This window comes from Gasterosteus aculeatus, chromosome 6 (genome assembly GCF_964276395.1).
Source record: "Gasterosteus aculeatus chromosome 6, fGasAcu3.hap1.1, whole genome shotgun sequence".
Taxonomy (NCBI): Eukaryota; Metazoa; Chordata; class Actinopteri; order Perciformes; family Gasterosteidae; genus Gasterosteus; species Gasterosteus aculeatus.
In genome coordinates this window covers 15890673-15951620 of record NC_135693.1, presented here as the reverse complement: position 1 = coordinate 15951620, position 60948 = coordinate 15890673, and the positions used below count along the sequence as shown (strand labels likewise).

Here is a 60948-nt window from a genome sequence, read left to right as displayed (position 1 = left end):
ATCGGTTGCAGGTGGATGGAAGATGTGCTTTAAAAATAATCATCTTCTTTCCTTTTAGAGCAGGTTTAAAACCGATTCCTCTGGACCGTATTACAAGTTGCGCATGTGAAAGTGCTGCGGCCAAAGCGATAAAGTCGTCCCTTTATAAACTCTGGTTTCTAATGACTTTGGCGGGAAGAGCCTACATACAGCTGGAACTCATTCGCTCGCCGAGCCGGGTCAAATCAGCTGAATTCTGTCCAAATACTGAGCGTTGGCCTGAGCTTGTCTGGTGGACTCGTACTGCCTTTGAACTATTCGGCTGCTTCAGCGCCGGCAGACAAGCTCAATCGATCACAGAGGGATTTTCCGTAGTGCGTCTTTGACTCGCGGCTGCTTCATGCGGCGGCGTCCTTCTCTACTTTCTCCATAAAGCGCCTCTGCCAGCCAATAGCAATTTAATGGATGTGCAAGTTTAAAGCATATGGATTCGACAGCAGCGGAAAAAACACGTAATTTGTCGTATAAGAATTATGTGTAAAGAACAAAAATATTTATTTTTAGAACAAAAATATCTGGAGACACAAACTGCAGTGAAACACGACTACATCCTCTTACTGATAAACGCCCAAATAAATTAAATAGAGAAATTCAAGTTATCCATCAATGATGATCGTAAAAACACTCATTGTAAAACAAGTTCCTACGTCTAATCAGAGCATGTCTCTAACTTTAAATCTGACTTGATCTGACAATATTAAAAAAGTGTCTTCCTCCACATGATAATAGGTGTGTTTTTTAGGATGCGGTTAAACTTTCACATTTTTGAAATCTAGTTCATCACATCTGGTACTCTGAAGGGCTGATGTGTTCCGATTTAAACCATAAGGCCAACTGGTGTTTTGAAGACAAGGGAAATTGTGGTGTTTTTAAAATCTTGTTCAGATGGAAGACAAACAAACAAAGTCCAGACCGGAGAAGTGACGGTGCTTCTCGAAGACGGCGGCGTGTCTGACCTGACAGACTCCTGTCCCGTAACCACACGTCCAACACACTATTATTCACGATTCAGTCCCCAAACTCCTCCAATATCACCACTTTACATTCAGACTTCTGTGCTGCACTTTCTGCTCAACCTGCACTCACCAGCAGTCGGGTTCTATGTGGGGAACGTTTGTGTCAGAGAGCTGAGCCCTCGGTGACGCCTGCGGGATGCTGAAGAAAAGGGGATTACATAAATATATTTGTGTACCTTGTTAAGCTCACAGTACGCTAACATCTGTCTTCAAAGCAGCCCGTCACGTTTTGGTCACAAAACACAAAAACATCATTCAAATAAAAATGGAGCAGGAACACGATCTGCATTCCCTCCTACAATCTTCAGCCTTTTAGTTTTTTGAGGGGCCTTTTTTTCTCTCAGCCCTAAGAAATAGGTTTTTTTTCCTATAATAATGTAATAACAATAGAAAAAGTTAAATATAAAACTGATGAGTAGAACAATAAATAGAATATATATATTTTACATATATATATATTATAGCCATTGCTGTGAATTTTGTAAACCCATAACTGATGCGTACCTCCTGGTTTTTTAAACGAAAATTCCTCATAAGAATCTCACAGGAAACAGGAAATAAGCCGTTAGCTCGGTCTTCAATACGTCATAAATGATATTATAAAATTGTCATAACTCCTGTACTCGCTCTCTATTCTCATCAACGATGCCCAACCTGCCATCTTGGACTTCTGTTTCCACTCTGTGGTGAATCTGTTCCACTTTCCTGTACAAAGACGAGAGGTACAGCCGTGTGGTTTCCCGAACTCGTGACAACAACATGTCACAGTCGAGCTTCATCAACACCAAGTGCCATTTCACTGGTGTGTTCCCTTTTGGAGGAGGGGGGTGGGGGGGGAGGAGGGGGGGTTCAAACAAACTGCTTTCCTCTCATTTTCACCTTGTGATGGTTTCATCAACCAACTTGCACTGCATTGTGGGTAACGTAGCAAAGCTCGTGGTTTGGGAGCTTCATCCTTCTGAACTGCTGTGCTTTGAGGTGCGTTATTCAACACAAACCCATAAGAGGACCCTCGCGCACACGCACACACACACACACACACACGCGCGCACACGTCGTCCTTTCAGTTGTCTTCGTAGCCGTACATTAAGAACAAAAGCCACTACTGTCCTGCAGCTGTACAAGCATACAGGTGTCGCTGGCGCCTGTATAATAATCTGCAGCATTAAGCTAGTAGTGTAGCACCGGGTTTTGATAGTAGAAATATAGTAGTAATTCCTGTAGTAGTTGAAATAGCAGCAACAACATTGCACTGAGCAAAACCTGAGTCCTACTTGATAACATGAGCTACGTAGGATTCTGCTCACAACTGCTCCCTCACTGCCAGGCAGCCTCACATCTATCGCAGGATTATTTAGAGAGGATTTGAAATCAGACCCGAGTGCCTCTCTAAATCTGAGAGTATCGGCCTGTTTGCAAAAGCCTGAGAGACAACCGGTAACGGCAGTTTAGGTTAGAATGACTCAAACGCTCCACCGCCACAGAGCGTCTCCTTGTTGCATCAGCTGTCGTCTAACTTCACTTGACTTGTTTCTAAGAGTTTGGCAGGACCGACACATGTCAAAGCACAGCAGGCCACCGGTGATGCTCCTGTCATTAAAGGGACATTACACAGTAACTGATCACATCACAGTTTCGGATCACCACAGGTTTGCAGCGCAGGATTAGAAAGTAAGTTTTCTCTAAAAAGGGTTTCACTTAAATAAACGGAGAAGCAGACTGCAGAGGTGAAAAAGAAAGGAGGAGGAGGAGGAGAAGAAGGAGAAGGGCAACAGCCTTTTAAGTCTTTCTGGGGGACGTCCGGAGCCGTGCGTCTTTTTGTCCCACACTGATGACCTCAGAGACCAGCTGTGATGATGTCACCGTGGTGGAGAGGTCATTCCCGGCCGCTGGCGGAGTAGGAGAACTGTGGGAAGTGCGGCCGCCTCTCGTTGTCCAGGCAGTCCATCCCGTCCTCGTCGACTGAGGAAACATGTCGATTGGGAAGTACTTAATTACATTGTTAAGGAGAAGTAGTCAGTTAATACAAATGCAATACATGCAATTCAAATACGGAACACATTCTCCGGTTGATTTGATTGCCGAATATAATCACACCGCACAAAGCTTTGTGTGTGGAGCGTTGTTGTACTGTAGTTTTAAACGGAACTAGATTCAATTAACAAGTGTGTCCTTGATCTCCGGCTTACTAACTGATGTGCGACCCAGCGAGCGAGTGGAACCTCACATTAGCACCGAGTAACACATGGGCTCCACTCATGCATAATTCAGTGCTCGACATTTAGAAGCTGGTATCTTCACTTAAAAAAGCCTGTGAAGCGCTGCGAGTGGCCTGAGGACTATTACAGAGACACTTGAATAAACAGACAACAGCACTTTGAGTGTTTATTTCAAGTTCAACATCTCACCTAAAGAAAAGGCGCCACTGACTAAACTAGTATTAAAGCAAAGTAAAAAACAGAAGAAAGTGGAATAATTATCATTATCACAATATCTACCAACTGCAGCTTATTTACTCCCAAGTTGCAGAACAGTTTTATTAACATTCATGAAATGACTCCATGGTTATTATGGTATGCACCGTTTGGTTGGACGTGGGTCACATTTAACACAAACAATCCACACCAGAGCATTTACTTCTTCTGAATATCTTTTGCATTAGAAAAATGAGCGACACAACGTGTTTTGACGTGTGAGAGAGAGGGCGCGAGTAAGGACTCACATTTCTCTGGTGGAGTGATTGTGATGGTCTGGGCAGTAAACTCCTCATCAAAGTATCTGGTGTCTGTCTCCGACGTCACCTGAGGCCTGAATGGGGGGACCATCTGGAGACGTGAGGACGACACAAAGAGGAACGAATGCATTTCACAATAAAGCTTCCAAACAACAGAGCAGAGACCCTCCTGGAGTAGAGGACCAATGGTTATGTAGCATACAGCATCAGTCACTAACACAGTCTCACTCATTTCATACTATGTCTTTAAAAGTCACACAAAAGACATTTTCATTTTAAAAAGTCTTAAAAAAGACACAAAAACAACGCATATCATAGTTTTTCATGAAAAGGTCCTATTATAGTGTGTCTTTAGGACCTTTTTTAAAGTAAAATTTATCCTTAAAATGACAAAAAAGGGTCATTAAAACATGACAAAAATGATGTCATCGTATGCTACAAAGTATTCGCAGCGCTTCACTTTTTCCTGTGTCCCGTGAAACAACGGCACATCCCACAGATGCTGCTTCATACCTTTTTATCGTACACATACTGCCAGTCGACGCCAGAGAAGAAACTGTGTCTCATTATTTCTTTGGCGTCATCCGGTCCTCCGCCGAGCCTGGTGAAGAGATGAGTAGAAACAAGCTCACTTACAGGAGTCGATCTTTAGTCGGGTAAAAGTCCTGTATTTACTGCGTTCACCTGTTCACGATTGTACATTTCTGCCTCAGTCCCACTCACTAACCACTAACCGCTTGTTGGGGTCTTTGATGAGCAGCCCCGACAGCAGCGACTTGGCGTCAGACGACAGAGTGCGCGGGAACTTGATGTCCTCCATGAGGATGAGCTCAAACAGCTTCTCGTGGTCCTGGTTGTAGAACGGCAGTCGGCCGCACATCATCTCGTACGTCACCACGCCCAAACCCCACCAGTCCACCGCCCGGCCGTAGTCGTTGTCCTCCAGGACCTGAGATACAGATACACAATGTTGGCTTTCTTTAAACAGGACCATTTTGTTTTATAGACATCTGCTTTTATTCTGCATTTCTGCATTTCTTTTATTGGACGAGAGAGACTGCCTGAGGTATTCAATGAGGAGACAGATGAGACGAGGACGGACAGCAAAGCAGAGTCAATATGCCATTTTGCTCAAGGGAAAGATATAAAAAAAAACGAAAAAAGAAACGGCAGCAAAAGTCTGAGTCAAACAGAAGCGGCAGCACAGATAACACGAGCTGAGGTGTAGACAGTAAAGACCCCGCGACCCCTCCCTCTGCCAAGGCGTAGACACACACGGACAGAGGACAACATCATGGGATGGCAGGTCTTCAGAGGCCCCCTGTTACAGCGAGGGAGTCAGTGTGCTGGCGCGGCCCACCAGATGCCCCCTCTGGTCCCTGCCAGCTCCCCCTGGCACACCGAGAGAGGAACGTCCCTGGATGGAAAAGGCAGGAACCGCACGCAACGTGGGTCAGGGCCAGCTGACCTTCAGGCTGGCTAGCACAGGTACTGTCCGCCGCTGTGTGTGTGTGTGTGTGTGTGTGTGTGGACAGAGCGCCTGTGAAAGAAGTCACTCCCGTATCAAAGTCTCTCGTTCCGGGCTTCCTTCCTGCTCTCATTCCCTGGCTGCTCTGCCTGCGCTGTCCTCCGCATCCCGTCTCATCTCCTCAGTCCTCTAATCATGTCTTGCCTCGCTTGGTCCCTCACTGTCATCCACTCATGGACCCGCTCGCTCACCTCTGGAAGAGCGAGGAAGAGGAAAAAGGAGGCATACGCAGGAAGAGACGCATTTCAGGTGTTTTTGAGGCCTTTTAACATGGTGAGTGTGTATGCATGCTTTTGTTGCATGACACCAATTTTTTGTGTGTGTGTGTGTGTGTGTGTGTGTGTTAGTTAGACGGACACACACATAGCTGGAGAGCTGCCAGAGCAGCATATGTTTTACATCTTGCCAATAATAACAACATCTCACTCACTGTTAATAATGGACCAGGCAGGGTGGACGCTAACAGCCACAAATATATAAAAAGGCAAACATGCAAAGACATGTTTGGACTTTTATTAATGACATATTGAAACTATACAGCCTTAAGAATATCAAAGGATTGTTTCTTTTGATAAATGCCGTGCACTGGCTGCACAATATCCACAGATTGATGACACTAACTAAGAAGAACCTGAAATTAAAATTGACCCTATTTGTGCTACTTCGAACCTCAGATTTTAGACACGTGAACATTTCAATCCTATCAGATTGATACGGTGTTATGAGTTTATAAAATATTTAGCGGCGTAAAACAGACAGTTTTAAGCTGCTGACTAACCATGAGTGTGATCATTCTGAATGAATCTATGACACCACATGTAATGAATACGTTTCCCGTCACCATTAAAGCAATACCATCAGCAACGGGACAATAATTGCTTTTTGGCCGCTTGTCAGGAGTAATAATTTGATGTTATTCCAGATCAGGAACCCTTCTCATTAAAGTTTACAGTCAGTCACAGACTGGTTGTAATTCATCTGCCTCAATAAAATGAAAATAGTTTCATTCTTCTGTCATTTAACTTCCACCAAATAAGGGACAGGTGAAGGTGGACGTCAGGTTGCGCAGCACAACACCAGCTGTAAATGGCGTCAAAATGTCACAAAACGCCCAAACAGCTGCCTGCGTGTTTCCACAGCAGCTCGACGCCACAGAAAGCTGCTCATCCACTGACTGAGCTCACACACGCAACACTAGACTGCTAACCATGCAGGCGGCTGCTTCCGCGTGTGCAAGTCAACATGTGCCGGGAAGTGGATAAAAGAGGTACGAGTGCTATACGTTGTGCGTGTCTGTCTGCGTGTGTGTGCATTACGCAGGTCACCCTGTTGGCAGGTGCAGAGTAAACCTCGGGGAGAGGAGCGCCGCCAGCTCCTGATATACTATTGATTGGTACGGCTGAAGGGATAACACTGGCTTACACTGCTGGGAGACTCACACACACTCGCACAACAGATGGAATATTTATCCGTTCTCATCAAATTCATGAAGTTTTGAGGGAGAGGCATGCTTGGTGTTACGAGCTTGAGGATAGACACACACAAACAAGAACACACACAAACATACACAGTGTGAAGTTTATGAAAGCTTTCAAGGTTTTCAATGCAGATCCACTGGAGCTGTATGTAAGGAATCGGTACACAAATGTACACAAAAGCAAGCAGTCCGGTTGGGAATGTATCTGTATATATATATATTATGTATCTGTATATATATATATGAGTGTAAAGACTGTGTGGGTGTGTGCGTGTATATATGTGTGTGTGTGTGTGTGTGTGTGTGTGTGTGTGTGTGTGTGTGTGTGTGTGTCCTGGGACCAAAGAAGGTGGTGGCAGCTCGGTTGCAGGCAGGGAGCAGATTAAACCACACAGAGCCAGAATGCTGCCCCACAGCCTGAGGCATTGAGGCATGGGAGTGTGTGTGTGTGTGTGTGTGTGTGTGTGTGTGTGTGTGTGTGTGTGTGTGTGTGTGTGAGAAAGTACACTATGCATGATTATGTGTATACTTTAGAAACAGACAGGACAAATAAATAGGACATGGCAGTAGAAGTAACGCATTAGCTGAATCAGCAAGAGAGAAGCGAATTAGAAAGAAGAGAAAAGCCGGCGTCAGAAGGAAGCGCTGGTCCCGTGCGGGTCCCTTTGGGGCCCATGCGGCGACTACGTGCTGCTCGCGGAGCAGGAGCCTTGGCAGCCCGGACAGGACTGGATGGGACGGGACGGGCACACACAGCCTGTGGCTGTACCAGCCCAGATACCCAGCAGGCTGCTGGGAACACAAACACTCCCCTCGTACACTGGGCACAGTACACACACACTCGCATATGTTAGTGTCACGGAGAGGCCTTCTATCTGCTGCGTGGCATCCTTTGGAACCAGGTTCATGTTGACACTGTTGTGACACGTTTTTTACTCAATGCCGACTGTGCCGCCATGTTTTTTGACAAATTGAGTTACATTATTACAATAGTCTTATTGGAACTCAATTTGTCAAAGATGTTGTTCCTTCAGACAACAATCCACATGTTTCCTCAGATTCGTTTATCTTTTTTCTTTTTACTTCCCACTGCTTATTGTCCATTCTTTTTTATTGATGACAATCCTTGAAACAATCAATCACTTTTCGGCGTTGTCTTTCTTCACACACAAACCCTTCGTTCACCTCTCATCTGCCCTTCGCAGCGTCTGAGTCTCACTGCTGTAACCCTGAAATATTTCCTCTCGGTTTTCATCTTCCTCTGTCTTCAACCCCCACCTACCCCGCTCTCTTTTATATCCCGGCTACTTTGCATCTCTGTAACTTGGCTCCGAGCAAACTGTGTTATTTTTACACGCGGGCGGGCGAGCAGAGCGTGCGGGCGGGTGAGTGGCGGCGGCGGTAGTGTAGATTTCCAGGTTTTTTCCGAGCACCTTCCTCCAACCTCGCCCATCTGCCGCCATCTGCCTCGCTTTAGCCCGCACTTTCTACTGCAATCACACACACAGCACACACGCACGCACACACACACACATAGAAATGCACACAGACGCACATCCTGTGAAAAATAACCAACAGCCTCCAATCAGCTTTTGGCACGCAAAAGGAAGGGACTCTTTAAAAAAAAAAAAAAGGGAAAAAAAGCACAAAATGCTGCGCCAAATTGTCCTCCATACTTTTTCAAGTGGGATATACGCTACGCCGCTCTCCTCCCGCCTTCATCTCCACATCTACATCTCCACCACCCACTGTCCTGTAACGCTCTTGCCAGTTGATCCGCTGGCCTTCAAGTGAAGCAGCGCTGATGGGCCGGACAGCGGATGGATGAAAAAAAATAATAATCACGATTACACACTAAGCCGCATAGTCTGATATTATGAAAAGGGTTCGCCTGTGAAGTCTGCTAATTAAAATGTCCACTGTAAGCAGGTTTCATTAGAGTCGGTACAAACCTCAGGGTTTTATGGGGGGGGTCATGACTTGTGGTACGGCGCCTGCGTAGAAGCCAATGAGGCTTTTATGTAGAAAAGTCTCAGTCAATCTGCTCAGTTTACAGAGATTAGGTCCCTGAAATGTATGTCATTTAAGTGTGGATTATATACTTATATTATTACTATTATATTGTTGCATCTTCAATGTGTTGTGGATGTGGTAATCAAATTCATCATTTCATATTTATTCATAATTTAGCCGAAGCACCTGTACTGTATGTAGTCAGATTCCCATGTGTGGAAGAGGAGAGCAGAATATCGTCCAACATATCTTTTGTATCGTATCGTTGCGTGATCGAATAACGTTCTATTTGTTAAAGGGATTATGAAATAATACCCTGACCTGACTGATAGCCCCTTGTTGTCTCCCTTCATATTGCATGGAGCTACCATGATGTACAACATACATACCGTAGTAATAAGTCAGAGTAATGGGAATTGATTCTGAAAGCGGCGCCATTTGATAGGATGTTCACATTCAACCCTAAATTACTTTTCCTAAAAGACTGGAGGAAAGCGGGGAAAGAGGTAAAATTATAAGAAGTATTACAGTAGAGCACCTAAGACAATAAAGACAAAGCCGAGGAAACAAACACACAATAGAGAGAAATCCAAACGGCAAACATGAGAAAAGTGAAACGTTACCTCAGGCGCGAGGTATTCGGGCGTTCCACAGAATGTCTTCATGGTAGCAGCGTCTGTGATGCCCTCCTTGCAGAGGCCGAAATCAGTGATCTTGATGTGACCGTCTTTGTCCAGCATCAGGTTCTCCAACTGGAAGGTAGACAGAAAAACACATAATGTCCAACAATACAACTGAACCTTCAGAAAACAACGAAACTCACATTTCATTCTCCTCAGTCGTGACTGAGAATCAACACTTCCTGTATGGTAAAGTTTCACAGGTGAGGAAAGCATTATGCCACATTGCGGCAACACACACCCTCAGAGAGCCACACAAAAATGCAGAGGAGGGAGATAAACTTCCGGCGTGTACTGGAGCCACTCAACCTTTTCATTTTAATGGCTGAAGTGTTTTTCTCACTCTGCTTTAGTTCCTTTCTGTATTCTTGGCTGCTGGAAGCAGCGCTGGGGCCAAGGCTGCCAGGCAGACGCTCAGACGGAGCCATCTACCTCTCGCCGTCCCCTCCTCTCTCCTTCCCTGGCTGTCTCCCCTCCTTTACTGCTTCATGTCTTTGTGAGACTGTCCCTGTCCCTCTCTTTAATTACCACACATGCTGAGCCACTCCTCTCCTCCTGGATGCAAAAAACAACAAACCGTGGAACACAGGGCAGTGGGGGGGGGGGGGGGGGGGGCTTCAATATCAAATATCTGATCACTCTAATTCGTGCCCCCCAACCAGCCTCCCCCCTCCCTGTTTCTGTTTACCTTGAGGTCCCGGTACACAATCTTGGCTGAGTGCAGGTAGTCGAGAGCCGAGACGATCTCGGCGCCGTAGAAGCGCGTGCGCTCCTCGGAGAACACCCGCTCTCTTGACAAATGGAAAAACAGCTGCGGGAGAAGGAGGGAGGAAAAGGGATGGTGAGAGAGGGAGAAACAGGGAGGAGGTGTGGGGGGGGGGGGGCAGCAGGGACGGCACAGCAATAATTACTGATTTATTGGAGGAAATTAGCACAACACAAACTGGCTGCCCGCACCATATTGAGATGATAGATAGCGGAGGGGAGGGTGCATGAGGGTGTGGGGGGTAGTGTGTAATGGGGTACGCGTGGTGAGGGGCCGGGTGGGGTGGGTATGGGGCGCCACGGGGGGGGGCCTCAGAGGAGGGCGGGCGGAGGCACTCGGCAGCTGGCGCCTCATCTAGCGGCCCCTCAGCGTGCGCACACACTCGCATACCTCCTCCGCGCTGCCCTCTGGGCGCGGTTGGCACGGAGCTGCCGCGGAGTTCGGCAACGGGGGCCAAATCGAGGGTTTAATCAATACACCAGTCTAGTTAAAGACGGGCCGACCGCCGCCGCCAACACTCTCCCCCGACCCCCTCCCGCTCCCCCATTTCAACTGCCTCCAGTGCAGCACTCATTAGTGGCCTAACTGGCCTTGCCCCCCCCCCCCCCCCCCCCCCCCCGAGGTCTTCATTCGCCCAATCCTCATATCTTATCGGCCTGCTTTGGGCGAGAAAGCTCACTTTGCTACTTAAAAGAGGGCGCCACTCGTTTTATTTCACTAGGTGGCGTGACCCCCCTCCCCCCCCGTCTCGCCTTTTCAAAATGGCTAACCTCACATTCCCTTCATCTTTCTCACTCTCTCACTAGCCAGTCAGATGTCAAGTTGTCACTGTCGCACAGCTACACATGTGGCACCGAAATGACACCAGCCTGCTGCGGCGCACCAGTCAAGTCGTACAAATTACCCACGAGGCCAAGGGGCACACATCTACCCATTAATTGTTCGGGGAGGTTTGCATATGGCCGCTGGAGTGATGCTCACAGACCACCTCGCTCAAATGGTGTCCGTGTGCAATGGTTGTGTGTGTGGGTGTGGTGAGAGGGGGTAACACGACAGGTGGGCCTTCATCAGCGTACTGGCAGCTGTGACTGTGGCAGGTTTGTAATGGGTTGTGTGTGCGTGTGTGTGTTTGTGAGACATGTGTGTGGTTACAGTTTGTCCATTGAGGTAAAAAATGTCTGCGTGTGTTTGTCTAAGTATGTGACTGTTTGCTGGTGTTTTCTGTGTGTGAGTGTGTGTGTGTGTGTGTGTGTTTGCTCAGGCCTGGCACTGGCTGAACCGACTAACTATCTGGGAGGGGAGCAGGTGACGGTTACACTGAGGGAATGAACGAAGATTGCAAAAAGCGGCCCGATTAAAAATCTGAGAAATGGAAAAGTGGGGGAATCCAAACTCATTTTGTCTCTGACTGTCATTCCGGTTTTATCTGCCCCAAAGGTGTGTTCACAAATAGACACAAACAAACGGATAAGACAGACGAGAAAGAAAGCGAGGGGCCAGTTGGTTGGCAAATGAACTGTTAGAAAGCAATTGAACAGCCAAACTTCAAACATCCCAGCTTATATTATATATAATATTGTTTATTATCTGTGAGACTTTTTTTAAACAGACGATTGTTTAAGAAGGAGTGCAGTATAAGGGTGATGTATGATTTTTGGTAGATATTTACGCATAAAAATGTAAACACAGAAGCTAAGAAATGTATTTTGTTAAACACTGTAATGTGTTTGTTGTGTTTTGTCTCAGCTCAGAGCTCACAGGAGAATAGGTGCTTAATCAACATCAGTTGGAGTCGTGGAAATGTGGTTTAACTGTCTGTTTAAAGCAGAAACACAAAGAAAGGTAACCACATATGGCACAACAATCATGACTGAACATGTGTGTGTGTGTGTGAGACCTTGCATGTCAGTGTCTTTGTGTCTTACCTCTCCTCCATTCACATACTCCATGACAAAACAGAGGCGGTCTTTAGTCTGGAATGAATACTTCAATGACTGAAAGGAGAACCACACACACACACACACACACACACACACACACACACACACACACACACACACACACACACACACACACACACACACACACACACACACACACACACACACACACACAGAATGTAACTTAAATTGATTTATGTGCGTCATAAACGTAAAAATCTATTGCGTCTTTTAAATGAATTTTCCCTTATGTAGCCAGATTATTAAATCTTACACTAGATAGTGGACTAAAATGATCCAAAAGGAAAGGTAGTGCACGACTGAGAAAATGCATTAACTAACTCAATATCTCTCTGTACAAAGGAATAACTTAAATAGCATCAAATAACGTTTTATGGTTTTCCAAATAAACACTTGAAAAACACATTATGGAGCCGCACTCCTCATAAAGAGCACAGGGAGGTGAATGAAAGGACTATTTTGCACGCAGCAAGAAGTCTATTGTCAGTGAAGCTGAAACAGCAGGAGCGGCAGGACGTTCAAATGTTCATGCCGGTATTTGCCTATTCAAGGAAAATAGGTGTGCGTTTTCCTCAGAGGGGGGAAGCTGCTAAACAAAAAGAACAGTTGGTCCGAGTGTCTTTGCGGCTGCAGATGTGACAGGAGTAAACTTAGATGTGAGTGCCGCTCACAACAGTGCCTTCATTCATGTGTGTGTGTGTGTGTGCGTGTGATAGAATGAGCAGCGTATGCGTGTTTGTGTACATCAAAGAGATTGTGTAAAGCTGACAGATGTGGCCGTTAATGTAGAACAATGTGGTGTCTAACTGGTAATTAGCCTCCAGAGACTCAGGTAAGTATTGGATCAATATGCGCTCTTACAGATGTCGGAAAATTTGCATAAACACAGATGTCTGAATGCAAACCGTTTGTGTTGTGTGTGTGTGTGTGTGTGTGCTACTTACAGTGAGAAAGGGGTGTCTGGTGTTCTTCAATACTCTGCTTTCTGTCAGTGTGTGGGCCACTTCGTCCTGCACAGATACAGTTACACACATGCCCAAACAACAAAATGAATAAGTTGAAAAGCGCTAAAAGCCTCAGATTCAGACAAGATTGATCAATACACAAAACAATCAGCCGGACTAACCTTGGCGATGATGACTTCTTTTTTGAGGATTTTCATGGCGTAGTATTTGCCGCTGGCCTTTTCTCGGACAAGAATGACCTTCCCAAAGGTTCCCTTCCCCAGCAGCTTCAGGTAGTCGAAGTCGCTCATCGTCTAAGGGAGCAAACGCAGACTGTTGGTAAGTCCTCTGCACCTCGAGTCGAATAGTTGATGTTTTAGGAGTTTCCATGTTTGGATGGTTGTACAGAGCAGTTAAAACTTACTTAACACAAGCAGCCAAGAAATAAATACAAATTAACAAGATTACAAGAGTGACAGCTGTCGCCAACCTTCCGTACTTGATAGACATCAATCCTTATAATTACAATGAAGGTCAGTTTTCAAAGACAAATTGATTTTTACTGATATTAATGAACTTTATCGAGTTAAACCCCACATAAAAACCTTTGCTGTGTGCGGCTTAATGAGCGGTGTGTGAGGGTGAGTGTGCGCGCGCTACCTTGCGTTTGTGGTGTGTGGTGGAGATGTCCATCTCCTCCTCGACCATGTTGTCGATGTTGGAGGTGGGGCTGCACTGGAATCTCTCCTCCTCTTGTCTCTGCAGCTTGTCAGCCACCATCTGGATGGCCTCCGTCCACTCATCTCTGCGTGCACGACACACGGCAAGACAAAGTTCAGGGAAGCACGGGAGCCAAACGCCCGCTGTATCCCATCCACTGCTTCTGGCACACATTACTGTTCGATCGGAGGAGTCGTGATCCTTCATATTTCCTTTTTATGTCACTTTAAATTAAATAATTAGGTTGGAATTTCTATTGTATATTGTCATTCGTATGTCATATTAATGTTACTAATGTTACTGAAAACCACACAGATAACAATACATGGTGCAACATTTAATATTGCTCACAGATCCTCCTATCGGACAGATTGTGCACTAATTCAACCAGATTTTTAAGGGCACTAAGGTGTTTTCAATTAACATAAATGCCCATTTGTTCAACAGAGAGGAAACATGGTCTACGAGAGAATCCACCGAATGAGCAATGAGCATGGTGCAGAACTAATGCATACCAGTCTGTGTGTGTGTGTGTGTGTGTGTATCTACATGTAAATACACATCCACGTATTAGAGAGAACGATGCATTGTTGTTTGCTAACATTGTTCCTCCCCATTGACTTTCCATTAACGGTGCTGTTCAACATCTGCTGAAAGAAAGTGTGTCAGTTTGATTTTGTTTGAATGTGTGTGTGTGTGTGTGTGTGTGTGTCATCATCTGGCCAGCCATGCATCAGGATTTGTAGACACGTTAACTGTATTTAATGATGATGAATATAATGGTTTACAAACATCGCCAAGCTTTCCCTCTGCTTTGAAGAGAAGAATCGACTGTGACTAAAGTTCAGTTTTCAGATTTCTACAATTTGAATAATAAAAAATATGGTTAATTGCATACAAGAGGATTAGATCTAATCATCAGTTATAATTGTGATTCCAAACATAATTGATAAAACAAAATATGTTTCCTCTGGACAGAAATGCTGTCTTGATTTTCCCCGCCACTGATCTTGACTAAAACAGTGTTGCTCCTGTGGAACTGTAGATAAAATAATTACGTCTACCAAGGAGCCTTTATGGAGGTGAACCAGAGATCATATTCAAATTCACAAATCCTCAGCGCTCAGGAGAAGCAAGTAGGGATTTTTGAGTTTGCTCTTTCAAATATGCTAAGCCGCGAGATCATAATAATGAAACCTGTTTGACTCCCAAACAATCACCCCTGTGTCTTTTGCTTTGTTTGGAGTAAGATGCCCATATGTTTCCTTGAGGGATCTGGAAGAACATCCATCCGAACCTAAACAGAGCAGTGTTTTTTAGCTGAAACCCCTTTCTAGTGCAAAGATTTCCGAGTGTACCCTACACACTCAGACACAAGGGCAAACTCAAGTTACACTTCATCTGCAACAGTGGAGCACACGATTTGTGGCAACCATGGGGTGGTGTGTGTGTGTGAGTGTGTGTGAGGCTCCATGAAAAGCAACGAGAACTCTCTCAAGGTCGGGCCGCAGATAGATGCTCTCTCTCTTGGTTACCGTGTTTTTTGTATAATGAGCTTTTTTTTTTGCTAATGAGAGATAATGGGCCTGCCTACAGTTTGGCTCCATGCCAACGTGTGCCACCCTCCGCTCACGGCTGCTGCTGTGGTAGTTGGGAGTCCTGCCAGCACTTGTACAGTACAACAAATACAGTGAGACACACACACACACACACACACACAGAAAGAGAGAGAGAGAAGCACAGACACCCAGTTGTGGCGAGCATGCTTGCACACACACACACACACACACACACACACATGCGCGCACACACTTAAACACAACAAACACACATCTGGAGCTTGAATTTTTCCACATGCATCTGGTCTGCACTTGACCTTGTGAAATATAGAGAGTTATTAGCTTTATGCTAACTACCATGTTTATTTGATCATTTGGAGGAAAAACTATTATAAACCCCAAAAAACAGTCAAAGTTGGACAGACAGTTGTAACACACACACACACATTAAAACACGCACAAACTCAAAGGATGCACAGAAGCATCTGTGGTCTTCTGGGCAAAGCTGTTCATTTTCTGGAGATAAACACCTCAGCTCCTCAGAAAGGAACTGAGCAGCTGGAGAATTTATGCCAACACTACTTGAAAGGTCTCCTTTCCACTCTGTCTCTTTTACCCTCTCTCGTTCACACACACACACACACACACACACACACACACACACACACACACACACACACACACCTAAAAAAACAAGAAACAATCTCTCAGTACAGTAGAAACCTCACAGAAAACCTCTGCCTTTGATGCTACACTACTTTCCCCCAAAATAAATAAATAAATATTTATATACGTAACAGAAATTAAGTTTAACATCTACTGCCAAACTGTGATTTCAGAAATGCCTCCTCAAATATTTTGAAATACATGTATGACTTTTGTGTTTACCTGGTAAGCCTTTATATACAAATATTTATTTAATATGTAGATTTCTATTATTTACTTTTCTTTTTTCATCCAAACTGCTGCTGTGAGATGAATAGCAGGCAGTCAAAGACTTTGCATGACATAGAAGATTGGATTTTTCATAGGCCAGTTTTAGGGAACACTACTTCCATAAAAGGAAAACATCTTTTGTTTTACTGAGCAACGAATCAGTGGAGGACGCTCTAAGGACTGTTGTAGGGTCACTGACCTCTCATCAGGCGAGTCCACGTGGAAGGTCCTCTCGATGACTGTGGTCCACTGGAGGCAGCGTATGATGAAGGTGTTTGGCTTCGGCCTCTCCGTCTTCATCAGCTGACATTCTGAAAACAGACAGCCCAAAGGGAGAGCGCGGTGCGGTCAGTACGATCGCAGGGGGAAAGAAAACCACATCGGAGAGAGCGAAGAGCTTCCAACTGGACCTCGAATCAGGTCGAATCAAACATTTAGTTTGCTCCGCCACTAAAGAGCTGATAACAATCACAACTTTGACTATGTTAAGTAAACGTTCTGTTGACCCAGACGTATGTAAAGGGAATGTGTGTGTGTGTGTGTGTGTGAGACTCATAAGGAGTTTTCAATTATTTTAATTATCTTAATTATTGTTTATCTTTTTCATTTCACTTCTCATGGTCTTCATCCCATCCTACGTTAATAAACTTGCAATACAGTGTACTAAACACACCACATCACCTTAGCGTTATTAGTTGGTCTGTTTCATATTTACCCATAGAGATGCTAATAGGGCAACTTCTTGAACTTAAACACCTCATGTTGCTATTTACTGCACAATTGAGAAAAGATTGGACCTGGTTTTAAATTTATTTTAAAAATAACTTCAGCCACCGACGATTCAAATAAAAGGTGCTTGCCTGTGCCATGGGATATTATGTGTTGCAGCAAATGATATCCGAAGGGACACATTTCTGTGAAAATGGGCAATACAGTAGGCCATTATTACACAAATGCATAATACAGTACACAAGCGCAGAAACGTACGCACACAAAGCCAGATGGGACTGTGAGCTCGCTGTGGGAAAGAATGCATCTTCATTGTCCCTCAGCAGTCTCTCTGCTTATTGGGGACAATAGCTGATGTAAAAGAGCATAATGAGCCATCTCCTGTGCGATCATCTCCCCCACTTCTTCTTTCTTCTACATACATCACCCTGCGTTTTCCTCTCGTCTTCTGTCATTCTCTTATCACCCTCTCTCCCCCCCTCCCGCTCTGTCCTCGGCTATCCCTTCCTCCAATTACGCTCTGTTCAAGTGTCGCACAGCGCAGCACGTCATGGCTCAGCCTAAATATAGAGAGGAAGGTTAATGACAGCACTCCTCAGGTCGTACACACACACACACACACACACACACACACACACACACACACACACACAGTGGTTCGTACCTGAACATGGCCTGCTGTGCTGCCAGCAAACAAGGTCATGCTGCGGTTGATGCCAAAAAAGACTCACAACCCATGCATGGACAAACACACATGTCAGACTAATATTGAAGTTTGAACGTTGGCTGAAATTGGGTTGTTTACCACAGCAGGCCATTGTGAAATGTGTGTAGCACTTTAGTGGGTGTATAGTGCATGCAGCATTGTGTGTGTTTCTGTGTGAGAAAGAGACAGCCTTGTATGTATGAGTCCCTCTGCAGGAAACAGGCCTCTACCATCTCTGTTCCATCTGACCACTTCTGTTGTTCACACACACACACACACACGCGCACACACACACGCAAACACACACACACACCACCTGGCCTCCCAGCTTTGGGCAACAGATGTGGCAATGCCAGTGCCGTGCCAAGCAGCCGGGGCCGGATGTATGGCCTGGCTTGTCCTTCTCGCAAACTCTTTTCCTCTCCGCTTTTTCCTCCTTCTCCAATCCTGCCTACGTCTCCTCCTCCCTGTCTGTTCAGCGCTGATGATCCTCCCCCCCATATTTCATCCAAAAAAAAGCCTCGCTCTCCAATCCCTTCATCCCTTTCTCCATCTCCCATCCGTGGCTCTCCCCCATAATCATCCTCCCATCTCTGTCCTCTCTCCTCCGTCTTCCCCCATCCTGTGTCTCCAATTCCTTCTTGTCCTGCCGCCTCCGATCAACTCCCATCGCTCATACCGCGCACTTGTCCTCCCATCCGGACTCCTATCTTTCTTTCTCCTCCTGCGTCCTTTGATGTACCATTCTTTATTGTTCTCTCTGAGGTATCAGCATGTATTATACCATTTGTCATCATTGCTGTTTTTGCCCTCATCTTGCACCTACAGTATTCTCCTGTACTCTGCTCTGCCTCCCCTATCGTCCCTTCTATCACCAACTCTCACTGCACTGTTCTGCAGACATTTCCAACAGATTTAATTGACTAAATTCAGTTTTCATAGTTTCCATGGTGATTTATAAGTGTGACCAAATTGAAAGGTACTGTGCAGTGTTACAATGGTAACTATGAATAAATGGATATGTGTAAGTAAATCAATTGACATCCGCATCAAACCTCGTGTTTGATGTTTGACACCAGCTCTGCACCTATCCGGTTATGTTTGTGTGTGTTATGTGGTGAACAACTTTTGAACCACCATTATTACAGATATATCAAGTCTTAATCATTCTTCCTTGGATATTATTTGAGTTTAACAATGACCAGCTTGACCGGACAATATAAATATAAAACAAAACCCGATCTCCTTCAGACATAAACACGTGAAACTAGATTGAGTTCTACAACGCCAATCGACAAAGGTTGACCAGCCTTATTGCTGTTAATGTTAGCATGTGTACAAGTGAGGTGAGCCATTTATAAATAAAACATCCAGTTGGTAGAATAAATTAGTAGCAGGTCAGACTTTTTTTCATGATGAACGCAGACATCAAGTTTAACAGCCGATCTGCATGTATTGTATGAACCTTGAGAGTTGATGGTGGTGATAATGAGACTCAGAGACATTCAAATGAATCTTGTTAACTCATTAGCTGGTTAATTACATATGTCGAAGACGCTGTGGAGCCTGTTAACCTGGTGCAGACAGATGACATGCTGATAAATGGTGAATTAGAGCCCTCTGTGAATTCCATAAAGCATACCAACGCTGTGAGGACTGATGACGGGCAAGATGTTCCATCGTGGCATAAATGAAAGTGACTCAATAACTGTTGTACAATCTCACCGTGGCTCTGAGTGAGCAAAAAGACTGTTTAAGCATCATCTCAGAGGGAGAGGAAGAGGGGATTTGCATTTTAAAAAAACATGAAAATATAATCAATTACAGGATGTAGGCCAGTACAGACATAATGAAGTGTCCTAGAGCAAGACGCTGATTCTGTAACGAGAAGTTGTGCTCTAAAGTGAAATGTTCCCCGCGGTGGTTCATTACAGCAGGTGTCACAGAATAATCACAGTTGTTCATTATGTGATTACAAAGAAATGTGGCGCATTTCTGGGGGGCAGCATATATGGATAAAATACATATTTCTAGTAGTCTCCGACACTCTGTGAATCACATTTCACTGGGTTTTACCGTGTTTTTACAGCAAAGATACTAAAATGTACGGAATGAGGATCTGTGTAAATAACCAGGTACAATACAGTTGAAGCACAGTGCACACATGTGTGTGTGTATATACACACACACACACACACACACACACACACACACACACACACACACACACACACACACACACGTATGTGTGATAGGCAGCATACTTGCTACGGAGAAGTTGTTAAGAGGGTAGGGCAGGTCTGCATCCTGAGGTTTCTCTTTGTAGCCGATGAAGGAGCCGTCTGTCTTCAAGAGAAAGTAACGCGGCCGCCAGTTTTTTATGTATTCACCTAAAGGAAAGGATAGACATGAAGATAAAAATGGAAATTTAATTCAAATATGTTCAATCAGACAGCTTCAAATGGGGACACCAGTGATGATGAGGGTAGTGAAGGCAATTGTGCATTCTGGGGTAATGAGGATTATGAGGATCATGATTGTGTGTGGAAAGTATTAATGGCAATAATGCTGATGATTTTAAATACAGATTGTATTCCCGGATGAGAGCCTGTCCACCCAACTCTCATCTGTCCAGACGGCATCACACTCACACACACACACACACACACACACACACACACACACACACACACACACACACACACACACACACACACACACACACACACACACAGTATATCTATGTGTCTCACAGTGCTTGCCAGATTCAGATCGGATTATCATGTAAAAAATGACAAAAACATGTTTACCAGCGAAACAAGCAAACTATCCATGCCAGGAAAATCATCTGGCCGATACATAGACAGGTGTCGAGGTGATGACCCCTCTACCAAACACACATACACACACAAGTATAAACTATAAATAACATTCACACTTTCTCTTACACACAAAACAAACACACACGCACACACACAAACCACTGGTTTGCAGCGAGGGAGGAAGAAGGGAAGAGGGATGAGATGAGACCAGAGAAGAGATAAAATAGGATTACAGATTATGACCCTTCTCACTGACACCGCAGCAACAAACAACAACATCTGGTGAGCAGCTGGTGGCAGAGTATTACCCAACTGGCTGGCACACACTGGCACTAAGGTGACCACGCAGCTTTATGAGATGACCCACTGCAGGATTACACCAGTGTCAAACATTTCCACACCGCAGAGGCGGATAACACTTGGATTAACGTGCACACGTGTGTGGGTTCACACGTAGCTGAATGAGTGTACAAGGAGTGCGTGTAATGTACAAGGATGAAACTGGGCGCACACGCAGAGTACACAGCTGAAGTAATACTGAGGTGCACAATGCTCTGACGAAGGGAACCGACCATCTCAAGACTTTCCAAAGCCGCGAGCTGTGTAAACATGTCGCGTTCTCATCTCATCAACAACAGAAATAAAAAAATAAAAACGCAGAAGCAAACCAATGTCCTCTACCTCTCGTCTCCTTTTAATTAACCAGCCATTCCTGCATGCACACACAAACAAACACAGTTACAGTTGCATATGTGCACGCACGCGCACAGTCTTGACAGAAACACATACACACAGCAGCTCTGTTCACCTTCTTTAGGATAAGTGTGTGTAGGTGTGTGTGTGTGTGTGTTAGTGTGTGTGTTCTATTTGTGACATCCATATGAAGAGGAAATGACAGCCGGCCGCGCTCGTTAACACGTCGCAGAAAACCACCTGCTCCGTCAAAGGCACCGTGCGACTGTGGGCCTGCCGGTACCTTTGGGTGCTGCTAGCAGTGGAGGTGGAGGTGTGCGTGTGTATGCGTGTGGGTGTGTGATTTGTGGCTGAGAAGAATAAGAAAATGCTTTTGTGTGCCAGTGCGTCATCAAGATTACCAATCACACCTCTCCTTTCCTCTCTAAGTCTCTATTCCCTCTCCGATCTCCTTCTTCTGTAGTATCTTCTTTGAATCACTTCTACTGAAAGGCGGAGTAGTGTTGGAGGAGCTGAATGGGAACATGGAGAGCGAGAGGCATAGTGAAAAAATGTATCACAGAAAAGAAAAAAAAGGATGGAAGGAATGAGGTTGTAAGTAAGTTCAAAAGGGAAAAATCATACAAATCATACCTAATAATAATAATAATAATGGCGTCATAGTGTCATAAACCAAACCAATAGCAAATATAACTCTGGATCGGGGTTGCATTTTGATGTGCATTATTGGTACCATATCGTGTATTTTGAAGCTGAGAGTAAATGTTACCGTTTATTTAGAAAGTCTGCATTTAAAAAGACTTCTTCGTGATAGTGATGTAATTTTGCCTTTTTTTTTTTAAGAGGCCGCGTAAGAAAGGTCATGATTTGAAGAGGTTGTAGTTTGTGGTGTTGGGGAACTTGATTAGATTTTCTATTATAGTGTTCACATAAAATACCCTGTAAATAAGGAAGCCAGGTTATCTTCACAGTGGACAGGAAAAAGAGATGTGCTTACTGACAAAATATGAGGATTAACAGAAAGTGAAACTGATAAAACTATTATGAACTGGCAGAGAGTTTCCTGATGAAGTGTCCAATGGAAGTTGGACACTTCATCGCTCAGCTGTCCAGTACAACTGAAAACATTTAAGCAATCCTTCTGGCCGGGACAGCGTCTACGTGCGTGAGGGCGTGTGTGCACGTCCACTGGGTGGGGGGGGGGGGGGGGGCAGCCAGGGGTGGCACAGACGGAGAGCGGAGATGGACAGTTGTCCACACATGCCGTTCCAAACGCGCGCGCATGCACACAAACCAACACAATTCTGTATCGACTGTTCCAATCCTCCAAATGATCCAATGGTGTTCTGTCAAGCTATCCCGTCTTGGCCCTGCCTGTAATGAGTCCAGCGAGCTCTCCCACTCTGGACAGCTTGTCTGGGGAGCCACATGTCTCTGGTTTGGACTGCTGGAGAAAACCGAACAGCCGGTCTCCTTCCCACACCATCTCTCTCGGACTCCTTGTCTCAGTTTGGTTTAGTTTCTCTACGCAAACTTTACTTTTCCCTCAAGGCCAATTAGCAAATAATACACTGTGCAGTGCTTAAGAAAACAGGACTCTGCTGTTTCTTTGTGGAACGTCAGGATATATCAGTAATACGGGACAACGTGGGTGAGCTAGAAGATCTGAGTAACGCAGGAGGTTTTCTTATACAGCCATCTAACTTGATGCCTTAATTGGATGCATACTTCTCTTAACTCCTTCTGTTCCCTTTTCTTTTAATGTTGTAATAACGTGTTCAATAAACATTGACAAAGATTCAACAAAGTCAAAACTATTCAGCAACTAGATACAAACATTACCTATGAGTAGAGTCTGCTAACTTTCTCCAAATCTCCACCCGTAACCTTTTGTTTTCTGTTTCTTTGGTACGAGCTACGAATTAAGGATTAAAAACCGAATTAGACTTTTTAAAAAAGTTATTTTGGAGTTTCTAGAAGAAATGAATCTTGCTGGCACACGTTTCACAGTTGCAGCTTGTGGATTTAGGAGTAAGAGGCAGAGATGAATCAGCTGTGACTCTGCCCGTTCCAAGCTTTCTGATTGGACAATTAAAACAACGCACGTACCGACTGTCACTCAATTAGTGCACTGATTAACTATTTATTTCAGGACAGGGGGACGAAAGGGAGAGAATGAGATTAAATGCAGAGAAAAAATAGCCAACAGGTACAAACGGTGAGGCTGAACGTCAGCCAGCAAAACCGAAATGAGACAAACTTTCCAGCCTGTCGGTATCGCTCCTCCAGGACACCAGCACACCCCTGCTCTCCCGCGCTAACGGACGCCGCGCTTCAGCGAGAGAACGAAGCATACGAAAAAAACGGAAAGCCTTGATGGCGAAATAAATAAATAACGGCATAACTATGTGAGCTCACCAGCCATTTGTTAATCAACCCAAACAGGGATTTAATTTAATGCTTTGGCCGAGGCTGGAGCTGATATGCAGATGGCGCGGAGACGGGCTGTGTGACTGGCGCTCTGGGAGCTGGAGGGGCGGCGGGTGGTGGTGGTGCATAGAGGTAGGGGGAGGCGGATGGAGGGGAGGGCTGTGCCACGTTCCAGCACATACACAGCAGCTCACCGACAGGGAGAGGAATGTGTCGCCTGGCCACATAACAACACACACACACACACATACACACACACACACACACACACGCGCGCGCAGCAGTAGAAACAGAGTGTTTGGCTGTAATGGGACAGAATACAAGTTAACAAACCCAGTGAGTGAGTAGACGGCTGGTTGGTTGCCCGACTAATCAAAGGAGAAGATAAGTAAGCTCACCTAGAGGTTTTCAAACGTGGCGTCCAGGTTGTCTGCGTGACAAAACTAGATTTGGTTTTGGTTCAGAAACAATGTGATAAAATGATTAGTCGATTGAAAGATGAAACGCCCGCAACATGCTAGATTAACAATTTAAGTCACTAAGAAAAGAAAAAAGAAAAAGACAAAACTGATTGTTGATAACTTCTTAAATGCAACAATTTACGTCTTTTCCCTTTTTTAAATCCTCGTAAATTGAATCTCTTTATCTGGTACTGTTGGTCAGATCAAAGCTATGAAACGCTCACATTGAGATCTGGGAACTTGTAGAAGGCATTCTTCACTCTGCCGTTAAATAGACCAGAATGTTGACACAGCAATCAAAGAAAACAAAAATTAAAAAATGATGTTTCAACAGTATATCCGTATAATAAAAGTATCAAAGTTAAATGTAAAGCCAATCACCGTTTCTCAGAGTAGCAGTTTGGATGCTTCACTGTTAAACAACAGCATCATGCAGTCACACTGACGGGTGAAACGATTGACCGGCTGCCTAAGCCGGTCTCCTCATGGACGAAAGGTCACAACACTTCCAGACACAACATCATGTGTTTCTGTGTGTGAGCATTAGTGGCTGATTCTAAGCAAAGGCAGCTAATACACACAGAGGAGGATGAAGAAAGGTTAGCTAAGCATCAGGCAGGTAGCGAATGGGTAAAAGAAAGAGGAGGAAAGGTGGAAGGAAGCGATGGTGGGAGTCTGGGCCGTAAGACACTTGATGCATACATCGGTCTGAGGGACAGAAGCAAGCAAGATTCACATTACACTAGTACTGCTAAAATAAACAACATGAATAAAGACTAATAACGCATACTAAACTCCTCTGCCTATTTCCTGCGTGACCTCGACACATCTAGTTTCAGTCTGCTCAGACATCTTAAGGCGAATCGAGGTTCTTTAAAGTCAATCCACTTACAGTGAATTAGTCTCATTAGCACATCGGTGCAGGACAGGTGTTAGAGTGCTGGAGGTTGTGCGTGTGAGTTCTTTGAATACAGCCATCGCTGACAACATAACAGCGGTGCTGTGTGCCATACCTTTTTACTATTTTTGCCACTTGTGTAGTGATTATACAAAAAGGAGGGCAAAGTATTTCTAGAATCGAAAGAATGCCATTCAGTTTGAAGCTGGGGCTGCAGCTGGGTTAAAAGGTTCGGCAGTGGAGTAATTTTTGAAGCCCGTGGCTCAGTCTGTTGAATGAGGCTACAGCAGCGGGAGGATGAAGAATATGCTGGAGTAAAGGGGGAGGGCAGAGCGAGAGAGAGGAGGCGCTTAGTGTACGTGGTTAATGCCATTACAGTGACAGGGGAGCCGGGACAGGGCAGGGCGGCCACAGGGCGGACAGATTAGAGTGGAAACCCACGGGAGTGTGGCCATCCCTCGGGGGCCACTAGGAGATTTCACACAGCCAGCTGCACACAGCCAGCCCCTCCTGGTAGGCTGTGCTGGATGCACACAGACACACACACGCAGACGCACACAGGCTGCCCTGGTGCCCCTCAGCTCCCCCAGCTGGTAAAGGAGGAGGCACACGCACATACAAACACTGATACACACACTGGCAACACATTGCAAGTCCACAGTTTTACAAACACTTACAAACACGCAGTTTGTAAGTATTTGTCAACTATAAAAATACTAATAATGAGTGCAAAGCTCCCACTTTTTAAAATCTCCCTACTAATCCTCTTTTTTCTTTGCTGGTTCATTCTTTTGGTCATTGTAAGTACATTCCTCTCACGTAGTACCGTTACTCTCCAGTAGATGGTGGTGGCTCCCTGGAGCATCACGGCCACCGCTGTGATGCTGACAGAGACGCCTCTCATCCTAATCCAGAGCGCTGGTGTGTGTATTAATTATTATTTTTTATTTTATATATATATATATATATATATATAAAAATTGTGTGTAAGTCTAGTAAAGCCTAATGTGAGATACAGAAGGGTTTGTTCATGTGTGCTGTTGAAGGGGGGGGAGGGGTGGGGTGGGATCCGTTGCTTCCTAAAGCACCCTAGGATTAGTGCAGTGTTAACATATTAGCATCTTAGCTGGAGGGCTGCTGCTCAACACCACCTGTGCCAGGCACAAACTTCTCTAACCCCCACACACACTCATGTGTAGACATACACAAACACACAGTGGGTGGGTGAAGGTAACTAACCTACAGTTCCCGTAACTACTTAATCTGTCTCGTTATGTTGTGCATTAATAAAACAAACAAATCATTTTTTTTTATTTAGTGTAACAGTAAGACACGGATTACTCCAACTCACTTTCAAACGTATTCAACTCAGGATTCAAGTCCAACAAGTTGTGGGTCTGTGACATTACTAACTAAAGGGAGAGATGGACAATTACACAAAGAAGGCTTTGACCGCTGGAGCTCAGCTATTGTTGGGGAATAAAGAAATCCACCAGGAAGTGGTGGTTGGGGACATGCATAAACATAAGCACTGAACTTGGGTTTAGCATTAGTATCAACTATTATGCCGGAGAGACCAAGTTAGCATAATCGTATCCGGGTCTTGAGCCGCTAAAGGCCCGGATACGATTAGACCAGTTTATTTGGGAATTTCTCTATGATGTTGTACTGCGACACTTTGGGAAGTCAGGTGATGACTTAAAATTAGGTGAGAACTTGAAATTATTTTGCAGACATATAGCATCTGTTCTTTGATAACGACACATTAAAGACTTTGAAATGAGGAGTTATTTGGAACAAGTAAATATGAGAAAGCTATACATCTCTCACTTTTCACAACTATCATCATCTTCGTATGGTATAAACAGAAAAGACACAGAGGAGGAGGTTGAAATTTAGAAAGCTGGCACCATCAAAGTTCAACAAATCCAACAGATTTGGGTGATGGCCCCTCTGGCTGGCTGGCTTCCTGCTCTGTGCTCTTCTGACTACAGAGGCCCGTCCTGTGAAGCGGGACCATTAGTGGCACAAGACACACCTGGGCCCAGTGTGACCTCCTTCACAGTAGGTCGTCATGAATTGTCTGTTTGTCAGAGTCTAGGAGCAGAGCTGTGGCAGCCTTAACCAGAAGACGATAAGGCTGGCGACATATGAAAAACAAGCAGGGATACGCTATATGCAACAGTTCAAGATCACATACTGCAGGAGCCATATATATTATTATTACTTTTAGCCTAATGGGGCAATCTTGGGTTCATGTCGAGATCATCAAACCCCCCCCCCCAAAAAAGGTTTATTCCCATTACACACATAAATACACACACACACACACACACACACACACACACAAGCACATACACATAAAAAGACACACACATCTACCAAAGCGTAACATTCCATTCAAAAGACACAAAAGACAGATCCCTTTGGATGTGTTCTAGAGTGTCAAGTCGGTAAAAATTCAATCGAAGCCAACCGTCACAAAACGCCCTCTCATTCATACAGCCAGTAACACGAGGGAAGCCGTGCTGCTTGTGTTCAGAGGCGGTGCATCCAATGTGATTAGGGAAGGCACACAGAGGCAATGAGCAGGCTAATCAAATTGCACTGATTGCTGGTGTATTGCGTCTCTCTGTACTCTCCTTTGGATGACACTGTGAGTTGGCATCATTGGTTTCTTCATTTGGTTTACATCCTTGAAGTTCACATTACATAGACTTTATTTTCAACACGCTAAACGTCCTTCTCTAAATTGAACTCTAAAACCTACAGCACGTCCGTACGACCTGTCATCGACTTAAATAAAGGTTGTTTTTTTTCCCTTTACCGTTTAAGCAGAACAATTGACGGAATTTATCTTAAATATAAACTATTCACATTATTTGACATTCTCCATTTTCAGTGTAAGAATCGTTTTCTATTCACATACTGACCTGATCATCATAATTACCTGACTTGTGGTTAACCTCTTTCTGTCAGTAGTCCGTATATTCATATTGTGCACACAAGATTGGCCATTTGGCGTTCCCCAATGAAATCTGACATTAATATTCAAATTCTTACTGTTACTTTTCTTCATTGGACCTACAAACAACCGATCAGATGAATAGAGTGAGACGGGTGGACCAATCAGTCAATAAGAAAAGCTGTCGATCAGAACGAGATAGTGAGGGTCAGGAGACAAACACAGCTGTCTAACTGCTGCGTCCATCAGACAGGCAACAAGGAGTGTGTGTGCGCACGTGCGTGTGCATGTGTGTCTGCGCGGATGGGGGACGTAAACCAGCCCAACCCTGACCAGTTGAGCAGTGGTGAACAGGTGCAAAGCTTTGTGCGTATATATGTGTGTGTGTGTGTGTGTGTGTGTGTGTGCATCACTATTATTCCAGAGTGGTTGGCTCTGTATTATTAATTCAGAAATGCTGGGGCAGTGGGCGGCAGCTGGCGTTATGTGTGTGTGTGTGTGTGTGTGTGAGAACAAAATAAGACCCCTTTGGTCTTTTGTGAAGCGTCCCCTCCCTTCTTAGAGCAGCAGAGAGGCATTGTGCAGTACATCTCCCTGTCTGTCTGTAAACTTATACACACACACACACACACACACACACACACACACACACACACACACACACACACACACACACACACACACACACACACACACACACACACACACACACACACACACACACACAGTATACTCGGTAAACACACACACACACACACACACACCAGGAGCACAATAGCTCAGCGCAGCAGGCTAGAGTAAACAATCAAGTACTACACCCCCCAACCACTGTCAAGTGCATCCCCCCAACCCCCTTTTCCGACCCCCATATGCGAGTACACACACACACACACACACACACACAGCCGCTCTGTGCCATTCTAAAAGGTTTTATTCATGTGTTGCACTGAAGGGCCGACATGCAAGTGCTCTTCACCTCACTAACTGCTGCTCTTTGCCTTCCCCTCTGTCCTGCCTGGCTACTCTGTCTGTCTGTCCACCTGTCTGTCTGTCTGTGTCTCTAGGTCTGTCTAACAGAATTTCTAGTGGTGCACTCTGGGTTACTTACTCCTTAACTAGTGCCTGTGGGCAGGTGACAGCGAGCACAGACTACCTCTATGTGATTTGGGGCATGACGTTTGTCTGTGAGGAGACGGAGGTACAAGGTGCTTTCATCTGGATGAAACACAGAATAATGCGATGGGCTGCAGTTAATCATGCTCGTGAAGAACAACATAACGAAACGGAGCAGGGTGCAAAACACTGGCTCATCCAACTCCCTCGCAATCAGTCACGCTCAGTCATGCGCAACCGAAAAGCTACATGTCAGCCCATGTGACCTTTGTTTACAAGATGCTGCTTGCTTGTGATTGGTCATCAAACCGTATGAAGTACTGCAGAGGTTGGGCAATCAAAATCAAAGAGGGATTGCAATTAGGGACTGGCCTGCGCGTCTATCTATCCCACTTTGAGGTGACGGGAAGCTCGGTTAAGTTCATCTCAAACTCTTGTGTCTCCCTTCCTGAGAGCTGGTGTTTGTCTTGATGTAATGTCCGTTTGTCCAAGAGGCTGTTTTTGACAACGTGTCCACCTCAGCTGGCCAGCATCAGGCACTTGAGGCTCAGAGGCGATTCTAAGTGGACAAAGATGACAACATGGGTGTGCCCGGTTGTCATCTTTGTCTGACACAAAAAATACACATGTATATCAAACGGGTCAACAAATGTGAGATGTGATCCCAATATTCTTTGGTTGAAATGTTTTTCTTTTAAAACAACATTTTCTGAAAAAAAACTAAGAAAAACAACAACAAATCACGAATCACAACCAAAGCTATAAAGTGTTAAATCAAGCAAAGATTTGAGGATTTTAGCTGTTTTAAGGGAAGGATTTTTACCGTTACCATTTTCTGGGTATTAAAAAAAAGATGTACATGAACCAACTTTTGGCAGTGCACCAAAAACATTGTACTTTCTTTTTGAAAGTCAAGCACGTATTGATAAAATGTACTAAAGAATATTAAAAAGCAATTACGGTGCTTTCTGAAGCTGCCCGCCTGAAGCCTTAAGAAAAACACTTAATGAGCAGGCCGCTTCCCAGGTCTATTAAAGCTCAAGATATTGTGTAGAAACACTCAAACCACGGAGCAATATCTGAATATGGCAGATGTTCGCCTCTTTTATTCTCTGTTCTCCTCCTCCAGCTCCTCTCATACAGCAGCCTGCCATTGAACCTCATGTTCCAGCCGCTATGCGGAGAGACATCTGCACCTCACTCACCGTTTCCTTCTTTCTTTCCCGTCTCATCTTTCCTCAGTAAATACACACACACACACACACACACACACACACAGGCGCACGCGCACACACACACATAAACAAAGATAGAACTCTTTTCTTGATGACAGATGGCAAGTCAACAATTGTATAGCATCAGCCTCTCAAAAACACAGCACACCACATGCACACAAAAACACAGAAACAAGCACCACCTCCTTGTCTTGCAGTCCCTTTGTGCCCAATCCCCTGTCAGATGTCTTGATTTGTTTCTTACAGCTGAGTGTGTGCATTAGTGTGTGTGTGTGTGTGTGTGTGTGTGTGTGTGTGTGTGTGTGTGTGTGTGTATCCCTCTTTACCTTGGTATATTAAGCACTAGTTTAATGAGAGCTTGGTAAGGTGCGGGCTTCAGCCAGTGGACCATATGGGAGAGATTTAGCCCCCTCAGAACACTGAGCCAAGTCTTGCTGACACGATTACCACCGCCGTCCGCTGCTCTACACTAGTATCAGATTGGGAACTGGGAATTTTGTCATGGACAGCTAATTAATGACTGAAGATTGGCAACCAGAGACGGTGGTGGCTGAGGGAGGATGAAAAAAATCCTGTCAATGTTTGGGCTCTTCTACCTCTCGGTTTTTAATCAGGCTAACTAAATGAGACTCTGTGAAAGATGCATGAAACTCGAGAGACATGCACACAAATAGAAGGGGAAAAAAGCTTGTAACATGATTACAGTGCCACATTTACCGGTTGGTTAAAAATATTTGTCCTTTTCCTAGAATATCCTAATAATGATTACATTTTATAAGATTTTGTTACTTAAATGTACTTTACACAATGATGTTGCTGTATATCTTTATGAATGTATGGATTAATTCACTCACATTCTCGTGTGTGTGTGTGTGTGTGTGTGTTTGTGTGAGACACAGCAGGCTGAAGCTCGTGGCTTAGTTAATCCTGTCAGCGACAGATTACAGGTGGCAAGATATAAATAGACGGACCGGCCCTTTATCCTGGCCACTGTGACATCAGCATGTAGCTCAACCATTAAGTCAAGCAAAACCGGAGCGGACTCAAACCCAACTCACCAAAGGCGCCATACATTTACCTCGGTAATCAAAGTCAACGGAAGCTTTAACAGAGAGAAAAAAGCTTTCTCTGTATCTTTACTCCACATCCGGCTTCCGTATCAGAGGCATAGAAAACGAACACTGTTCATTTAAAAACATATTTATCATTGGAATTAAGACCCGGCAGAGCAGTATTGGCATACTACGCCACGAACCCACGTACGAACCCACTAACAGTGCTGATGGTTTCCAAAATCTCTGATGACCTTTGCTCAACAGTCAGGCAAGGTTAATGATTAGGCCTGTAAACGTGAGTATGTGGCTCTGCTTTACAATAGCAGTGTTTCCCCTAGGTTTACAACTTCGGGGGGGGGGGGGTAAAAAATAACAGATGGGGGGGGGGGGGGGGGTGTTATAATGGTGGGGGAAATCCCTGCGTCGTATTTGAGTGCCGTTTAGTCAGGGTGATCAATTGAGAAACCCCAAAATGTAAGAGGATGCTCTCTGGAGCAACGAATAAAGCAACACAGAGCTTTGCCACAGTAGAAGAGTGAATAGGAGAAAATACATCAAGGATGTAACTAATGTTTCAGAGCAACAATGGTTGTCCAGTTTCCCTTGGCAACCAGATGTGAACCAGCGACCACTATTTGGACTACTGCCCTTGTTTGAAGCCACCTTTCATACCAATAAAATAAAAGGAAGATAAAAAAACAGGAGTTTATCTGAAAGGCTGAAACACATAGAATCAAACTTTTCATTATCTTTAAGTGAGCGTATATTTGATTATCGATTTTACCCAATTTTGGAGAAACGACAGTTGGAATTGAGATCTCCAGGCTCAGGAACAGGAATCACAGGAGTCTTTTGAAAGACAGACACAGATTTAGTACAGAATAATAAAAATATAATGCTTATATTGGACAAGATATCTTATAAACGTGGATGGCCAAAGAAACAAATTAAGTGGTAATATGAGGCCAAATGGTCACACGCTGTGGTCTTTCTCCTGCCAGCAAACACTTACACTAGCTATTAGCCACTAGGCACTAATCTGTTGGCCTAAATCAGCCAAACCAACCCCCACTCTCACAGGCCTCCTCTAATCACCTCAAAGACTACTCTAACCAGGCCACAATGACTCAAGATGTTACACTACACAAACACACACACACTGCCCCTCTGGTCTTATATCTGTGTTCCTACAAACTAAAGCACATGGAACGCGCTTTAAGAGCTGTTGCTAATGCTAATGCTGCAGCTAATTAGCTGCATAATGGATCAGCAGCATAATGGATCGGCGTGGATGGAAAGCATAAGAAAACACCTAAACGTTGCATGTGTAGTTTCCCTCACTATCTTATTTTAGGGGGAAGATATATACAATACCAGTCAAAGGTTTGGAGACATTTTCTCATTCAATGAGGAAGTGTGTCTAAACCTTGGACACACCTGATTGGTACTTTCTATGCCGTATTAATCAAATAGCGCAGATTAAGGCAGTTTAGAAAAGTGTACGTGTGAATGCGTGTGCATTTATCTATAGTGACCATATGTATAAGTCAGCATTTAAAAGTTTCTGAGCTACATAATTTTTCCCATCACTTAACCTCTCCTCCCTTCATCCCCTTCTCTCTATCCAAGTTTTCCATCTGCAATAATCATAACTTCATTCATTGATTTGTTCGTTCATCAACCCACGACTGCCTCACTCTTCATTTGCTCATTCACGCACTCTTCCATTAATCCCTCTCTCTGCCCGTATTGATCTTTTCAGGGATGCCTGCTGGTGTATCTCTTTCCACCGATTTTATTTTGAGTTTGCAGAGTTGTAGAACTTCATGCTATACATCTATCTGCAAGTGTAAGGAGAGCTTGAGGCAAGTCAGAAGCTACAACATTCAATACACTCAGCAGCTACTGCATTGGAAATGTAGAGCTGGGCGTATGCAAGGTAACATAAAGTCAACATTATACCAACATGTACATTTAACTTCCTTCCCACCCTGTCTCTGATTGGTTGTCTAAAGAGCGAGTAAAGAGGAAAAGATGATAAAACTAAATGTCACCCATCTGTCCCTAATTCTGTGTCCGTACCTGCAGGTTGCAGGTCTCTTCTGTATTGGCAAGCAGTCTGCCTCTGCTCCTGCTGTATCTGTCACAAACCACCCGTCTCACTGCCCGTCTCTCCTCTGTTTGACTGTGGGCTCTGCAGACCGGTCTGCCTGTTTGCACTGTGCTGTCTGTCCGTCTGCCATTCTCTGCAGTGAAGAGTGAGTCATTCTTAGGACAATGGAGACAGTTTGTAAAGCCACACTAGAGCGTACACTTCCTCCGGATGTGCAAGAGGATGCCATTCATAACAAAGCCTGTACTGTCCGCCTGTCTGCTACTGCCTGGTCTGTATGCACGTTTGAGACAGAGGAAGGAAAAGAAAGTGCAGGGAGATGGTAAGAGATATAGAGATAGAGAGGGAAAGAGATTATGAATTGCAATAAAAGGGTTGAGTTGTGTTGACAGTGTGTAGAGCAGAGGCAGCACAGATGAGGAGAGGAGAGAAGGGCAACACAGACAGTGGCGGTGGCGGCAGCAGCAGCAGTAACGGCTGGTGATTGATATCAGGGATCTGGCACTGCCACCTGATCCAGCCAGCCAGCCTCCAGCAACATTGAACTCCATGAACTCACTGAGCCAAGATGGCTGCCTCCCTGCACTGCACCCAATGAACCCCACAGCACTCCAACATAGACACTTTGGCCCAGACTGAGGATGTGACGGTTCGTTTTAGAGATGGAGAGTACGGAGAAAGGTGTGTAGAAGAGGACGGGTGTGTTGCCTGCAATTTCAGCTCTATGTCCTTAATGAAGGAGCCAACACTGTGATATGAATTCTACATATTGTGCATGTGATTTGCAAACAATGTTATAGATATAAGGAGCAAGAGCAGAACAGTTTTCCAGAAAGAGAGCCCCAGCAAGACATGCAGAACGTTTCACTGGGTGGGACGCGGCATAGTAATTTAATATTGCATCAAGTCCACTAAAAAAATCCTGCCGATGTAATCATGAATGTAACCACACCCGTATGAACCCGCCTGAGTTTTTACCCGAAATGCTCACAGAAAGTGACAATAATAAGTTGAAGTGCATCCTACTGACAAAGGAAGGAGAAAAACGTACAACTCTCTCAGCTACTGAGATGATGAGTCAGACATCAGATGACACAAGATTTATTGGAAATTTAGATTTAGATATTGTTTAATTGTTAAAAAGGAATGAGTGCAACATGCTCTTGAATTCATCAGAACATTGATGGCCTAAACCCTCCTGGGAGGCAAAGAACCATTGATCTTGGATTACTTGAAAAGCGAGTCAGCAACAACATTTCCTGCACTCGTAACACCTGTCTAATCCAATTAGTAGCTTTGTAGAGAAAAACACTTCTGGAGGGCGGTAATGTCAACCAAAAAAAAACAATATGACATTGTTCTCTCTCCCTGTGTTCCTACTTCCTTCTGTTGTGCTGACTGCTGTGTGGGTTGATGCCGGTGGAGGTAACAGTATCCTCGACTGCAGTGGCTGGCCGTGACCTCTGTGCCCTCACGCGGACTGACACAACGCAAACGTGGAAATGAAAAGGAGTTCTCTTCACATTCAAACTCCTAAAAAAGATGCACGGAAACAGCTTTGTCCGATTCCCCCTAAAACACAACATTGAATATATAACAATGTCCATCCAAGCCCAAACCTGGCTGTAGCCAACATCTATGCGTTACATATTCTAGCACATGTCATTCAAAGTCACTTTGAAAAAGTCATTCGGCCACTATGATTGAAAACGGAACAACGTGTTTTCAAACATTGGATATATATTCTGAAAAGTCTGCAGCCTTTGTACTCTCGACAAATTCTGCTACATGTACCTCCATCCAGTGTTCATTATTTCCCAGATAGAGAAATGATGCAGCCGATGCACGCCCCGTGATTTAATGAAAAGAGGAAGGAAACCTTCGCCATGGCAGTGAGCATGCGAGCGCTGAAAGGCTCGGTCGGTCACCTGAGGACGCGGTGTACTGCAGTCTGAAAAGATGTTCCCGAGGTTTGCCTCCGTGACAAATCATCATAAGATGATGATTGGCTCGAGGTGATGAGCAATCTATGATTTCATATCTTACTATATTTTATCACACTCTTATGCTTATTTGGTTGAATCATCTATGAAGATTTTGTCGATCGTTCAAAAATACTTATTATACACTATTTAAAGTTGAACTGATCAGTGTTTTGCCTCGTGCGCGCATACACAGACATATAAGCGCATCTGCGCACAAACTTGTCTGTCTATTGATGGATTTATCTTTAACTGATATAGACTACAAAATGTTCCTTTTGAAAGCATGATGTCTCCAAAGTCGATGACTGATTAGGATTTTTGCAATAACCAAGCACACCTCATTTTAAGAGAGGCTTGTTGTTGATTCATTTGCGCTCACAGTATGCAGCGTTGTTGTTCCGTTACAGCGTTGTTGGTTACCGCTACTACTCGTTCCCCGACTACCTGACCCAACGAGAGGACTGCTCAAGGCTTTTCGTCACAAAAAAAAAAAAGAAATGCAAACAATCGCGTTGTTAAAGCATTATGGCGTGGGAAGTAAAGTTTTAAATGTTAAACATGTCTGGTGTACGAGAGGCTAAGAATAAGACCTGGACAGCCAAACCATCACATTGGTGGAGCTTCAGAAATTTATGCAATTTATGTGCTCCCCTCAATGCCCTGAGAAGGAGATTTACAACAATGTTGATTTAAATCTCAGTCGCGCGCAGAGTGGTCTGGAAAACGATGATCAACATATAAAGCAAACCTGTAAAAATAAAATCATTTTTACAACCAACTATCTTTCAATTACAAAAATAACCATATTGGAAGCGTATCCTTAACAGCTGTTGTGGGTCAGAACTGCACGAAAGAAATATACCCCCTTAATTTAACGTAAAATTATCAATTATGAGATTATCAAAAACACAACCTTTTTTTAACAAGCATCTGCCAACATACACAAAAAAAACATTACTCTGACTTAGTCACATTAAAGACTTCAGATTCGTAACCCGATATCTGGTTTAATATGTAAACAAAGTCAGCAGTAATTTTATTTTGATGAAATACCAGTTGTTCTGACTGAATGAATTAGAAGCCTCTGAGAAGTACGTAAACATCTTTCATACAGACTTTTGTTACACTATTTTCCTCCTTTTCTTTCTTAACAATATCCCCGCTCTTTCTCTCCAATCTTCCACTCGTGAAGCTTGGAGGAACTTTACTCTTGTTATGCTCTGATTCATTCACAAATCTTTCGCATTCACACTCAGTCAAACCAACTAGCATATAGCTGCTGACAAACTTAAAGACATAAAATATAGAACTCTCGTCTCATCTCGTCCTCCATCCCGTTCCCTGCTAGTATTCATCACATCCAGGGCCCAAGGTTACTTTGAAGGGATCAGAAGTCCCTCTCAACTTCCAATCACCCAGAACTTCAGCAACTTTCTTTACCTCTTTACCATCAATGGTGGGGAGGGAGACTATTCCTGATCCAACCATGGCACCACTACCCCCCTAAACACAACAGTGAGTTGTGCACCATGTGATACATATATTTGTTCCCTCTATATTAAGTCTCTCCTGATTGACATTCAGTATTTTAGCGTCACCGTCCTTAGGTCTCTTAGTGTAAAGCAAAACAATGTGGAAGATTTGAAAAACGACAGGGCCTTCCAGATGCAATCTCTCTCTTGCCGCTTCGGTTCGGTAAAAGGATTTCTAACGACTGAGACTGCAGTCTTTGCTGTATCACGACCTGGACAGTGAGTCAGCACCCCGACTCTGCTCCTCCACACACACACACAGACAAAGATTTAGCATATGAGGTAGACAAAAATTCATATTCCTGACACAAACAGTGCCCCCTCCTCGCTACATCTCTCTCTACCTCTCTCCCTCACTGATAAACACTGGTAGCGCTGCGTCGTGACTGGGGGCGATGTGTTCCTGTTAATATGCACAGACGACTGTCTGAGGATCACAATGGCATGCTGCCACATATACGGTAGACAGAGATCCTCCCCTCCCAACACTGAGTGTGTACAGTACTTGTGTAAGTGTGTGACATAGCGAGAGGGCATCCGCTCCATGCAGCAAGGAGCACTCTGTCGCCCAACATGTCGTGGCGATGGCCTACATTAGAGCTGTGCGGTTTTGCCAAAAATCCATATCCCGGTATTTAGAAAGATTCTGACGGTATCCCAGTATGTGACAGTATTGCTTTTTCAAGTAAACACATTCATTCATTCATTGACCCCGAAAAGGACAGCCGGCTACCCAAACAGCCGTTCGCCGCTCGCTGGCCAACTGGCCGGCGAGTTAGCTTGTTGTGGCTGCTAGTGTTGACAGACCTTGCAATAAAACGTTTTCTGTTCTAACGTAACGTTAAAGTACTCGGATTTTCCAAAACCAAAAACCCTCCAGACAGACACAGCTCCTCTCTTGGCACAAGTTGTGTTGGTGCATCTCTGGTCGCTCCTTGTTCCTTCTGCATCGCTCTTTTCCGTGTTTTCATGCAGGAGCAGAGTTACTTCTTGTTGTGAGCTGTACCCAGCAATTTTTATAAATGTACAATTATTTGTGTTACAAATGTTTATGTGTCACAAGCTGTTGTGTCGTGGTGTTTTACCCTGTTAAAGAGCGTTTTTTGTGGGGGTTTTATTGTCGTTATAAAGTTATAACCATGACTCAATCTCAACACACGTAAGACAAGTAGCTCCGACCGCTCGGCGCTCCTCCATGACATGCAAAAATAAATTCTGCCGCCTGCCGAAGAGCAACGTCAGTTGTTACAGCGTAAAGCGGTACCATACGGAAATCTTTTCATACCATACGGAAATCTTATACCGGTATACCGTTTGAACCGGTATATCGAACCGGTATATCGTGCGGCCCTAGCCTACATTACCCAGAAGCCTTCTGTCTGTTATGTATCCACATCACTTCCTGTTCAACAGTTTGTGTTACATTCCTAGACGCCATCACATAGTTCTGGGGATGATGCTCATTCGCTCAAAAGTCGGGAAATCCCCCTTATTCCATCCCTGGGTATCTTCTCCTACAACATACATTTACATTGGTATCAGCATCGGCAGACATACGAACCTATCCAATTGCAGTCTTGGGGGCAGGGGGCAGTATGTTAAAAAAGGAAAAACACTCCTACAGTGCCTTTCAGTCATCACAGAGTTACTGTATATCACTTTTTGACTGTCAAGTGGTTCAGTTGGACACACAAGTGACCTTTCGCTTGTTGCAGCAACCACTCGCTGAACTTAAGTCATCAACGTCTAAGAACAGGGAAGTACCAACTTTAATTCGGATGTAAACAGGATGCATCAGTGCCCCTCTCGACACAATGTCATATGACTTAAATCCAAACCCTATTAAATAATACCTCAGAAAGAAAGAACTAACCAGTTTCACAGACTAGTGCACAGGCAACCCTGACAGAACACTATGTTTCAGCTGTGTGTCTACCGGCCTGGCAGATGTTATTAACCACACACACACACACACACACACACGCCCATGGTCACACTCTTATTCAGACACAACCCGCTCGAAGCACATAGAGGCTTAACAAACAAGCAGCCAGCCAGGCTTATAATGAAAAGACACATCCCCGTGGGGGAAACACACAGACACACACAAAGAATGTACTCGTACACTAGATAATCAGACATTCATGTCATCACACACGCTCAATCGCCAACACTCCCATCCTCCTACCGGCACATGTGGACAGGCACGGCCAGGCCCTCGGTCTAGACAAGAGACAGAGTAGAAGAGGAAGGGAGTAGAGGAAGATGGGTACTGCATGTACTCACCCCGTTTCTGGAGCCATCCCTCTCTAACGATGGTGACATCGCTCATGGTTCCTTCACGCCGAGTCTGATGCCGCTACACGCCTGCTCCACAGAGAGAGAGAGGGAGGGAGGGGAGGAGAGGAGAAGAGAGAAAGAGGAGGAGAGGAGGAGGAGAGCGGGTGGGGGGGGGGGGGAGGCTCTCCCAGCCTCCGCGTCACTCTCCCTCCCTTCCTTCCTTTCCCGTTCAACCTCTCGTTCGCGCAGTCTCCCGCTCAGACACACACGGTGTGTGTGTGTGTGTGTATGTGTTTTGTTTCCTGTTGTGGCTTATCTCCCCGTCTCCCTCAGTTATTCTTCTTCTTCTCCCCCTCCTCCTCCACCTCCTCCTCTTTCGTTCCCTCTCCAGACCTTCCTCCTCACTAGCAGTGACTCAGCCTGTAAATAAGTGAAAGGAGAAAAAATAAAGAGAAAATAAGGCATGAATTTGTTTTTCTTCCCTCCAAAAGCCCTGTCATACAATCTAACAAGACAAACAACTTATTATGAGACCAAAGACTGCCTCCGCTCTTTTGCCTCCAACCCACCCAATCATACAGTCATGTTCCTCTTTCTATTGCTCAAACTCTAATAAACAAGACGAATAATTGCGGCGCTCTTGACGTGGCAATAACTGACCTTCATTGCCAAACAAATACCCCAGAGTTCCGTTTCTCGTCCATTCATTCATATGAGCAGGTTGTGCTATGTGCCAAACCCAGTCTACCTTTCTGTGCTTGCTGTATTTCTGCATGTCAAATGATTTGCTGTGTGGGCTGGTTTGTCTATATGTGGGAGGTGGGAGAGCATCTCAGGACTGTGGAGTAGGGCTCGGCTAAAAATAGCGACAACGGCGGTTAGGGATGCTCTCATACTTTCTCTCTCTCTCTCTCTCTCTCTGCCCAAATCCCTGCACCTCTCTGTCGCCTCCCTCCCCCCTCTCGTTCTCTCTCCGCATAGCTGCCGTGTTCACCTCAAATGCACCCCACTACACTGCGTTACACAAGCGCAACAACACTACGCTGCTCCGCTTGAATGGAAGTCAGCACTACAGCGGCAGGGCTAGCAGTCATAGCCATGTAGCTGCAAATAAGTATTCAGACCAGCTAGTGTTTGCACTGCTGCAGACCCTTGGAGGGACTGCTGCGTCACAACACAGGCAGGGGACACGGAGCTTTTATTTATGTTGCGGCAGCAATATAAAGTTAATCTGAAACCAAATAAAGAAATGCAGACTAATACAACACTTCTCAGGTGGCTACATGCTTTAACTTAATTTACCCTTTTACAATATGTATCCATTTCCTTCTTTTTGGTCCCTTTGATTGATTGCCATGAGCTTGATTACGCAGTATTAATAACAAAAGAAGGATGGGTTCCACCATCCATGAGCCAAAGTTTGGTTGGAACCAATAACTGTTGAATAAAATAAATAAATCTCTAAGTACTACTTAGAGATTTATTTATTTTATAGAACACCAACGCTATCATTACTTTGCTGCTTGCTTTTTAATTGACTGAGTAACTCAGGCTACAACGACTGTTGTGGGATTAGGTGTAACGTTAGAGTTTTCTGACCCTTAGTTGGATAAAACTATTTGGACTGTGGGAAATAATATTGATTTTTTGTGTCCACTCCTCAGTGCAAAAAGCCCCCCCAACACCTGTGCACATACAGACCAGTGCACGTACACATGGACACGTGCGCACGGTCGCTCGCACCACCACACACAACGACAACGACCAAGTGAATGAAATCCTTTTTATGGTAGTCTACTGTTCTGTTCTGTTCTGTTCTGGATTAACCTTTAAATCTACAGTGTAATTCAATGAAGCTGTGGTTGGCTTCAACCTTAATCTGGGGAACATGTTGAGAGGCAAGAGGACTCGAGACGTGACAAGAGGAAAAGACAAAATGTCCAGAGAGTGGCAACCCCTTGTCACCAGGGCAGCCGTTGCTATGGAGATATGCACTGCCATGATGAACCAACTATGCCAGGGGGAAGCACCTGCCAGACAAAATTTATTTCATGATATTTCATTCCAGAGGCAACAACACGAAGCCACTGGGAGAGGAGTTAGTGAGAAAGGGAAAGTTAGGAACAATGGAAATAGAGCCACAAATCGACAGTCAGCCATTAGTTGCTCGAGGCGTATCAAGCTCTACAGAATGGCAGTGGGGAAAAAATAAACGATATGAACAGAGTTCTGACATGACCAGAACTTTGCAGTTAACATTTACAAGCCATTGTTACACTGCTACACAGCTATTAGTGTGAAGAAAAATAACTTTGTCCAAGGCAAAGTTGCTGAATTAATGAGTTTATTTAGTCTCTCCTGTGCCTGCAAACTCTTGAATAAATTAACAAGTAAAATAACAAAACCCTTTTTCAATAAATATATCCGACTGAGGATTCCTGGACTGAAACCTTGATGGTAGAGAATCACTCAAACTCTAAACCTTTGGTATGGTTATAAATGTGGTTGATGACACTAAATTGAGCGGCCAGCTCACCTCATCTCACCTCACCTCGCCTCACCTCGCCATAATCTGGGGCCTCGTACAAACCCTGGCTGACATCAGCAGAAGTGAGCCAACAATATTCCTTCTAAAATGAAAGCCAGTTTTTGGCAGGACTTCAAGTGCTACACTGTGAACAAAGGATGCGTTTTATCCATCTCACAAAATCACTTCTGTTTTAAATCGATATAGCTGACCACACGGGCTTCGTAAGAGTGTTTAACAACCACGTTACACACTGAAGTCTATTTTTTCCATTTCACACACACATAGTTCAGGGCTGTGATCATAGCCAAAATGTAGATGTTGAGAATATAATGTTACAAATGAAGTGATATATATTAATTGCAAGCCAGATGATTAAGGAATAAATTGATCTAAGACCACATTTTTTGTCTCTCAGCTATTTAGAACAATCAAGACGATAAATAACGTTAGTCGCTTAAAACATTACTAATGGGATATTTTAATGAATCCACTTATAGCCGTTGGGATGGATGTGTAACTTATATGGTGTTAAATACTGAGACGACCACGCACGAGCGGCACCATCACTGCAACAACTACGTCACGGTGCTACACGGTTGTCAAACTGACGTGTGTTGCATGCAGCATGGCATTGAAAAGCCACGTTACTACACATGAGAGTTATCTTCGAAAGACACCACTTTTTTCCCCCGGTCAACAAAAAACTAACGTTACCTTTTCTTTCCCAGACAAACACAGAGACCGTTCCTCTCCTCCGCAACAATCACAGCACTAAGCATCATGAGCAAATGGCCCAAACACAGCGGTAACGCCCCCGCCGCGACAACGTTACCGTTAGCATAACACACCATATGAAGCTAACTTTAGTCCATACAGTGCGGCTAGCCAACAGTATTACCTGTAGCGGCAGGTGCTGTGGTATTCCTGTGCACCTGCTGTTCATTAACCGCCCGCGTTATTCAGTTTATACTCCCTGCTGAGTGACTTAACGTAACTGCGAGCTGAGGTAAGTTTGCTTAAGAGTTAGTCAACAACGTCGCAGTTACCGCTAACGTTACTCATCATTCGGATTTCCGAGAAGCTGTGGGGGGGAAAAAAAACTACCGTTAACCGCCGCCAACGGTTGTTGTGACTTTCAGGACTAACGTTAGTGACGTCACTCGGAGGACCGGCAACCCCCCCCGCCCCCCGCCCCCCTTTTCTCTCACGCACAGACACGCGAACACACAAACGCGCGCGCACGCACACACACACACACGCATCCTACCGTCTCGCCTCGTCCTGCCGTTTCTAGTGTAAACGGCTTCAGCTCGGTCTCGTCTCTCATCATCCTGTTCCCACATCCCGTGCGTCTCTGCTGGCTGGTAAGCCAACCATCGCGAGAACAGACCGTCGGCGTGTGAGAGTCAGCGGTAGAGAGGCCCGTAGAGGTCCTGGTTCCAGGAGAGATTAATGCCATTTACTTCATTGCAATTGTTTTTATGGATTCAATCTCTAGTTACTTTACATGTGAAAAGGTTTGTGGTTGAAGAGGTACTCAGCACTTGTAATTGAGTAAAAGTATCAATAACACGGTGTAGAAATAGTTGAGTAAAAGCCCTGCGATAAAAATGGTAAAAAGGTTTTTCTTATTTCATTGTTTGCTTATCTAAAAAACTGTTTTACCATTATGGTTTACGTTTTGTATTAACAATCAAGTAACAACAAACAAGTTATCAAAAATACATTTAATTGAAGGACACAATATTTAACTATCAAATGCATTCAGTTCATAGATTGACGGCTGATGAGTATTTTTTAATTGGTATATGGCTTGGGATTTAACTGAAGCAGTATATTAATTGTGATAAGCTACACTGTGAGGTGTGTTATTGAGGTGTTTGTGAGGCTTTTTTCTACCGTGTTTTTGAGTTTATTGTTTACAGAAACATGGTTGTTCCTAAGCAACTGAGCAAACAGTTAAAAGTCAGTTGGCTCAGTAATCCCAGCGGCCTCTTAATATCAGTACATTGCCTAAATGTTGTTTACAGTCGCAAGGATCAGACAGCTGCATAGCACATGACTAAAGCATTTACTGAACAGCTGATCTTTCCAGTATAAACCAAAATGTTCAGAGCACATTTAGGGATCAGATTGCTGATTGCTGAAGCCAGCAACTTTAGCTGCAATATTGAGTTTGGGCATCCTTCCACATGGCTGGTCATTCGAAAGCCAAGGAAATTAAGAGCATATTTCTTCATTTCTTATATCCCACTAAATCATTTTTCTCTCCTGCTCCACATAAAAGCACTAATATCATTATGTTTTACACAAACGTTTTAAATTTATGAACGCTAAACTGATTTCAATGTGTTGCCCTTGTGGCCCCACAGCGTCCTCCCACATCCTATTCTCTCCAACCCACCCAACCACCCCACCTTGTCTGTCTGTCCACGCGGTGTGGAGTGCTGAGCTGGGCAGCAGTGGCAGAGGGTGTAGGTCTGGCATGGCACAGAGCGCAGACTCAGGTGGACCTAACGTGTCAGACGATACATTTGTGTACCTTCCTCACTCTCTTGTTTTAACACACCTACACATTTTGCCATCAGCTGTCCTTTTGCTCACAGCCCTGTGCGCAGAGGGGGAGTATGGGCAAAAACCAGCAGCCAGTAAAGGTGTGTGTGTGTGTGTGTGTGTGTGTGTGTTTGTGTTTGTGTTTTTATATGTGTGTGTGTGTGTGTGTGTGTGTGTGTGTGTGAGAGAGTAGTGGAGGTGGGGGTGAAGAGACAGCTTGAAAAGGAAAAAAGACAGCACAGGGGAGCCCTTCTGTTGCTATTGCTCTGACCAGACGTGTCCCACACACATGCACATCCACACTCACCCACGCACACACATGCACAAACAAACAACTTTGAGTCAGTCATCAACGTGGGCACACAAGTGTTCGTCCCTACACATGTTAAAATTATGATTTGAAAGTTTGAAGCGTACGCACAAGGGTTATAATGCGAATGTGTTTGTTGGCAATAGAAGGACAAGCAGGAGATCATCAACGCCATTATGATAGATTGTCTGGCCCTTCCTCTTGTGTGGGTCTGTGGGGTGGATAATCTGTCAATTGCAACTGTGGCCCTCGGGGGCCCATGTGCCGTAAGTTCTCGCAAGCTGGACCCCCGACTCCCTGTGAGTGAGACGGTACGCTGGCGAGCGATCGACACACGAGCCCATCCTTGACACCCCGAGTTGACACCAGGGCACAGACAGTGTGTCCAGGTTGAACAACACACACACACACGCACACACACGCAAAGCAAAACTTCCAGCTTTTAACAACATCCCCACCCCCATGCCTCCTGTCTCTGCCCTCCTGCGACACACATGCACCTCCTGTCCCCATGTTTGCGACGCCCTTCACTTCCTGCAACGCACACCCGAGCCTGCTCCGAGCCTCCGAACCCCCCCCCTGCCTTCACTGCAGCCCCAGCTCCCAAAGCCCAGGGAAGCAGCAGCCGTGCCGGACGGCCCGGCACCTCGGACCCCCTTTCAGCCCGTCCCCGGCCTCTTTGAAGTGGCTTCAGGACAGAGAGGTCAGCCTCGCCCCGGAGACCCGCATAGAGGTAAGGACAGCTGCGGCCAGACAGTCCCCGCGCAGGGGACACGTGCACATATGCGCACACGAGACGGGGCAGAGCAGCTGCAGCCACGGTGTTGAAGGTGTGCTGTGCAGCAGGACAGCTTGGGAGCCAGTATGGTCCAGCAAGGCGCTGCGCTGTTCTGGGTCACCTATTTTGCACTCAAGTGTGAAATCTAGTGAGTGGAGTACCAGATGACCAGATAAAATGTATAAATATACACCGTATAGCAACCTATGAAGTAAAAAAATAGTATATTTGGCTCATGTGCAGTCCCAACATATGAAGCAATGTCGTGTTTAATCTGAACAATGGGGTATCACTTTATTGACTCAAACCGTCACCACTTTAAATCACCGTTAATCACCTGATAATCCTTCTACTACTCTCACATCTACATTAAAGTGACCCCAATTAACGAGGTTACGTTTTTGAGGCCTTGACGCATTGGTTTTTAAAGTGCACATGCGGTGTTTGTCCATGCTTGCCAGCCTGTGTGCATGTGGATACCTTCCGCTAAAGTGCAGACAGGTTGGTTGGTTGCACCCCCCCACCCCAAATCGCACATGCCTCTAGCCCCACGCAGCTTGGGAGGGTTCGGTTCCTCAGGTTGCTGCTCTGCCCTCAAACGAATGGCTTGAGGCCAAAGGAGTGGGAGAAGATTATGATCAAGTTTACAAAAGTTTCAGTAATACAACAATAAACTCCTCATCTTGACAAAAATGATCTTCTAAAGCCCTCACAGGCCTGTGCACGTGTTAGTCGTAACGGACAGACGGATTATTTACGAGTGAACGTAAAAGCAATTATGTTATTGACCTCTGCTTAGCGGAAGTTGCAGCAGTGATGTGGGAGTCGTTTTAGAGCTGAGCCACAAGCTGTGACTCTTCATTTACTGCTCAGGTTTGTTCTGAAGCTTCCCAACGCCATAAGAAGAAGTGATGGGAAGAATGAGCGTGCACTTTGCAGGCCGATGTTACATTGTTTGTGGGACAAACGGAGAAGGCTTGTGTTGTGTTTTTGTCGGCGAGGTGTGAATATTATTTATGAGGGTCTCAGCCCATGGAGACAGATGTTACCTGCATGAGACAGTGGGAGAAGCCAGAAACCCCATCCTTCCATCATTGATGTAAACATATCAAGGCTCTGGACTGTGTGACATGAACACTCGTCTTCTGTTTCTGTCTCTCACACACACACACACACACACACACACATGCCTACTGCCTCTCTCACTGCTCTTCCAGCTGCATGCTGGAGTTCCACTGGGTGCCATCAGTGTAGATTCTGCTCAGTGGTTGAGTCAATGAAGCAGTGGGAGGATGGCAGACAGAGAGGACGGGGAGAAATTTGATCTGTTTTTGTTCCGGAGGAGGGCTGATGCCACTGCTTGGGTGTGACCTTGACATATGGCTGAGCACATTACAGGATGTGTTAGAAGTTCTGTCTGGCAACTATCAAAATGTATTTATTTTTAAATTATATATTTATATTTATTGGATTTTTTTCAACTTTGTATTTGAACACATTCGTTTTTGCCAAAGCCTGAATCTGAATTTGTGAATATTTAGTTAATATTTATTAGATGATATAGAGAATTCTTAGTTTTATTTTATGATCATCTAAATGTTACATCGGTGGGAACTGAGATAACATTGAAAAGTACATTGTGTTGCAGTAGAGAAGGGATCCACTATACTGAACACGACAGGAAAGAACAGGACAGTGCTGTCCGTCCAGACCTACACCACAGATCGGACTTTACAGGACAGCAGATGATGGGACAGGAAATTATAAGACAGGAATAGGGATTGATGGGACAGGAAAGCATGAGAGGAGTTCGGATAAGAAACATAAGGTGCGTTTGGATACACAATGAAGGAGAGTGGACAAGAGATGACAAAGGGAAGAGATAGGACAGGACAAGATATGACAGGACAAGTAGGGCAGACAAAAGGGTCCAAAAAACAGATTACACAGGACTTCACAAATAAGATTGGACAGGAAAGGCTGGAATAGAATAAAAAAAAACAACCGAAACCCTAAAATAGCAGCACCAGATGGACCTATTTGTCCCACCACTCCAAATGAACCTCGTGTCCCTCACATCCTCGCTGCATGTGCACAGATGTGCGCAGGAACCCCTCCGCGCCACTAGGGAGCGCTGCATTGGTTGAGGTTCTTTGGAGGGCTCCAGCTGTTAGTGTAATAGTCATCCTCTCTGTGTTTCTCTCTGAGGCTGTGGCTCACGAAGTAAACACATCTGGATGAAGCAAATTCTGTGTGTGTCTTAGTTATTTATCGAACATCTGGAACAGCGCCGCTAACATCGGTCCCTCGAGGACACCGCAGGACCGAAGTTGGTTTTAGGAAATATTGTGATGTTTGTCAAATATTATCTCAACCAGGCCAGAAAGATTCTCTCCAGGGGTGGGGGGGGGGGTGTTGCTATGTCTCCTGGTGTGTGCGCAAGAGAGTTTCAGAGGTTAGGTTGCTCACAGCACATCTGTCAACATCTGGGTGCACAGACTGTGTTTGGCTTTCCAACAACTGGGTGAGATCAACACCGAAAACACACACAGTTTGAGTACAGCCAGAGGATAGAGCAGAGGTACCCCCCCCCCCCCCCCCCTCCCACACACACACGCACACTTCCAAAGCCTTCGATGGCCCCGAGGGCCCCCAGTTTCAAATCCTGCCACTTCCTATTTCTGGTCTGCGTCTCCATTACTTCCTTTGTAAGATTGCTGTCTCTGTCTCTATTTGTCTTCACATACACACACACACACACACACACACACACTTGCTCACAGAGACACATTAACACTTTATGTGTAAATGGGATTTTCCCCGGGCTAGAGGCTCCTTGGGGAGGCGCAGGAGGAGACGTCTTCTCCTTCTCAGAACAAACTGCAACGTAACATCTGTGTGCAGGAAGAAGGAGACAGATGTGAGAAAGGATGTCTGTCAGGGGAGGAGATGTCTCTGAATCATGTTTTTCTCCCACCAATTTGCTTTTCCCAAATGTGTTGCCTGCCATGTTTCATAGGAAGTTGTCAGTGCAGACCAGACGTGTAGGAGCTACGACCAATTCACAGCTGCTTAGTTAAATGTGTTTTGTTTTCCTCATTTCCCCATTGTTCTGCCCTTATTACAGCCAAAGCCAGCGCCAGTGACGTCTGTCAGCCAACACGTGACCCTCGTTTGAAAGTCAAATTTGTTTTGTGAGGGCGTGTAGGAAAATTAGCCTGTTGACAAAAAGCAAACACTAAAGCATAAATACTGACATATGACCGATGTAATTCACGTGAGAAGGAGATTATTCTGATGTCCTCTGTGATCTGTCGTTACAACGACCCATCCTGAAAAACATCTCAACAAACACAGCACCGCTGCCTCGTGTCCAGTTGTTGTTGTTTATTCGGTCAGTCGGATGGCTGGCTGGAGGTCCCACACAGGGGAGGGCTGCACCGTGTTGCCCTAGTGGCAGCTCACCATATGGGGGGGGAGCGGAGAGGGGGGGGGGGGGTCGGACATTCCCTAAGCCCTGTGGAAGTCCACACACATGGATCTCACAAACAGAGCTAAAGCGTCCTGGCAGATGCCGCCTCTGTGGTTACCATAGCGCACACACACACACACGCACACACACACACACACACAGCCAGATCTGCCCCAACCCCACAGCTACACGTCCAGATGATCAAGCTAATTGAGTCCGACTGTTGGACGGGGATGAACATGTTGTGTTTTTGTTTCAAACTGCTCTCCTGTTTTCAATAAACATTTTTTGGGGGGGGGGTGTCGGCTTTTAGAGCTCACGGAAACGTCCGACAGGATGTTGTGACATCATTTTCTCTCGTTTCAATGTCTGCCTGGTTACTTTGGTGTTGTTGTTAAATGTTGACAAATGTCAGAGGCGTAATAGGCCCGTGGTGCTGGTGGCAGATAGCATCAGTGCAGGTTAGTGACAGCGAGTGAACGTTGGAGTCCATAGATCCTCAAAACCCTTTGAAGCAGTTTAGCATCTTTCCCCTTGTTGCCTTGGGCGACAGCTACAAAGTTTCCGTTCACTCTCACAGCTTTCATCGCCGACGCGCTCAGCCGCAGCAAGCAGATGTTTTCAGCAGAAAGAGCCACAAAAATATGACGCTAACTGCTCAGAGAGTTTGTAACAGTGAACGCAGCAGCTAAAGACTGCTGGATGTTTTAAACAATCAACTGCAAGCAAACATGTTGGTCTTATCGGCTTCACGAGCACAACATCTGTTAATGTTGGGTTAACGAAAGGTTGTGGTTAGAAAATACTTTTAGCGGCTGAACTTGTCACACTGTGATGGGAAAACGATGATTTGTTGAAAAGCTGTGGGACGATTGGGTTTCCCGTCCGGTCTGACGGCTTTTTCCGGGAATGTTGCTATGTTCCCGGAACCCAGACATTGGCAATGTAATTTTATTATTAACAACAGGAACAATGGAGAAGAAAATGAAGAGAATACAACACCTAGACTGAAATGGACCTGAATTATCCTTTAACATTACTCCCCAAACGCACATTTCCTTTCTTACAGGAAGACACATGGTTACAGTTTATTGATCAACTTGCAGACAACTTGAAATTGACTTGACACAATGCTTGATTCATCAAAGTGTCATTTTTAACATGATGTACTTAGTCATAATTGCTCCACGGGATCTGTGACGAGGCTTGTAGAAACAATCAAAGACTAGCTTCTGCTCATTCGTTTCTCCTTTCACACCTCTCCTCTTTCTCTTACTTCCCCTCTTCTTATCTTTTATGGTGTCTTTCTTTTTCTCATCTGCTGGGGGAAAAAAAAGTGGTTGCAAATTGGTATTCTTGAATAATGAGAGTATGGCTCCCTCCCTTTAGCCTGAGGCTTACAGAACTAACATCTGGGCTGTTTGGCAGGCCGGTCACCATTGGCCTTGTTGGAAAGCCTCTTCAATGCTGCTCCAGATGCAGGAAAGGGAGGCCTAGCACGCACAGATGGACACACACAAACACGCACACACACACACACACACACACACACACACATACACACAATGCACAGTGATCACTGCCATACGTGCACATCCACACTCACACTGTGCACATTACACACATGAGAGAGGCTGTGCACTCGTGCACACAAAGGCAAGCACAAATACAGATGTGGGAAGAGGAAGATACAGTTAGCTGCAAACAAACAAATACACACACACACACACACACACAATCTAATACCCAGATGGAGACAGAGCGGCAGCTGATGTGGTGGGCCGAGCCGGCGCATTGTTGGCACAGGTAGCATGTTCTCAACAGCTGGCGCAGGTTAGGCATTCCTGGGAATTGGAGCCACAAGGCAAATGTTCCCTCTGGCTCGGGGGCTGGCGATGTGGCAGGCAGGCTGGCAGGCTGGCACACTTTTTCCAAAAAATGGAAAAATCCAGGAGAAAAAAGACACATGGATACCGAATTCAAAAGTAGTGTTTTGCCTGTGCATGCTGATAAGGATCATCCTTGTGTGCAAATGTACAGGGCCACGTTCATGGAGATGCCCGGTAACAAACAAACACACCAACAAATAATTAGATTTGGTCCCAAAGAAAAGAATTCTGTATGATTCACCTGCTTTCTTCTGACTCCATCTTTGTGTGTGTGCGCGTTTTGTTTTGGTCTCTGTGTGGAAGTGTGTTAGCCTTTTCACTGCCTGCGGCTCATTTCCTGCTGCAGCTGTTGGCTCGCTCCTCTGACATCTGGACTGGAGAGAGACAGACAAGCAGGCAGACGGTCAGAACAGAACAGAGGCTACAGTGGCGCTTTTTATTTCAACATCATCTCTGAGATCTCTCAGTCGAGATTCGAGGAGATAACTCTGCTCCCGTGTGCCCTCTTGACTCGGCCGTTCTGCATCTGCAGCATTTATTTAAAGCTCTGTCCGTGTTGGTGCCCTCCCTTTCTCCCCCTTGTTGTTTGAACCGTTCTGGCTCTAGCAGCTGCAGCTAACCCGACCATATATCTGGCTTTTTGGGGTCTGGTCATTGTTATGTGTTCATGGCAACAAATAATCAAGAAATTCAGCAAATTAAAGAGCTGCGAAACATTTCTGTCTGTAAGCAGTCAGCTCCCATCAAGCACTGCTAGCCGTGTTTCACTGGTTGCTATGGCAGCACTTGGGGTATTCAGATCCCCCCCCCCCCAGCCCACTCTTTACATTTAATATGGGTGCTACATCACAGTCGCACCACAATGAACTGCGTTCTCTTGGGTATTATTGCCGTAGTGAATGATGGAGGACATGAGTCCCTCATCGTCCACCTCACAACCTTGATTTCTTCTCTATATATATATATTGTACCTTTGATTCATCTCTTTCTTTACATGTACATCTGCCTCCTCTCTTGTGCTACTGTTGTTAACAGTCTGCATCTACACACACATACGTATATTTGGATGAAGGCCCTAATGTAACCGCTTGCATTGTGAATATGTGTATGCGATTTAGTATTTTGGGTCAATGCATGTGTTTTTATTTGCAATGAATTCATAACTAACAATTTTTTTTATCTCAACATTAAACATTATACCTGCTAAACATTGTTAGTGACTATAAGCATCCTGATGTTAGCATTCACCTAAAAAACATGCATTACTGTGTATTTGTGTATTACAATTCTGTTTTTATAAAATTATAGAATTGATCCAAAGAAATATGAGATTGCAGTGAGCTTTGGACGCACTATGAAAGTGGCTTCCCCAAAATAAGGGTCAATTAAGGTCAAATGTGCTACTTCAATATGGTCGGAATATACTTTTTTTTTTTACACAACAAAGTGGATTTTGTTTGAATCGTGTCGAAGATAAAACAAAAACAACATTATTTGGAAGACAAAAGCCGTTGTCCAGCAGGGTTGTTTGTCAGTGACATGACGGCTGTCCAGATGTGCGGTCCGCTCACCACTGAAGTTCCCCCCCCGCCACACACACACACACACACACACACACACACTCTCAGCTCAGTGGCGGGGACGGCCGGCTGGCTGTTGGCTTGGAGGCGCCATTAACCAATTTAGTTTCCAGATGTCCATCATGCAGCCACAGCCAAAGCTGCAGAGCTCTGAGAGCTTCACACGGATGGGTGCGAACCCCCCCTCCCTTCCACCCACCCCCACACACACACACACACACACACTGCTGAGCTGTGATGTGCTGATGCTGGGGCAGATACATATAGAATTGCGGCGATTTCAGATGTACAGAAGACGCACTCGCTTTAACACATCACACACAGTAGAGCTGACTGCGCTAGTGCCGCTCTCCTTGCTGCGTGTCTATTCGTGAGTGTGATGTTTGATTGACAAGTACACATCCCTGGATAACTGAGACTTGCTTTTTGATCATTTCTAAAATGATTTTCCACCGTCTGGAGATGAGCAAGTTAAACATACAGTTGTTTCTCCTGGTTTCTACTTCCCCGTGAGACTTAATGAACACACACAAACACACATGCACACGCGCATGGTCTCACACACACGTGAATGTCTAGAGCATGCACACAAAACGCACATGTAAACTGGAGCGTGCACTTAGACGTATTCACTTTCCTCAAATGGACAGATGCTGCACCTCTAGAGGCACAGAGACCCAGCAGCTGTTCCCCAGCCAGTCAGATGGGCCACCATTGGTACTTCATGAATATTTTACACTCAGTCGAAATGGCAGAATTCCAGACTCCTTCAACTGCAGCCACACTGGTCCAGATGATCATTAAACTATATGGACCGACTTCCTCCCACTGCCGGCTGAAAAAAAAACATTGCTATAATTTCTTTTTTGTATATTCAAGACAATTGAAGTCAGGAAAAGTTTGCGCTGAGTGTCAGACTGAGGAAGTGCACTCAGGCAGCATTGTGTTCCCCGTCTGAGTCAGAGTGTATTGTGTTTCTTTGTGTTTTCCAGCCAGCACGTTCTTCTTTGCGAATCAACACAGTTTGTGTGAAATATGCTAAATCTAGCTGAGAACTGCGAAGGCGTTGCTGGTGCATCGTGGGGGAATCTTTGGTGAAGGTGGACTCGATCAGGCCGTTCATGGGAGACAAGGACCGAGAAAGGTGAAGCCCCCACCGGGCTTTACTAAAAGGTACTTTCAAAATCCGTCCCTTCACATAAATATCTATCTGCCTTTCCATTGATGAAACCGAAATGAGACCTCTCAGCTTGTCACCATGTTGTACAACAGCGTAAACGTACACATTCCAACTGTACTCCCACTATAAATGTATAACATGTATCATTTTGGTTTTCTTCCAAGCTGACTTTCTTGGCTGCTTGGTCCAGGTGTGGTCGGGGTATTTGGACCTATTATTCGATGCGGAGAGGGAAGAGGGAAGCTAACTGTACTCTTATCGCTTCAACCTTTCAATCTGTTTCTGCCTCAGAGGAGGGATTGATCTCATCGGCCCAGAGCTGAGAGTCAAACATCTGTCTGCCTCCCTCCACTCCCTCTTCCTCTTCCTCTGTCAGCCAGCCAGTGTCTCCCAAATCGGCTCCCCTCTTGGTTGCCTGCATTAGGGGCATGATGAGGGCAGCTGTGGTATGTGCCGGGGATGATTGTGAGGGCTCTTGGATGGATGGATACATGGTCTCAGTGTCCATCAACACATCAGGACATTATTTCTTAGTCTTGTCTCAAAAAATGTTCCTCTAATTCAACAAAAACTCCTTTTATGTTCTGCGCTCAAATAAGTGGCGGTCAAGCTAAAGAGAAAAGAATCACATGTTATACAACTATACATTACTATACAATTCAGAGCAACTTACAACTAATGCAAATACATTTTAATTCAATATGCAAATTCTCCAGTATATTGAAGGCCATCCGAATCAGCTTTATTGGTCACGTGTGCTTATGCGTAGATTGAATTTGCCTCCGGTTTGCACGTTACTGCGTCTATAAAAAGACACACACTTACCAGGCATTAAAAGGGGTTGTTTCTTTTATTTTATTTTACATTAAATGTTTTATTAATAAAGAAATCTTTGGAAATTGCATTTATGCTGCATTTGTTACTGAGAAAAATGAGGTGCATCATCAAAATCATCATCGGAATCTCTTTTGCTTTGAAACAGCTGCTTGTGTTAAACACCGTTGAATATGAAAAGCCACTGACAAGTGAAATATAATTAATTCTGGCAAGGACAGGCAGAGTCTGTGAAGCGTGTACATTTGTAGTGTCTCAGGGATGGCCAGAGGTTTTCTCTGTATCGCTTCTTCTGCCAGATTGTAAAGAGGCTTTTTTCTTTGCTTCAGATAAAGAAATAAACCTGCACTCAGGTCTATCCGCTTCGGGGGGACTGAAATAAAAAGATGAATAATAGTGCCGTGCACTTTTCTTTTAAAAACGGCATTAAGAATGCAGTGAAGAGACAGAACATACAAGGCAATTGTTGCACTAAAGACAGCGAGTGTAAATCTGTTTTCCTTTGGATTTTCTTTCCACTTTCTTTCTGTTTCTGAGTAGTTTGATTAAATACCTTGTAGATAACTACTGTTTATCGTTTTCACTGCAATGTATCGTTAATTGTCTGCTATGTATGTGCTTTGGCAGGATATCATTTAATCAGAATGTCGTGCCAACAAAGCTTCAGTGAACTGAATTCATACGGTGAGAAACAGGGTGTAAAGAATGGGATCTACAGCGACCTCCAGAGGCGGGAGGTGGAAAGAAAGTTAAAAAAATACTGGACTTAATATAACTTAATATAACTTTCTGAAACATGTGCTTTATAATATGAAGATGAATTTAAAAAATGTTAAGATCTGAAGAAGGTTTGACTGGTTAGCTTTAAATATAAGAAACGATCTGTGAATGTCTCTCAGTTTTAAGTAAAAAAAGACAATTAAACGTGTCGTAATTTGCAGCGGATGTTGGAATGCAAACTCTGATTTGCATATTGGCTTTTTTATGCATTTTCTTTCTCCCTTCTTTCTTTTTTGTCTTTAGATGTCGGTATAGGGAGGATGAAATACTAGTACAGACATTTCAAACATCAGGCTGGCTGTGCTTGTAGGCGTACGCACACACACACACACACACACACACACACACACACACACGCACGGCTATTATCTGGCATCTGTCAGTGGCAAAACAATATGTGGATGAGAGAGGGGAACGCCAGAGACGTGGAGGAAGACGTTTGGAAAATTGCAGGGGAATCTCATGAGGCATTCACGTACATAGACAGACACACACGTACAATATCTCAGTGCGTTCAAGGCCATCGGAGGACCACCTTTCCCTTTGCAGGATCGTACACACGTAGGAGCAACAAAAGAGACGTCTGCCAACGAGGTGGGCCTCCCCTGCGGCGCTCCTTCCTGCAAGCCGATGAAACATTGCTCTAAAACGTGAGCTTGATGTTCAATAAAATCTGCAATCACCGGTCGGACTACTTTACTTGCATTGCCGGAGTCAGCTGATTTTCTTTTAAAGCCTCTCTCTCGGAATGCAATTTGTCCGCAGGCCTGGTGTTTACACGGTTCCTGCTTTGTGAGCCGAGGTGCATTCGCCCGCGAGAACAAGGGGCTCATTGTGATGCTCGGGTAACGTGGATCCCCAAATTGATGGACACACAACAGGGTCATCGTTCATTTGCATTTTGAGCAAGTCCTTCAGCTATGACACCGGATCGTGTGAATCATTGCCACACAGGGCTGCAGTTCATCCAGCCATCTATTAGTAACGCCAATTAGTTTACTGGGACAGGTTGAGGGCATGCAGACTCACTCAGGCAACTAGAGCTGCCCAAACTTTTTCATGTCGAGGCTCCCATGACAGACGTTTGATTATGGTTTTTGTCTCAGTGACCCACATTTAGAAAATGAAGTTAGATATGATCTCACAGCAGCAGTGTGAAATCCCTCATCAGTAATGCAGTTTAAAGTGCAATAAAGATTTATTTGGTGTAATTGTAGCATGACTAACGCCTCAATGAATGATCAGTTTTATTTTCAATATAAGCTGGTTGGAACACAATTATTATTTTGTTAATTATGTTTTAGGGACCCCCTTTTATGTCCCTTGGGTTCACCTTGGTTAAGGCACTTAAAAACATTGTGTGAGACAGCTTCCCCTTTTTTCTGGGCACACAGAAACACATTTTCTTTTCTTTTCTTTTCTTTTAGATCTCACGTACCACTCGTATCTCTCCAGCTCTGCAGCACTTCAGGCAGCCACTCTTCATTAAACAAGTATTAAAAATAAATAATACTAACCTCCGGCAGATATATGAGAAAAATACAATCTCACATCAGGCTGTATACAAACCGCAGGTTCTATGGTGAGGACAAGAATATCAGTGTCTGTGTGGGGGGGGTTGAGTTCAGTGAAGACAGACTCAGTTTGTTTTGCCATAACATGTTCATTCAGGTTGGTTTATTGTAAACTGAAACTTACAGGTTAAACAGGCCTTACCACAAAAAAAGCATGGCTTTTCTTCAGTGAGCCGCAGGAAGTTTCAGTCATGTTGGGGGCTGCTGTATTTATCCGAGTATTCATTTAAAGAAGGAAGATTCATGGGGAGGATTTGTAAGATTTTAATGTCAAATTGCGTTTAATTCTCTATTTACCCAAAAGAAAGCCTTCATTTCCACACAACATCCATAGTCACTGAGTTTTTTTTTTTCCTTCTGTAGAGCCGACTGACAATCTGACTGCATCACAAACGGAAGGCAGCCATGCATGTAAACTGTAATAAATGCTGGCGGTGTTTGACAGTCACCATCATTGCGCAGTGAGACAAAAAGAAGGTTATCTTCAGCACATCTATAGCTTTTTTTTTATAATGCAGCAGCATGCCTCGAATTAATTACCATAACTGTTGAGTGTAATATAAAAACTAATATTCTAGTGCAGGGCTGCATCAAACAGTTATGTAATTATAGATCCATCTGTAGATTGTTTTTCCAATCAATTAATGAATGGTTTAGCAAAAAAAAATCTAGCACTGAACATTCATTTAAAAAAAAGGGAAGAGAAACAAATCCCATTTGAGAAGTTGGCAAAATGGAATGGCTGTATATCTTGAATTGAAAAACACATTAAACAATTAGAAAATGGTTTCTGCTTTTGCTGTGATATTCAGTGATGGCCTAATCAGTTATTTGGCTGATTGTGTCGGTAGAGTATTACTGCCTAGAGTCTACTTTAATCGGTATTCAAAGTTGTTTTTTTGCATGTCTCACCATAAAAAAACAGTGCAATGTCTCCCAAAATAGTAGTAGTGTTATCTACTTTCCACTGCTGCAAAGAGATGTTTGGGGTTTTTTCAGATCTCAAAGTGGTTCTCTGTTATGTCTTTAATTAGCACCTGATTTTTCTTTTTTAGAGCAACACACACCCAAAGCTGTTATTATTTCATGAATGCAACATTAAGCATTAGCATTCTTGCCTCCCTCTCAAGGTGGTGCACCTGCTCACATCAGCTCCGCCCACACCCCCACGCGCACCCCCCTCTGCTCCGACTTGACTACAATACCCAGGCCGCACCGCGGCGCGCTCCACTCTCTCGCGCTCTCCGCTGCGCCAGTCCGCCTCACTGACTCGCAGAACCAGTTGGTTTGGCCCGGCTTCTTCTTCTTCTTCTTCTTCTGCTTCTCTGCCTGCTTACGGTGTGCCGCCGCTGCTGGTGTCAACCCCTCCGCCGACGAGAGAAGAAGACATTATCCCTCCCCTCTCATCTGTTCCGAAGGGGGCCGCTTTCCAATTTGCCTTCCCTCGCTTCCTCGCCGGGCACCATTGGTTGGATTTCCCAAGCCCCGAGTTGAGCAGCAACAGCTCGGAAACATCTGGCCCGCCGCAGAGCGCTAGACCCCCCCCTCCCTCTCTCCCCCCTACACACACCTCCGCCCCCCCCCCCTCACCACCACCACCAGCACCACCACGTCCCCTTCGCCCGCTCGCCTCGGCAGCCTCGTTATGGAAATTAGTCCAAAGTCAATCTAGTTTTTTGTCGCCGCGACGGAAAGAAAAGGGAAGGAGGATTTGACGAGAGGGAAGCGGCGAAGACGTTGGACCGCGTTTCGTCCTGTAAGTGCCGCCTCTTAACACCGGAGTCCGGTTAAAGGAGGCTCAGGAGAGCGAGGGTGGGTTACGGAGAGAGGTGTATGTGTGTATGGGGAAGGGGGGGGGGGGAGAAGCTAAACCTTCCTTAGCATTACTGTGTCGTCTCCTTGCACTATTAGTTGCCATGTTAGCTCGCGCTCCTCTGTGTTTTAGTAGCCGTTGTCATAGCACCGGGGCCTTGCGAACAACTGTAAATAGCTCCATGTTGTAGCCGCTTCGCGTTACTTTTGTTAGCCTCGATCGGGCTAAAGCTAGCTGCCTGGGTCGGTGTGTCTCCGTGTGTGCGTGTCTCTCTCTGTGTGTGTCTCCGTGTGTCCGTCTTCTGCTTAGAGATGTGTTGTTTTTCAGTTTGTTCGACAACAATCTCACGGCCTGCTTAACATCACTGGGACTTTTTTTTTTTGACCGGTGCTAAATTTCCTCCACGGACCCGAGCTCAAAAACAACAACAACAAAAGTCATTACCGATTCTTCTTTAAATGAAGTTAACGGGCGTGTAGGTGTAATCGATGACAAACTTATTGATCGCGCTGGAGTCTTGCGCGTGTCGCGGCGGTGATCGGAGGACTGTCACGATGTTTGATACAAGAAAACACGCATCGCAGTGGTGCATCAGTTGTGTGCAGCGACCCACGGGTTCCTAACAGTGTAATTATAGATGCTAACTGAAACTCCAGTGAAGTTAATCCAAGTTTAAGTCGTGGGTTTTATTAAGGTCTGAACACTTCACAAGCAGAGCCGACATGTGAGTCACATCTTAATGATATGATGCAAAATCTCTTTTTGTTACTAAACTGTTGACTCGCTTGTGAATTTGAAAGAAATGCGAGGTTATATTAACTAGAAGTGTTTGTGGTTAAGTTCTAAACGTACGCACTATAAAACAAAGAAAATAATATAATTGTGTTTCTTTAGCACGACATTGATCAGTAAACCTCAACGTTTGTATTAAAGGCCACCGGTGTGCTGCAGCCGTATTGTAAACTTTATTAAAGGGCGTTTTAGTTTTAGTTTCGGGCACAAAATAAAAATGCAAGAAAATGAGTTTCGTGGCTGATCGTTCACACGCTCCTCGTGCACACTTCCCCTAAAGCGAAAGTGAAGCCGGGCTGCTGCGAGTGTCTCCGCCGGTCATTACAGGCGCGTTCGCCCTTTTGTTTGGGATTTGCACTCATCGGGTTCTTTCTTTATTACGCGTTCTCATTGTTTCCTCATTTCATTTGGGTTCCTGTCAGTTGTCCGAAGTGTCTGGCAAGTGTGTGCGTGCGTGCGTGTGTGTGTGTGTGTGTGCGCGCGCGCGTGTGTGTGTGGATAAATGAATGAATGAGTGAATGAATACAAGACGAGGCAGCGGCACTGAACCGTAAAGAAGTGGAAAACAATATCAGCTGCGTGCGTCTGTCAGTTGCAAATGTGCCGTGTTGGCCTTTGTTTATGGTTATTAGAAGACATGTCGAGGAGGACGGGGGTATTTAAAACATCAACTGTCCCATTTTCCCTGTTAGTATTTTATAGCAGTGGGCAGTTGTTGTTGCATGATTTGGCAAGTGGCAACTCTTTTGTGTTTTCCAAAGAGTACATCAGCACTGCGTTTTAGTAGACCCGTGTTTGCTTCCCAGAGAGGGAGAGACAAAGTTGCGTGGTGTTGGTGTTGGTAGAATGAAAGAGGAGTCTGGTGGCAGGAGTGTAGAGGAGGCAGCATATGGCTGTAGAAAGAGCACAGCTGGAGGTAGCATCTCCATCTGAGGATGATGTCAGAGCAGCTGACAGGCTGCCATCCACCCCACCACCTCCTCCTCCATCCCTCCTCCGCCTCCACCCCTCCCCAGTCCTTTATTGTGAGTCTCAGCGGCAGCCTGGGAGAGTTAGTGCTCTGTGTGTGTGTGTGTGTGCGCTCGCTGGGTATGCATGTGTGTGTGTGTGTGTGTGTTTGTTGCTGCCGATCAGCGCCAGTTAGGAGGAGGAGGAGGAGGAGGAGGAGGAGGGAGGTGGTATCTCGTTCCCCCTCCAACATCTCCTCCACTTTGCATCTGTCCCTCGCAGTTTGAACAGCGTGTTTTTTTTTTTGCCTGGCTCCCTCTTCTTCTTCTTCTTCTTCTCCTTCTTCTTCCTCCTCCTCTTCTTCTTCTTCTCTCGTCTTCTACCCACTCATTGATTCAGAGAGAGCAAGCAACGAAGAGAAAGACCGCGATACACAGCCATTCCCAGCCAGAGAGCCCAGCTATTCTGCTACAGTGGAGTTAATCAAGTTGATGCATACTGCTGCAGGTATCGTCTTGTGCGCCA

At 44.9% G+C, this 60948-nt stretch overlaps 2 protein-coding genes across 9 annotated transcripts in view; one reads left to right on the top strand and one right to left on the bottom strand.

The window, feature by feature from the left end:
- Positions 1-510: 510 nt before the first annotated feature.
- On the bottom strand, positions 511-43308 carry akt3a (v-akt murine thymoma viral oncogene homolog 3a). 5 transcript variants are annotated; one of them, XM_078104974.1, is made up of 16 exons: positions 42819-43005; positions 39397-39810; positions 33563-33726; positions 32265-32329; positions 20073-20198; positions 16573-16684; positions 13819-13963; positions 13341-13472; positions 13159-13224; positions 12179-12247; positions 10176-10298; positions 9431-9559; positions 4524-4738; positions 4303-4390; positions 3778-3880; positions 511-3017 (listed from the first exon to the last, which is right to left on the bottom strand). In XM_078104974.1, the coding sequence occupies exons 6-16, from the start codon at positions 16671-16673 to the stop codon at positions 2932-2934; spliced, it is 1257 nt and encodes a 418-aa protein (XP_077961100.1). In that variant the 5' UTR covers positions 16674-16684; positions 20073-20198; positions 32265-32329; positions 33563-33726; positions 39397-39810; positions 42819-43005; the 3' UTR covers positions 511-2931. The 5 variants fall into 5 exon arrangements, with proteins under 5 accessions (XP_077961100.1, XP_040034188.1, XP_040034189.1 ...); XM_040178254.2 differs by lacking the exons at positions 32265-32329; positions 33563-33726; positions 42819-43005 and adding an exon at positions 43188-43308; XM_040178255.2 differs by lacking the exons at positions 32265-32329; positions 33563-33726 and having other exon boundaries at positions 42819-43069.
- Positions 43309-56953: 13645 nt separating this feature from the next.
- The window catches only part of zbtb18 (zinc finger and BTB domain containing 18), an 11668-nt gene continuing 7673 nt past the window's right edge, over positions 56954-60948 (top strand). The window contains exons 1-2 of one of the 4 annotated variants that reach the window (XM_078104972.1): positions 56954-58626; positions 60823-60930. In XM_078104972.1, coding sequence (XP_077961098.1) covers positions 60915-60930 — 16 coding nt within the window. In that variant the 5' untranslated portion in view covers positions 56954-58626; positions 60823-60914. Of the gene's footprint in view, positions 58683-58722 lie in introns of those variants that run through there. The other 3 variants (XM_040178692.2, XM_040178698.2, XM_040178699.2) reach the window with 3 other exon arrangements.

Coding starts and splice junctions, on each gene's coding strand:
- akt3a (XM_040178254.2), bottom strand. CDS start 39,442: ATGAGCGATGTCACCATCGTTAGAGAGGGATGGCTCCAGAAACGGG. Junction 16,685..20,072: donor TAACAACTTCTCCGTAGCAA/GTATGCTGCCTA, acceptor GTCTGTTTTCAG/AATGTCAGCTGATGAAGACG. Junction 4,739..9,430: donor CCGAATACCTCGCGCCTGAG/GTAACGTTTCAC, acceptor TCTGTATCTCAG/GTCCTGGAGGACAACGACTA.